General features: G+C 44.8%; 3 protein-coding genes across 3 annotated transcripts; all 3 read right to left on the bottom strand.

The window, feature by feature from the left end:
- Positions 1 to 13,924: 13,924 nt before the first annotated feature.
- LOC107205380 (extracellular tyrosine-protein kinase PKDCC-like) lies at positions 13,925 to 22,458 on the bottom strand. Its single transcript, XM_015629701.2, has 7 exons — positions 21,937 to 22,458; positions 21,635 to 21,757; positions 19,213 to 19,484; positions 18,000 to 18,079; positions 17,801 to 17,905; positions 16,153 to 16,329; positions 13,925 to 14,791 (listed from the first exon to the last, which is right to left on the bottom strand). Exons 1-7 carry the CDS (start codon positions 22,456 to 22,458, stop codon positions 14,688 to 14,690), a joined length of 1,383 nt encoding a protein of 460 aa, XP_015485187.1. The 3' UTR covers positions 13,925 to 14,687.
- A 5,080-nt stretch (positions 22,459 to 27,538) lies between these two features.
- Positions 27,539 to 42,941, bottom strand: LOC107206481 (cholesterol 24-hydroxylase). Its single transcript, XM_015632333.3, has 15 exons — positions 42,794 to 42,941; positions 40,856 to 40,933; positions 40,284 to 40,365; positions 39,666 to 39,739; positions 38,887 to 38,973; positions 38,157 to 38,295; positions 37,427 to 37,537; positions 36,462 to 36,618; positions 36,078 to 36,140; positions 34,780 to 34,852; positions 34,248 to 34,332; positions 32,319 to 32,429; positions 30,586 to 30,674; positions 29,621 to 29,687; positions 27,539 to 28,806 (listed from the first exon to the last, which is right to left on the bottom strand). Exons 1-15 carry the CDS (start codon positions 42,919 to 42,921, stop codon positions 28,645 to 28,647), a joined length of 1,506 nt encoding a protein of 501 aa, XP_015487819.1. The 5' UTR covers positions 42,922 to 42,941; the 3' UTR covers positions 27,539 to 28,644.
- A 7,301-nt stretch (positions 42,942 to 50,242) lies between these two features.
- HHIPL1 (HHIP like 1) lies at positions 50,243 to 70,272 on the bottom strand. Its single transcript, XM_015632321.2, has 9 exons — positions 70,006 to 70,272; positions 64,622 to 65,268; positions 62,134 to 62,277; positions 61,558 to 61,886; positions 59,638 to 59,764; positions 59,193 to 59,338; positions 56,238 to 56,319; positions 54,324 to 54,406; positions 50,243 to 51,745 (listed from the first exon to the last, which is right to left on the bottom strand). Exons 1-9 carry the CDS (start codon positions 70,270 to 70,272, stop codon positions 51,189 to 51,191), a joined length of 2,382 nt encoding a protein of 793 aa, XP_015487807.1. The 3' UTR covers positions 50,243 to 51,188.
- Positions 70,273 to 70,826: the final 554 nt, after the last annotated feature.

The raw sequence follows: 70,826 nt of genomic DNA, 5'->3' as shown, positions 1-70,826 counted from the left end.
TTATTTATACCCATCATGCTTTTATCCCTTTCAAATTTACCGTGTGTCACACAGACTCAAATTGTAAATGTCTTGTGAGGAAATGAAACCCATTAGGAGTGATTTTGAACATGCCAGTTCTCAGGGAGCCTCATCTGCCCTCAGTCCTGGGAGCAGATGTCAGAAGATGCACCACAGTGACAAAGCTGCCCGCCAGCTGCCACCAGCATGGGTGACTAAGGGGTGAGACCAGCCAAAAGGAGACTTATGGTCATGTATGCTGGCTCTGGCTGAGGTAGAGCTAATTTTCTTCCCAATGGCCTGTGTGGGGCTTTGTTTTGTGCTTGTGCTGAGTGCAGGGGTCGGTAATAAAGATGTTTTTGTTATTGCTGAGTAGGGCTTACATGGAGTCAATGCCTTTTCTCCTTCCTGTACTGCCATGCAGGAAGTTGGAGCTGCCTGGAATGTTGGGAGGAGCCAGGACAGGTGAGCCCAAATGACCAAAGGGATGATCCAGACCATAAGACATCATGTTCAGTCTATAAAGCAAAAGGAAGAAGGGGAAAAGGGGGACATTTGGAGTGGTGTTTCTCTTCCCAAGTCACTGTTACATGTTATGGGCTCTGCTCTCCTGGAGATGGCTGAACACCTGCCTGCCCATGGGAAACAGTGAATGAATTACTTGTTGTGCTTTGCCTATTTGTGTGGCTTTTGCTTCTCCAATTGAACTGTCTGTATTTCAGTTCACTAGTTTTCTACCTTTTACCTTTCTGATTCTCTCCCCAGTCACAGGGGAGTGAGCAAGTGGCTGCCTGGGGCTTGGCTGCTGGCTGGGGTGAGACCAGGACATGACAGAAGCTGCATGCCCAGCTCTCACAGCAAGCACAAGGGCTCATGGAGAACACAGCCCTTTCTTAGAAGAAAGCTCCCAGCAACATGAATCAGTGCAATAACCAGTGTATGAAGCACTCAAGGGCACATAGGACCTTCTCTGGGGCTTCACCAAGGGCAGTGCACGACTTCCCCTTCCCCAACAGCAATCACCTCAGCCTGGTAGATCCCCCACAGCTGGGGGAGCTGAGGAAGGGGGTGGCTGTCTTTGCTGCTACTGTGAGAGAGCACATTCCTGCCATAAGTAACCAGGCTAAGAGTCAATACAAAGGGGATGCATGCAACTCTTTTTACTGGGGTCATGCAAAATGCTTAACACTACTGCCTTCCTGGCCTTACTTGTTGTGCTTTCACAATCCAAGTGAATGGATCTGCAAAATCCCTTTGTGCACTATTGTATTTAGAGATTTGGGGTTTCTGAGGCCAAGAGCTTTACTACTACTTACATGAGCTGTGCAAGCTGTAGTTGCACAATAGTTTAACATCACTAACCATGTGTTTCATCAGGTGTGCTGTCCCAGTCCCTCCTGTATACCCAGTTGCTGGCATGATGCTTATCTGACCATGGGGTTAGTCAACTCAGGAAACTAAACCAGAAGAAAACTGACCTGGCAAAAAGAAAAGAATTAGTTTCTGCTAGGTAAGCTCCTGCACTGGCCCATGGCAGTGTCTGGGAGATGGGAGTGCCTCTCAGGGTGTATCTCCATTTGGGGAGATATTTCCATTAGGCAAGAGAGAGCCCATGCCAGTGCTAACCAAAGTAATTTTAAAACAATGTGACAGAGCATATTCAGTTGCCCTGTCATACAAAGGGACAGCTAGACACAGGAGTCCAGGCAGGGTGATGAAATGCAGTATCTCACAAGTTCAAATTTGAGGTCTTCCCTGAAATCCCTTGTAGAAGAGTGATGATGGGCACTTGTGTTGTTCACATTATGTTTGCAAGTAGGCTGTCTGGGGAAGTTGTGGAGTCTCTCTCTTTGGACATAATAAAAAAACACCTAGGTTAAATCCTGTGCAATTAATTATCTGTAGGTGGCCCTGCTTTATCTGGGTGGTTGGACAGGATGATGTCCAGAGCCCCCTTCCAACTTCAACCATTCTGTGATGATTCTGTGTCCCATGAAAAGCAGTTCAGAAGCAGCTGTAAGCACATGAGCCTCCTCTCAGAGACGAGAGACAGAGGGCAGTTTCTTAATTAAGGTGAGTCAGTCTCAGTCTGTGCCAAGACTGGGTGGAAAAGTGGGTTCTGTGCAGCTCCCTGCTTCTGGCACTCACGTTTTCACTGCCTCCCTGGCCTCCAGACCACACTCATGCAACCACACGTTCACAGCAGGGAGTTCCCTGACTTGACACTAATACCTGCTCCAGGTTCACTTCTGTCTCTAATGCCTGTTGATCTGTCTGGCTGTGAAGCAGCCTCACTGCAGGGGATGGTGCAAGGGAAGTGGTGGCAAAGCTTTTCCAGAAGCACAGATTCATATTTGTTTTAGTGGAGCACGAAACCACAAGGACAATGTTCCTGTACCATGGTGGTTCCAGCCATACCTTTCCTTTCTCCTGTCATGTCCCCCTGCCCATTCTCCAGCCTTTCTTTACCAATACATTTTAACCCATCAGCAACCTCACTCTTCCTATGGCACTTATCCAGCCAGTTTTTTCTCACTAAACTCACATACCAATTTTAATTTCTTTGCTCAGAAAATTTTCTGCCATTTTAATGGGTGAAACTGGTTTTCAGGGAGCAGGAGCTCAAGGCAGGACCACAGAGGCAAGGGCAGACAAGGAGTTTGTGAGACCCTTTTGGCAGTAATGAGGTGCTGCTTTGGCTTGACAGACTGAAGTCAGATGTTCCTGTTTGTTCTCAATCTCCAATTAAATTATTTGTATTCTTTCCTCTCCTGTACTGATGAAAATTGAGTTTTTGAAATGTGAATTTGGCTTGTAAACGTAGGCACTTTTTTTTTGTCCCTCAGCATCTGAACCAATCCATTTAACAGCTCCCTAACTCAAAATGTATGCTATTATATGACTGGAGTGTGGATAAACAGTAAGCTCATAGCAGGGTTGAGATGCAAATCTACAGATAACATTTTACTTCAAGGGCAGAGGATCTCAGAAGTCCCAGCTGTACTGTACCTCAGGGGCAGCCCTGAAGAAGTAGAGGGAAGAGCCAGCAGGCTGACAAGAAATCCCTTCCCACCCTGTCCTCATGTTTAAATGCAAACAAATACTGAGAACAGAAAACAGAGAATTATTAATATATATATGTATTACTGCCATTCTCTGCATGTTATTAAACCTCTTTTCCTCTACCAGAGAATACATTAGTGACAGTAGGCTAATAATGCAGAGACATCTGGCTGAGACTAGAAAGAGTAGCATGCTTATGCATTATTAATGTGTCAGAAAAAACAGACTTCTGTGGCCTGACTGTATGCATTGGATCAGTATGGAATGGCCTTTATAGGAGAGTTAGCACTGATAACTGGTCCATTTTGCTTATCTTTTACAATGGAATAATCTCTAGGAAGAGGCATGTTTATTTTGTCAAACAGTGAAAGAGATTATATTTTGAAATATCCTTTACTGAGCAGTTAGAGCACAACACTTCTTTATTCCTAAAAGAGAGAATGTGATCCGGGAAGCAGTGCAGGGTGAGCAGAATAGGAAAAATGCAGATTTCCACCTTAGCAAATCTGTCATCACAAACTGTGTCTTTGGGGATCCCCAGCTGTCTGAGAACAGTGGTGGTCCAGTCCCACTACTGAAACAGAAAACCTTTGAGGGAAACACAAAATTTCAGTGGGGCTTTCTACGGCACAACTTTGGCATAGAGCAGATGCATTTTGTTATAACACAAGGAGGCTAAAAACCCAAAGCTTGTGCAGTGGTGGAGGGGAGGGGTGGGCATTGGGGCTGCCCAGGTGTGAGACAATAATTGGTTTTATTTTCCAGCTTTGTCTCCCTTCAGTTTATTGGTCAGATATGTGATGGTAAAATCAGCAAGAAACTTGAGGAGGCCCTGACCTTGGAAAGAGAGAGCTACATGCATTCGTGTGCTGCTCCTCTTTAAAAGATGGAGGGACTTTGTTAGCATCTAGCTCGTAAATCAGGGTGCAAGAAGACAGCCTGGCTCCCCTCTCCCCAGCCTCTGATATGTGAAGATCTTGGCTCAGGAGGAGCATAGAGTCACATTTCCACCAGCCATGCCTCATAGCTTATACAGACAAGTATTGGCACCAGGCTCCTGGAGTAGGATCCATTTCACAAGTCAGGGTCTGAACTAGTCACCCTGGGCTGCTTCTATAATCGATAGGTGCTCTGAGGATGTAACTCATCCTGTGCAGGAGTAGGTATCTAATAGGGGTCAAATGCATTGCCCCAGAAAGGGCCCATTTCTCTCTGGTGATTGCAAGGAGTGCCGAGCCAGCTGCCCCTGCTCCAGTGCCCACAAAACACCCGTGAGATGCCCCAGCTGTGGCAGAGGTGTTTGGGCACAGCAGCTACAGCTTGGTGCTGCCACAGCACAGGGCTGTGGAGAACCACAGCTTCCTCACAGAGACAGCAGTGCCCTGTAGCACAGCTCAGTGGCACCCAGGCCACTGCCCTTGGCCAGCTGGCTCACGGGAAGGCCACAGAGGCTGCTCAGGAGCCAGGATACACATGGTGCCATGGAGCAGGGTGTCCCTTTGGGGAACCTGCACACGGAGTCAGTGCATATCTGAGGCATCCTGAAATCCCAGCTGGAATTGGGGCTCTGCTGAAGCAGCAGTAGAACATGTATGAAATAGGATGTCTTGGCTTGGTGCACCCTTCCATACCTGGCTTAAGAAACAGCCTCATCTGGAGATGTCAAATGCATGGGCACCAATCTGCTCTGCACTGGCCCAGCAGATTGAGGCAGGGCAGAGCTGCTGTGCTTATCCAAGGGATGTACAGGCAGGCAATGGCTCCAGCCACTCTTGGAATGGGCCACGGCAGCTGTGCAGACACCAGCTTACTCCCATATGGATAGCTGTGCCACACTTGTAATGGTGCTAAAACCCAGCCAAATCTTTGTCTTTTGAAAAGACACGTCTTTCTGCAAAGCACTATGGAACAACACTAAAACAAGTGACTCAGAAGCCTGCCACTTTTCAAGTCCCCAGGCATGGTGCAGCTTGACAGCAGCTCCCAGGCAGAGCCAAGCAGATGGATCCACCTTGCCGAGCCCTGGGATCAGGGTGAGCCTTGGGGACAGCACAAGTCCCAGCCAGAGCTATGGGAAGCATTGAGGCCAAAACCCACAGTGTGAGATTCACACCCAGTGTGTGAGATTTGACAGCTCTGTCACTTTGCAGAGCCAGGCTCTGGCCCCTGGTGAATATGATGACAAAAGGACAGATGCTGCCAGACTCTTTGGCCTTGCTGTCGTTGCAATGGCAATGACACTTGACTCAAAAACTTGGCAGCTCTGGAAGAGAAGTCCTAGTTCCTTGTCCCGCCCACAGGACTGTGGCTGTCCCCCAAGTGCATGAGACCATCTGGGTTTCTTGAAAATATTTCCAGTCCCAAGAGAAATAAGAAGTCCCAGGAAATGCTGGTTATGAAACTCATTTGAAACAAGTTTGCACCTCTCTGATTAGGAGAGTTTGAATATTTTGGCCACATGTTTACAGTGCCTGACATCCCCCCCCACACACACACCTGGTCCTACCTGCATCTTTCCACCCCTTCAGAGCCCCCCTTTTGCTCAGAGTGGGGAGGGGAAACAGTCTGACTTGGCAAATAGCTTGCTATGAAAATGATAAATTCAAGAGCACGTGGAGCTTGTGGTTAAAAAAACCCCATCTGATCAGCAGAACTTTTCTCCCTCAGCATCTAAGGACAGATTTAGTCTCAAGGCCAAGCTGCCATGTGGTTATAAAATAGAAGCAGGCCTGAAGAACTGATCTAACTTTCTTCAATTGTCTGTGTATCTTTAATCATGTTCACCACTTAAAATGCAGCAGAGCTGGCAGCTGATAATTAGACTGAGCCTGCAGCAGCATGGCCAGTGGCCAGATCACATGGTTCCTTTCATCTGCATATTTATGCATTTAAAGGAGAGGAAAACTTTCATAACATTTTAATAACTAGGTTCTTCTGAAACCGTAAATCCAGTCCTCTGGGCTTAGCCTACACTCTCCTTCTGATCTTACATAAGTGGAAGAGGGTGGGGTGTTTTGTTTGTTCTCCCTATTCTTCTCCTGTGCATGAATGTGCAAAGCCCATCCTCTCCAGCGTGGGGTTCTCCAGAGGGTGGGAGGGTCAGGCAAGGTAAAACTGCACTTCTAAGGATGAAGGTATGACTTTGATTTGGTTCCTGGTGTGGGAACAATTCCCCTTTCCCAAGATAGCTCATCTACAGACTAGCAGGAATGAAGCTCCTTTGCTAAACAATGGCTCCAAACAAAGAATTCCTGATATCTGTATTTCAAACAGAAGCTACAGCGCACATTGGTTGTTGCTTTTCTTAGCACATCACCATCAGATTCAGCCCTAGGACAGTGATCCTTCAGATCATGAGCTGAAAAGATGTCAAAACACGGGGAGCTGGTCCCAGTCCCACCCACCCCCTGCTCTGTGGGTGCAGGAACTCTGTTTCCATGCATGCTGCCAGAGACAGCATGGGTGGGCTGTCTCCCTACGTGAGGTGCCTCCACCCTCCTCCCATGGACACATCCCAGCAGTGTCTGACCACTGTCTGCAGCCACTGCCTTATCTCTTGGTGGGGAAGGGTCAGAGCAATGCTGAGAGCTGCTGTGACAAGGGAGATGCTGTGTCCATCTCCTCTGCCTAAGGGTGGCAGTTCCCTTGACAGCCTTGGTGACATCCTGCAGGGTCCTCGGCAGTGAGGCTTTGCAGACCATCCTCCCTCTCCCTGGAGGCATCGCTGGCATGTGCACATGGGCTTTTCCATTAGCACGGGATGATAGCTACTATCAGCACAAAAACAGAAGGTGGGGATGAGAGACTAATCCTTATGCTGCTCTGTTGTCTTAGTAAGATGGAGGAAGTGCTGTTAAAATAACACTGATTCACAGGTTTTTTTCAAAGATGAAGCACTCTGTTAAAATAAAATTGAAAACTATTTAATGATACGCAGTTCTTAAGCACAGTTACTTTTTTTTTAAGGAAAACTTAATTATCCTGTGCTGAAAGCAGCTTCTACCAAAGATTCTCTGGGTGAATCAAACATATATTGCTGATTTATTTCTGCATATTTATTATAAATAAATATATTTATTTATATAATACTGGGTCTAGATAGAGGTTTTAATTGCTGTTTCCCATATAGCAGGCAAGCAAGCAAGCAAATCAATTTCAATGATTAGGTAATTCCCAGAGTGTATTTGGAACTGCTCTTTAGCTGTGCCAGTAAAACTTTGGGGTTTCACACAACTCTGGGGTACAAGTGAATTTAGGCTGGTGCCACTGCTTTGTTTCAAAGGTAAAGTTACTTGTATAGTTATGTAACAATAGTTTTGCTTGACGAACTGAAAGAGTCAAGCCCAGAAAAATGCAAACCGTGGCATTAACTCCATTGGGAGGGACTATGGTTTGTTTTTTGTGTATTGAAAGAATCAGAACAAACAAACAAGGGCAAGATTAATTAGGAGTGGGAGTAAATGACTCCCTCCCCAAGTGAATGAGGAACAACACTGGACAGGACACAGCAGCAGTGCCAAAATATTTCTTGACATTTTCCACTGGATGTCCAAGAGAATTTCCTGTGCACTCCAGCATTTCCAAGACATTAATAAACTACCTCTCTGGCTACCCATTTCGATGATAAACTTGTGTCCTTAGGTTTCATTATCAAGTTTTTAATCTAAACCTGAACTCTCTGATCTGTCACCTGAAGGAGTGAGGGAATTTGCAGCAAGGTTTTTCCCAGCAAAGAAAAACACTTGCTAAAAGCATTATGTGGGAGATATAACTCACAGGTACAAGAATTTGAAAATTTGTGTGCTTGTTTCATAATTTTGGGGGTTGCTGGTGTTTAACTTAGATTGGAGGCTATATCTTACATTTCCAGTATTGTAAAAAGGGAAAAAAATTTAGCCAAAAAGTCCACTTGAGACTCCTATTGATTTTTATGAGGTGTGAGGGTAAATACTGATAAATGTAACATGATGTTGGAATTTGCATTTTCCTAAGCCTTGTCTAGACTTGGATTTGGAAGTTGTGATGTACCATGTGCATTGTGACATACAATGCAGTTAAGGCAATGTGATTTTAATGCATGGCTTTAAACTTGGTTGTTTCTCAGGAAGGCATTACTACATTGTATTTAGCACTTGCTAATCTAGAAACCATTGATGGTAAATGAAAGGAGAGGTTACAAATCAAAGGCAGGCTGATCTTGTGGTTACATCTTCAGACAGGGTTCCTGCTGCACACAGGGATATTTCACCTCTGATAGTATAGAAATAAGGGCTCCTCAGCTCTATGTGGCACTACTTCCCCAGGGAAGTGGTGGAATTGCTGTCTCTAGAAGTGTTAAAAACACATGTGACACTTAGGGACATGGCTTAGTGGTGGACCTGGCAGTGCTGGGCTAATGGTTGGGTTCAATGACCTTAGAGGTCTTTTCCAACCTCAATGATTCTCTAATTCTGTGATCCTGTGTGTTGGCTGTGAGAGGTATTGGGACCATGTGGGGATGTTGAAGGTGTGGGTCCACAAGGGGTTAACCAGGAGGTGTGCTGGGATGGCACATGGAGCAGGGGTGTGAGTGCATGACAGGACAGAGAGATGTGAGTGTGCAGGCATGTCGTGGTTTAAAACTAATAACTAAGAAAATTACTTATTTTTTGCTGTGAGATATGGATTAGAATAAGGGTAAAACAGGCATAAAACTTAAAAGGAATAAAGAAAGTTTATTGATAAACAATAAGAATAAGAACACTAGAATAAACTTCTAGAAAAACTTTTTCATTTCTTATCTATTTACTATTCTCTCGTTCACATGATAACAGAGACAAAAACTTTGGAATTTTGGTGGTTAAAACAGTCTCAATTCTTGTTACAGTCTTTTCACTTGTCTTTGTAGAGAAACAGAAGTTTCTTCTTGTTAATTTATGGAGTTTCTCACACGAAAACTATTTTTGTTATAGTTTTCCATTGCCTTGATATCAGCTGCCTAGAGCTGCTGTTATCAGAGCCCACCCCTCCCATTTTCACATCACTCTGAGATGTGTATGGGTCATGAGTCGAGGGATAGTATTTTTAAGGATGAGTATTCAAAGGAAAAAAAAAAAAGTCTTCTTCATTTGTTTTTGTGAGTTTCACTAGACAACAGTTTTCTCATTGCCTTTCAAGGCTTCAAATCTCTCAGTACTTCACTATACCATAATCACTCAAGTTTACACTTTGAATACTTTATTCTTCCCTGCATACTTATCATGAATTAAAGGAGTTTTTTTCTAGGACTTCATTGTCCATCTCTATAGTTTAACAGAAAGACATTTCAGCTAAATTAAAGCATCTTCTTAATTCTCTACCTTTCTTGAAGTTTCTTTTCTTTCTTGTCACTGGTAGTTTATAAAGTCTCTTTTCATGCTGATTATTCTCTTTTTCTCTCTCTGGATAAAAAAGTTAATCCGCAAGTCTCATCTGGGTAATGAAAGAGTTAAAATCTTGCCCAGGCTGTTGTAGGTAGTTTTGTGGCCTCAGCTGGTGCAGGAACTGGAGCCGTCTGTGATGGAGAGTTCTTCATGGCTGCTCTAGAGAGTGTGAAGACTGTCTCTGCTTGCTGCAGGCTCAGAGCCCCTCTCCTTCTTCACTCGGCAGTTTCTGGTGAATTCCATCACAGCAAAAACTTGCAGCTAAGCCAGGAACCGGCCCGGCCCGGACAGGGCTCGGGACAAGCCCCCCGCAGGCCCCATCTCCCGGCCGGGAGATGCAGCAGGCCCAGCCCGGCCCCCGCCCGGCCGCATGGCCGGGCAGAGAGCGAGAGGCCGGACTTCTGCTACCTTTCACCTCCAGGAAACAAAGAGAACTCCGAGAGTTCTGGTTTTACACTTTAAGGTAAAGTTCACAAGTTGATCTCACTTTTCAATAGCCTAAACTGCTGTCAATTCTTGGAAATGACTGATAATTAGTCAAGAAGAAGAACTCCCATCAACCATCAGCACTTCTAACTTCTCCTCTTTCTTCAGCTTTGCTTTAAAAGTAAAGCTACCCTATGACAAGGCATTAGGTATAGATTTGAGCTTGAGGGAGAACAGTGGCTGTGGGCCTTGGGAGAGGGTGAGGATAAGGCAGTTGTGGCAGTGGGTGTGCTGAAGGGACGTAACTTTGTGCCCAGAAGGTCCAAGCACATGAATTTCTTAAAATACTGTCAGCATCTCCATCTCCTCCACAACCATGCCAAGAAGTCTTCTCTAGCAGTAAATCCAGCACTTTTGCTATGCTGGGTTGGCCAGCTAGGCAGGCTGAGGCTCTGAAGGCCCTAAAGCACAAGCCCTTGCCTGGAGCTCTCCCACAGAGCCAGGAGCTGAATTCCAAGCAGAGGAGCCTGACAGCTGCTCCCTTCAGCTATCACTCACCCTTGATACACCCAGACCTGTTTGATGTAATCATACATTTTCCCATTAGCCAAGAACTATAGCTCAGGGAATATCCACCGTCCTGGACCAAGTACTTACTGCAGAGAAGGCAGAGGGGCTCACAGTTCCCTCTCATAAAATTCTCTTCTGTGAATTTTCCCATATCCACATTGCTGGTGGTGACACGTTGGTACACTGGGACAATGGAACCAAGGGGAAAGGTTGCTCCAAGTACTACAGTTAGCAAGAATGGTCCACTCTGAAGTCCTACCAATCCATCACAAGGGGCTATTCTGGATACTGGAGTTACTCTTCACTGATTCCTCAAACTGGAGCCCAAACCCAGCTGTTTCAACCCAGTAGGACCAAAGTGCTCTGACTTGTAGCCACAAAGTGCAGTGCTTGGTACACCAATATATAGGTGCCCTTAAAGAAATCAGTGTTAATCCAGATGTGTGATTTGGGCCTCCAGCTGACTGCGACAGATTCCTCTTTTCTTTCTCCAAACTGATTTGAAATTTCATCTGAATGTTGTTTAGAGCATCAAAGTTTGCAGAGTATGCCATGTCAAAATAGAGGTTTGACACTCCTTGGTACTTGAACCCTGCCTGATGCACCAGGAGTTTATTTTTTATTACTGGGCTCTGTCTCCCCCACTTTGCTTTTCAATCTGTCGTGAGGTCACTGGTCATGTAAACGTCTGTGCAAACATACTGAACATGAGTAATACAGCATCTGTTGCTATTTATTAAACTGTGGTTTATATCTCTGGAGTTCATGGTATAATCCTTCATAGATGTGGCTTTATCTCTGTTATTACAGTATGGAATTAATTAAGAATATTAAAGTTTGTGTCTAAAAAAAATTATATTCCTAACTTTTATCTACAGAGGCTGCATTTTCATGTCCATTTTCTCCTAGAGGCAGCATCCTTTGGGAAGATGTGATAGACACATTTAGGTAAATATTATTCCTCCAGCACACATGGTTTCCATTGTAATTGATCCCCTGCTGTTTCCTTCCAAGCACTTTCCTCTGCTACATATTCGACAATGGTGGCTGAAATACTGATCAGCGATAGCAGAGACAAATTGAATCCAGCAACCAGGAGTTTTAAGGGCAGTAAATGTTTATACCTGAGTTTTTATGTGCTGTAGTTACTGAAATACAGTTTTTAGGCATGCACTGAAATTTTCAGTGGCATTGATAGTCTAAAGCTGCTTAAGCCAGTTATAATTTAGGAAAAGGATAGAATGAATAAAGGCTGACTGAGTGAGATGGGGCATAAAGATAGTACACTACAGAGCAGCCACATGGGCCCAAAAGCTGTATAGAAGATACTTCCTCCTGTAGCCACCCCTCAGGGCTTGGAACAGCTTGGGTACTTCACACAGACCTGGCACAGAAGCTGCACCTGAGCCACATCTGAGCTGCCTGAAACTTGGGGGTCACAAGCTACAGTCTAGCAGAGAAATAACCCCATGTGCTTTTAAACTGGCACATTTTAGCCCTAGGTAAAAGTTTCTCAGCAGACAATAACAGCAAGAAGCTGGGAAAAAGGAGGGTGGGAATTGCTTTTACCTGTGACTATGTTTCCTCAAATGCATGTCAAACTACAGCCCTAGATGTGGCAGGGTGCGAAAACACTTTTCATCACCCAGGATTCACTGGGCACCACTGGGCTGCAGTGGATGTCACCCCAAATCAGACTGAAGCTGGCATGCTCACAAGTGACATGAAGAGCTGCCCAGCGCATGCACCAGCATATTTGTGGCAAATTCTGAGTCTCTAGCACATGAAGAGCATTGGTTATAAAGGTACACTTGTGCCCTGGCTACTTCTGTGCCAGCCAGATGAATGTGCTCATGAGGTACTAAAAATGTGCTTACTCCTTTGCACAGGAGGAGCAAGTAGGGTGATCCCTACCTTTGTAGTCTAAAGGTCCTACAAAAGCCATCTGATGTGGCAACAGCAGATCAGCATTGTAATTCTTTAAAGCCTAGCTTCCCTTTTTATTTATTTTTTTATTATTATTATTGCTTGTTAATCACATTGTGCTCAGAACTTTCAAGACATGATCAGGGGTCTCTGCTCCCAGGGCCTAACTACAGGTCTGATGCTGGAAGCTGGATTTTTACAGTGACACTGGCATTCCCTGCACCTTCACCATTTACCGAGGGGATGCACGTGATGGGCAGCAACCCTACAATGACAGAAAAACCTGCCACATGAATGAAGCATCACACAACTAAAATACACAGTCTTCTTTCCACCAGGGCAAATTTTTAAGATGGTAAGGTCTTTCTAACACAAACTGGAACCACTTCAAGTTTTGAATTCTAATTCCTTCGTCTAAAAAATGACCCCAGGTTGGCCCTTGCCAGGCCTTGCTTTGGGGGAAGTACTTCTGATGTGTATCTCAGGAGGCAGAGAGATAGGGAATGAACTCCCATTACCTCTTGCTGATGTAGAGCAGAGCAGATGTCTGAAGCCCTGCTCAGTGGGGTCGATGTAAAACAATAGCAGACCCCTGGCAGGACCTTCCCTTCAACTTCCACAGGACCTGCTGGAGAGAGGGATCTGTCCCTGACCATTTAAAAAGCCTTGCTGTCACAAAGCCTGCAGCAGTGTGGTCCTCACAAGAGCCTTCTTGTTGTGCTAACTAGGAATTGTCACTAATTGATATCACTATTGGAGTGTCCAGCCCCAGAGTAAGCAGCAGGGGTTACAGTGCATGAGAAAGCCACCATGCAGAGGCATTGCTGCAGGTTAATTGAGCACAAAAGAGCTGAAAGGTGTACTCCTGTGCCAGGAAACACGGGGAGAGACCATGGAAAACACAGCACGACTCCAGGCAAGAGCTCCAGCCACTTCAGTCCAGGAGTGCCCCAGCTGCTGCAAGGCCCCACACTGAAATGGCGACACCCTTGCTGCCCTGGTCCCAAAACTGTAATTTCCGATGTGGGGTAAGCAGAAAACAACGTGGCATCACACAGAGGCTGTAGTGAGGCTTTCCTGCACAAAGTCAGGGACCTTCCCTAGGAGTCATGAGGTCAGTGGTGATTTAGGCTTTCCCAACAGTTCTGCAGAACAGGTACTGGATGGTCACTGCTCCCAGGGACTCCCAGCTGTGGCACATTACACTGCCATCTCTTAGTCTGAAATTATACTAACCCTAGCTATTTTTCAGAGGCCACATCTACCATTTTAGCAAAGGGCAGTTGCAGGAGGCTCTTGGGACCACACTGTCTCCTCCACACTCAGGAACCTGCAAGTACAGCCACAGTGTCCTTCAAGACCCAAGTGTCCGAGTGGGCTCAGGAACATTCACATGCTGCTTGGAGCACTCACAGGTTGGCCTCAGGAGTGGGTAACGATGTTAGGTGAGATGAAGGTAGGAAACACTGGCGTTTCTTCATTTGGTTACAGTAAAAACTTAGGCAGTTTAAGAAAAAAAAACACTTTTCACAGCATGCTTATTATAAACAGTCATTCTTTATCATACAAAGTAACACCTTACATATAAATTATTTGAATGTCTTGCTCTTTCATGGAAAGTAACAGAGAAAAACCTTCAAGGTTGATACATGGGAGCTGGTATTAGAAATCACATAGGATCCACCCCATATCCTACATCCAAACACACAGATATTTGGATCCAGTGTTGACCTATCCACCACTTCCCTCCCCTGCACTGGAAGGAACTGAATCAGGACCCTCCTTGGAGAACCACCCCCATCATCAACCTCCGGTTATGGATCCCAACCCCGCAACCTTGGCCTCATCGCTGAAATCCAGTCCTTTACACTTGCAGTAGTAAGAAAACCCAGTTAGTAGCTGCAGAAAGAGCTGTTGCCTTCTCCAAAGTGCATTATCTGTAGGTTTTTGGAGGTGATTGAAATAACTAAGCCTACCCAAGCTGGATCCCTTGCAGCTATTTCTATTTCTTGGCTGAAAAGCTGGCCAAAGCAGCAAAGCTAAGTATTGCACAGTCTAGCAACATTTGACTAAAACTGAGACCATTTATGTGGAACAGCAGTGTGGGAACGGAAAAGAAGCTAGCGGAGCAGCAATTAAAAATTTGAGCTTTGATCAAGGAGACAGCAGCATTTGACTCTATCTGAGATGGCAGGGAGATCCCATTCCAAAGCAAAATAAAATATGTCATTCTTTCCAGCAGATGAAATTCTCCCCAGCGGTTTGTTCCTCCCAGGATCATTTCATGTGATCTCATTGTCTTTAAAGTCTTTTCCCTGAGGAAGCCGAACGTTTAATATAGACTACAGCGTTTGTATCCGGTATTAAATCAGTCCAGCTACTCTGAAATGAGGCGAGTGGGCGTCCTGGGAAGGAAATAAAAACACAAGTTTAATAGAGGAGAGAGGTTCACCTTGACCCATGCTATTTATTGCAAAAGGCACAGGAACACACTGCTTGCTCAACAGAGGGTCACTCTGCCCTGCCATAGATGTGTTTTACACTCCCAGCAAACTCCAGATGCTCAGAGTGCGCACAAGGAATGCATCACCCAACCCCAGAGGCTTTTACATCTTGCTTTGCTTTACCAAGAAGCCCTAGGAGAGACCAATGCCTTCCCACAGCTCTCATTAACCAAGCTGGCAAACTTAGGCACTCGGCATCTCAGCCACACACTTCTGGCATCTTTGGCTGCAAAGATGAGCCATGAAACTGCAAGGAAGAAAAATGCCAGGAAGGGAAACACTAAGGACCTCAGGCATGGTGCAGGATGTCAGGGATCAGCACCCTAGCAAGGCACTGCAGAAAGGGTCCCACGTGCTTCTCCTGCCTCCTCGCTGTGGTTTCAAGGAGGATTCCTTCTGGGCAGGCACTACACACAGCACTAACAGCTGCCCTGTGAGGAAGCCAGATGTGCTGTGTTAGGCACAACTCACACAGTCCATTGCTGGTGTGAAACTTGGTGGCTCAAAGAGATTTATGCTGCATCCATGTAAGCACTCTTATGTAACTAGTTCACCACATGCCAATTGCACACAAGCCCACAGAAAAGCTGCGTTTTTGGTAGTTTGGGGTTTTTCTGAAATGTCATGTGAGCTGACAAAACATGATTCTTCAGCACCATTGTGGGTGAAAACACTCATTTACCTCATTTAGTGTTTTACTTCAAGAAACAATTTAGACCATGCTTGAAGTGTCAGCTAAATAAGATAATTAAAAATAATTCTGAAAACATGCTAACTGTAAGAGGCTATAATCAGAGCTAATTACAGGGACATTTTGGAAATCCCTTGGCTTGGGGCTTTAGTTTTGATAAAGGGGATAACAACTTGTAAGCTATGATTCTTTTAATTATAACAATAGTAACCACCTTCTTTTACACAGCTTCTTTCATCTCTAAAAACTCCACAGCTTTGCAAACCGTACATACCACAGGGATTGTTTAGCCTAACACCAAAGTGGAGCCATCTCTGCAAGAAATGAGTAAGTGTTTAACAATACTTGGCATTCCTGGGTAAAATCTGTAGAGGAGAAAAGGTGCAGAGGGAGAACACAATTGCTCCTGTGTCTCTTTACAAACACTGGGGATTTCTGGATGCCCACAGTGGCAGCCATCTGAGCCCAAGAATAAGGAAGGCAGCTTTTATATGTGGCTGTAGACTCAAGGCACGATGGAGGAAGGCGGCAGCAGCACGTGGCAGCACCCTGCCACACTGCCCGAGCTCACCTGTCCACGTCCTGTGCTGGGTGACGATAAAGCTTTGACACTGCAGCTGGGAGTTACAAATGGCAGCGGCTTCCTCGGCGCTGTGAATGGACAGCAGGCAGCCCAGGTGGCTGTAGGAGGGCCAGCACTTGTAGTCCTCTCCTTCCACTGTGCGGAAACCCTTCAGGGAGATGTAGTCTGGGGACAGAAAGAGAGTGTCTAGGGAAACATTCCATGGACACTTTCAGAGAGTACTTAGGCTACACACCTGATCAGTGAGAATCTTAAAAGAATTGCAACAGTGACAGACTGAACTGACCTACCAAGGTGGAGAGGAGAGGAGCTGCAAAGTTGAAAGAAACCCAAATCTTGCCCTTTGGTTCTGCAGTGGAGCAGTGCACAGCAATTCCCCCTCAGATGCAGGAGAGGGGTCAGAGGTCTCAAGGGTGAAGGGAGGGGGTGCCACCGCAGGGGTGGGTAAGAGGAGGAGGCTGCTGTGCAAAGCCACAGGCCCTCCATGTTTCCCCTGGAGAAGCCAACCTCAAATAGCCTCTCCTACACCCCAGCCTCAACAGAAGCAGCTCGTCACAGATCCAGCTCCAAGCTACACGGGGCACAAACTGACCCACCCATCATGGTGCCACTCAGAGAAACAGGAGCTTGAGGAACCCCAGTGGGGCAAAGGGAGGCCAGATGCTGCTCCTGACAAGGAGACCTGACAAAAGACCTGACAAGCCTGAGCAGGTGCTGTTCAGGCTATTGTTCACTGACTGCTAAGAGTCTCTCCTCACCTTCCCACACCTCTAGGATGGTGATCATGTTGGCACAGCACGAAGCCAACAGACGGGTGTTGTTGGAAAATACCAGTAATTCCTGCTAAAGCTGCTGGTCCTTCCATGCAAATGATCAGATATCTTTGTTCATAACAGTGCAAATTATAGTTCTTTCATATGTAAAGAGATTTCCTTCTGCAAGCCACCATCACCCACCACCTCATGTGAATACTTAGGAAAATGCAAGCCACAGTAAACACTGGATTTTTGAAACTTCCTTTTGATCAGCCTCATCTCTACCACTGAATGGGTCCTTTTCAGAGGAATGTACCTCATAAAGGCACATTTATCCATCCACAGGTCCAATAGAATGATCTTCAGAGAAAAAGAACTTGGAGGGCACCAAGGCTCTAAGTACCCTGCCACACTTATCTCGGTGCTGTTGCCTCCCCACTCTATGTTTCCATAATAACCTGCCAGCAGACAGAAACCACACAGGGAAATGAGAAGTTTGAATATCAGCCCAGAAGAATGACCTGTTGGTCCAAAGGATAAGGATATCCCAAGACAAAAGTCACTCAGTTTGCTGAGTACTTGGCCAAGCACATTCCCTTGAAATACTGATGTTCATTATGAGAAGAGTATGTAGAAACAGTGCAAACACAAGTCCATGCCGATTGTCTGCAATGCTTTTACTTTGCAAAGCAATACAATCATGCATAGCTCCCATGGAAAAAAAAACAAACAAGAAAACCCTGCTCAAAAAAAGGACACTTTTGGGGCTTTTTCTAGTGACTATAAACTGCCTAAATGTATGGGAGATCAGAATTTGACCAGTTACCAAGTGCCTCACTCCCTCAGTAGTTACTTTACTTATAGCATTCAAAATCAACTACCTTTTAAAAGAAGAGGTCTTTTCTGCAGATAGAGCCCAGATTTGTACAGATGTAAAACCTTTTCAAAAGCTCTCAGTGTTTCATTTATTCCGTATCGTAAATCACCTATATTTAAGGAAAAAGATGACAAAGATAAGCAATTCCACAAAATACCATTTAGAGACTTCTAATAAAGAAGTTTATGAATATCAGCTGATACCTGTTGCATTCAGAATATCACTCAAAAGGGGCCGCAAAGTTGGTGGTGCAGAATGTGGCAAAAGATAGGTGAAAAAATACCTGCAAAAGAATCCCACAGGCTGATTATAATACAGTGCCTTCATTTCCCTGGTGATTAAGTTGTCTACATTTTCCCGTGACTTGATTATCCATATGCAACTAGTAAGTCTGCTTTGGTTATAAAGTTATGTTTGAGCACATCTTGGTGCCCCAGATGGTTCCTGTGAGTTGGGCTGAAAGCCTGGTCCTTGCTGCATTAAATCTACCTTGCAAAGCTTCATGCAATAAAGCTTCCCTTCATTCCCCTGGGCCATTTTTGTATACTAAGCAATGTATTTCCCACCAAAAAAAACCAAACTAAACCAAAACAAAAAACCTGTATAAAAGAAAACTCATACAAAATCTTTCTCTTGCCCTGAAAAGGTTTGACCTTCTTATTGCCTCCAAAAAAAGTCAGGATGATTCATCTCCTGACCCTTCCACAAAATTCCTGTTCTAGGGAACAAGTGCACAAGAAACAAGTACCACTGCAAGGCTGCAATAATCTATGCAGGGATTTGCCCTTTAGCACTGAATCCTGGAAATCCAGGCTCTCTTACTAAGTCCTTCTGGATAAATATCCAGCTGCCAAGGCTTCCTGCCAAGCATCAAAGATGACCTGCCAAGCATCAGTGGTGATCAAAAGCCCCTGCATTTTCAGCTGATGGCCTACACAAAGTGCAGCAGCAGCCTCAGCCCCTTGCCTGTAACCTGCTCCATTGCTCTTCCACAGGAGCCCATAGGGAGATTTGGAGGTGAAGGGAAGGGCTGGCCAGCCTGTTCCCAACAACAGGGACTCCAAGCTGGTGGGGTTTTGCTGCTAGCCTGCACTGCCACTGCTTTCAGCAAGCACAGCCCATGCATGTCAAACACCAGGGCTTGTTTGGCAAACAGCAAATTTACAGGTACAAGCTCTGGGGCAAATTTTTAGAGGGCGTTGGGGAAAGGGAGCAGCAGAAGAAAGATGCCTTCATTCTCACCAGACAAAAAGTACACTATTTTCCTGCCTTATAAGGAAAATGACTTGCTTCAAAGTGATCCTTAACTACCCTTTGACAGAGGTGAGGGGAATCACTGCATGGAAGGTGCTAGAGGCTACATGGTACGGCGTCAGCTCAACCATCCCAGATCTTCCCCCATGCAGCGGGACATACCGATACGCATTGAACAGATTCTTCTTTTCATTCATGCCTTCGCATTTCCCAACCACGGAGCATTTGAGAGGGAAACTTTTGGTAGGGAAGTCGAGTGTGCAGTCATTATCTTCCTTGCAAGACAGCTCCTCGGTGCTGGCATCATCCATGTCTGTCACTTTTAGGTTTCCATCCACCATAACAAACTGCCTTGGCTGGAAATCCAAGAGGACTATTGAACCCAGGGGGGAATGTGCCAAGTAAAACAGCAGTTTCACAAGACTCAGGCAAATCTGAGGAAGAGAAGATGAATATGCATGGAAAAAAGACCAGATGAAAAACAGCTATTAAATTGGAAGTAGAACAAAGGGGAGGGCATTCAATTAAATTAAAAGGGAAAAAAAGCATATAGAATTTAAAAGGTAATTATATGTATGCTACAAAATTTATTATCAACATTGCCACAGGATTTGACTGGTAAGTAGTTTAGCAACATTTTTTAAAAATGTGTGTACACAAAAAGAGACATTTGCAGTTATAAGAACTAGAAGAGAAAGCTGTGAGGAAAACAATAGCAGCCTTCATGTTTCAGGAGTTATATTGATTTGCCAGCTGAAATCAGAAGGGTTTTTCCCAGTCTGGCATAAAATTAATAGATTCCCCTCCCTTCCCCCATGCTGCTCAATACAGACTGAGGCTCCATGGTCATTAATACCACATTCATGCCTTGCTGCATCACTCAGCAGTATGAATTTGGGCACACAGTCATGCTTCTGAAGAATTAGTGAAGGCTTGCAATGTATTTATGGCCAGCTTTTTTGTTTTTATGACAACCTTCTGGCAGCAGGGAAAGGCCAGACAATACCTCACCCAGCAGAAAGCTTGGTAAATTATTTTTAAACAAACTAGAGCTAGAGAAGTGCATTTATACTGCACCAGCACTTTGCTCAAGTAGCTTTTTTCAGCAGTTTTCATTCAGTATCAGGAGCCCTGGCATCAGACAAAGTGTATCCTCAGCTAGGTGTGCCAGGCAGCCCCACGTCACCCCTCGACACTGCCGATAGCGATCTGTGCAGGCACGAGGGTTTTTTCCCTTGGAACAGCTCGCACAATCCCTGGTATCTGATGTGGCTCATCACAGGGGAATCCCATATGTTTAGACACCCTAATTAGGAAACAGGACTAGACAGTGCCAGTGTAAATTCTGAATTGTCTTCTGCAGTCAAGAGATTATTAAAATCTCTAACGCCACCATACCAAACTTTACCACCAGCTAATCCAGCATTGTGGGTTTCTTACTTTGGCATGTTTTAGAAGATGAGGTGCTAGGAAAGCTACATAGAAGCCAGTACAGAGCTGAAGAAAGTAAAACTCCCCAAGCCATGAGAATTGCACTGGGGAAGCTCTGATGCTATTTTAACTTGCTTAGTGAAGCAATCATAAGAATCCCAGCTTCGCGTCCCACAGCTGAGCGAGCAGTTGCCACACTCCCCCTCTGGCTCAGATGGTGAGGCTTCCCTTCAATGTTAAGGACCACATGCAGACAGACATTTTATTTTAGGACTTCTGCTGTGCTTTTATTTGCCCAAAGCATTTCTTGCTGACACTAAGATACACTTGCTTTTTTTACATGTTGCTTTTTTTCCTCCTGGCACCCAAACAAGTAGTATTGAACCCCCAACTGAGCCCTTGAGGCAAACTGTTAAACAAACTATAACCAAAGTAAATGCCATGCCACAAGTCATCTATATTCCTGGAGAGCATATGGGTCCCTATGCAGGATGCCTAGAAGATGAGACAGATCTCACTAGAAGGGCTGCAGACCTTCCTAGCACCTACAGCAGGAGGAAAGCAGTTTAGTAGTGATTTTACTACAGCAATTCCTAAAGAGGCCAAAATCAGACACACCACACAAACACATGGTGAGGGTCGGCTTGCTCAGCTTGTTGCCTAGAACAGGTAGCACACAGCAAACTACAGACTCGGAGCATGCTGAGGTGGCTTTCCTAAGTCAGGTTAGGGTTGCTGAGAGGCATCCTGACCAAAGCCCTTCTGCATATATATATATATATACACACACATATATATATATATGTATGTATGTATATAGGCCATATAGAGGCAAAACTAACGTTATCGTGTAACAGATGTTATTAACCACCGCCTCAGCACCGAGTACGATTTTGCGTCTATCTCCTCCCACCTAAAGTTGTAACACCGCTCTATGGAGAAAGAAATTAACCGTGAGACACCAAGCTAGGGCCGTGTTAATGTGATTTTAAAGGCATGCAAAAGAAACGATTTACAGACAATTTGCGGGAATCAAAGAGAGTGTCGGCAGGGGAATCCCGTTTGCCCCAGCGGTCATCACCGGCTCTTCGCCGATTTTCCCAGTTTGTGGTCTAAAAGCGACTGATAAAACTCCTTCGCTTTGTTTTCTTACTTTAAATCTTTCCTCCCAGGGGGTCTGCAGGAGCTGAATCATCTCCAGCGGGGATCCCAGCTCCAGCATGGCTGTGACCCTCAGCTCAGCATCTCCGCTGTTGTCATAGCACTGGCCGTGCAGCTGTGGGAAAGTAGAAGCCGCGGTCGGGGCGATGTCGCTGCCAATGCCGGCAGATCTCGGCCGCCGGGGGACAGCGTGGGCACCGCGGGCGGACCGGCTCAGCCCCGGCAACAATTCCCGCTCCCCGCCGTGCCGAGGCAGCGCCTCCCGCAGCCCCCGCCAAGGCGCGCCCGCCCTACCTTCACGATGCCGGGGTGCTGCAGGCGCCGCAGCAGCGTCACCTCCTTGAGCAGCTTGTAGGCGGCCAGGCGGCGGCAGCCGGCCGGGGCCCCGTACCGCTGCACGCACCGCCGCACCTCCCGGCCCGCCCCGTGCACCGACTTGAGGGCCACGGTGCCTCCGCCCGCCAGCGCCGCCCGCGCCACCACCTTGGTGAAGCCCCAGCCCAGCACGCTGACCGCCGTCGCCCGGTGCAGGTCGCCGCAGCCCAGCCCTCCCGTGGCCGCCGCCTCCCCGCCGCCCGCCACCGCCTCCAGCCGCCGCAGATCGCGCCGCCTCTGCCGCAGCTCCTCCCGCAAGCCCGGCGGCAGCAGGAGCGGCGGCGAGGAGCCCGGCTGCTCCTGGCCACTGCCACCGCCACCGCCGCGGCCGGGCGGCAGCGCCAGCAGTGCCAGCAGTGCCAGCAGCGCCAGGGCCGGCAGCGCCAGCAGCGCGGCCGCGCTCAGCCGAGCTCCGCGCCTTGCCCGCCCCGCCACCGCCATGGAGAGCGGGGCTGCCCCGCCGCTCTGCCGCCGCTCTGCCGCCGCGCTCCGCCGCGCCGGGGAAGCCGAGCGCCGCCGAGGGGGCGGGCCGGGCTCCCGGAGCCCCCACCCCGCCGGCCCGGCCCGGCCCCGCACGGGACAGCGGCGGCACGGACCGCCCAGAGAGGGGAGGCGGCGGCGCAGCCCGGGTGCTTCTGGAGGAGGTGGCCCGGGGTGGGAACCGGAGCTGCCGGGTGCGAACGGCGCAACCCCCAGACACCTGCCCACCCTCCAGAGGCTGCTGTTTATAGCAGAACACGCGGATTGCACGGGTGTGAATTTCGCCAGCCCGGTTAGAGGGTACCGCAGATTACGGCCGAGGGATGCACGGCGCGTTAGAATCGGAGATAAACGGGATATCACGTTTCCCTGTCGCTTAAAACTCTCAGATTAGGTTTCTAGAAAGAGCAATCACTAGCCGTTTCTCTTATTAGAAGGATTAACTCCGTTAGGCTGAATCAGCGATACACTCCGTAAGCGTGGAATTGGAATTTTCTTCAGGGGGAAAAAAAAAGTCAAACCAAACACGTCCTCCAGCAAAACCAGCCAATCAGCCAAGGCAGGCAGAAAACACACATTTATCGTTTGTCTGTGAGGCGATCAGATGGATCGGCGTGGTGACACAGCCCAGGGCTGCCTTCTGTGACACCCGTACCTGCACGGAACAGGAAAGCGTTTCCGACGCGGGTGCGAGAAGCAAGCAGGACGGGTGCCTGCCGCGGCTCTGTCACTGGTTTTGGACACGTGTCTGCACCGGGCTCTGCCGTGCAGAAAGTCAGGTTAGTTTAGGGCAAAGGCAGATGCACTTCGTCTGCTTCTAATTCAGGCAATATGCAGTTAACTCTCCTCACTGAGCGGCCTGAAACACCAGCCAAATGGGTGGATTCACTTCTTTATTTATGTTTATGCTAGGAGGTTAGAATAGTGGTCTGCCTCTCCACCTGGTTTGCTTTGTTTTCTGCCCTGATGTTTTCAGTGGCATAACTAGCCACTGGACCCCCCCAGAAAGGGAGCAGGTGATGCATGGCACAGTTGGGGTTGGAGGATGTCACTGACCTGTTCCTAGAGCCTGCAGGTCGTCCTTCTGGCACTGGCACACAGTGGGTGAGACTGCACAGGGTGTGCCCTGGCTGTGATCAAGCAGTGGGACCTCTCAGTCCTGCAGTGCTGTGCTGCCCTGGGACACACTGCTCCATCTTCCCCTCTCCAAGCACAGCAGTGCCAATTCCTCTCTCCTGACTCACTCATAGCACACCCTGTGCGCACTGCTCGGGTCACGGCCACAAGTCACCCTGCAAAGGAACCTTTGTGAAACATCCCTGAAAAATTCAGCTTTAATGACATGGCCAGTGGGATGGAGATTTTCAGAGATTACGGCAAGTCAGCTATCATTACCGGTGATCCCCAGGGCTATTTTAATAAAAAGAATATATATAAATGATGACATTTAAATAGCTTCCTTCCCAAAGGGCTGCAGAAAGTTTCCCTTTCACCTCCTGTTGGTTCAATACCACTGGAGCAGGCAATGAGACAGAATAAAGTGCCTCAGCAGAGCACAATTGTTCTGTGTGAGAATAAGGTAAGAGTGTGGTAGAAATGAACTCTGAACTCAGGTCATTTCCAGATGGCAGAGTTTGGGGAGGGAAAGCAAAACAAATGGTCTGCTTACATGTAAAATAATCAAGTGGAAAATCTCAGGCCTCCTGTGCTTACCCATGCACAGACAGGTTAGAAGCTAATCCCTGAACAGCTCTTTCAGTAGCTGAATTTCCTTTGCTGCTTTTTAACCTTAACAGCTCTTTAATTACTGTTCTTATTTTCAAATCAAGTATACATCTGTGTCATATTAATGAATATTCATTGTCACTGGAGAGGTATTAAATGCATTTTTACCTGAGTTTCCAAGGGAATAGATGCCAGCTGTGTGTGCTATTATCTAATTTCAGCCTGTCCTCAGTGCTGTAATAGTATCAAGACCTATTAGAGTAGACTCACAGATACATAAAAAAACAATGAATGTTTACTTGCTTTACAGTGGCACTTAAGGATTCCTGCCAAGATCGTGGCTCTGCTGCAAGGCTCTTTGCAGACTATGGCACAAGAGGTAGCCTTACTTGACACAGCTGTCACCTGAAATGGAAAGCACAGCCAAGTGCTGGAGCAAGGATATAGCAGTGGAGTATGTGGTCATTTAGTCTTTTAGTTCCTTGGAGGGTTCTGCCTGATTTTGTTGCCTTTGGTAGCACATGAGCACTGTGTGGAGCAGATGGGTCTGTGTTACAGATACCTGTTTTGTGATCATATGGTCTCTGCAGCAGAGGCTGCATAAATCCAGGGAAGGCTTCCTGTTGCAGCTCTCATCATACAAGTGCAAATCCACATATAGTTAACCTAACTGGTGTACTAGGCCCACCAGTACCTTACACTTTCTTATCTACATTCATTCCTTTATAGGCTATAGATGGAGCAGAAGGCTGTCTACTGCTCAGAAAATATCAGGCTGTGCTATAATTTCAACGAGTGTGATTGAATCCCATGCCTCTTAGCTTCTTCTGGCTTCCTGCAAGGGCTGGAATGAAATTCCTCTCATGAAAAATTGTTCTGGCACTAATGCTAGCTGGGCTCCTTTCTCAAAATGTATGAGTCTGTACATGAAGTGTAGATGAAAAATTGTGAGTCTCCTGTGCTCCAGACTAACTGGGATGAGAAAGCATCCCATTTTCCCATGCCAGCACTCAAAGTGTTTGCCTTCTGAAAGACAGACACCTCTGGGTGCAATTTCCCTTGCTGGTTCCCTCCTATCCCAAGAGATCTAGGCAGCAGCATTTTCCTATTTCTTGTCTATGACACTGATCTAGAAGGGATAAGATCAAGTTCTTGGGTTAGCATAAAAAACCTGGGGAGAAATCCTGTGGGGAAAGTTTTCACTCTGAGCACATACATGAAAGTCCTGGGCATCAGCCCAGAAGATGGAGGCCAGGAGTTTATAGGTCTGGGAGACGGATCAAAGAAACCTGCAGCAGCCACTTCAGAACAGGAGGAAGACTTAGACAGCTCTAATGAAGACTCTTGGGAATACGTGTCTTCACTGGTGCCCTGGCCTTTGAGGGCAGCACTTACCTTGACTCCTGCCAGCTGAGCTTCTGGCTGTCTCCAGACAGTTCCTGTCCAGCTGCAAGTGTGCACATCTGGGGCAGGGTGAAAGCCAGAGGAGCTGCTGGAGGGCAGGCACTGACCTGCAGAGTGCAGGGCCAGGAGCCATCCTGAGCAGCCTGGCTTTGCACTTCCATGTCAGCTGGGAAACCTTCTTGCATGCAGCCTCCAGACACACAGCACTGGCCTGTGTGTGGCCATGCCTGCGTAGCACCTAGTCAAAAATCACCCCACCAGCCATTTCCAGATTTCTCTTTGTATTGCCCAAGAGCCAGGAAAAGGATAAGAAAGATGCAGGTATGATACCTTCCTACAAACACATGAACTAGGGACACAGACTTTGCTCTTCTTCTTTCCCACACCAGCCAGGAAGCCTAGCTGAGAGCTTGGTGCAATAATGATTGCCCTAGAACTGAAATAATATGTTTCTCTTCCCAAGAAGGAAGAAAAACTGTCTTTTTCTGTGGTGTCCAAGACAGCTGCAGCTCCCAGGTGTTTTTATAGCCCATGGCAGGCACAGCTGTGTCTCCCTAGGCACTTCTGGTCTGAGGTTTCTCAACAGGGTTTGGCAAAGCTGATGCCAGCACCCAGATCGCATATAGGGCACTATGAACCAGCTTTCCTGGACCTGCTCCATGGGTTTTTTTGGGGGAGAGCTTGTGGTATTTTTTGTTCATTTGTTTATTTGTTTTGTTTGTGATTTTTTTTGTTTTTTTGGTGTTTTTTTGTTTTTGTTTTGTTGGGTTTTTTTTTGTTTTTGTCAGACAAGGGATCACCTCCTGGCTAGAGGTACAAGATGAAACCATGATAATGCTGCAGGGCATTTGTGTGGCTCCACAGGCCACCATCTCCTCCAGTACAAAGGCAACCTGACTTAAGAGAGGAGCTGTGAAGGCTGAGGAGTGATGCTGCTGTTGGGTGCATCAGCAGTGAGTGCTTGCCATCTGCTGGGAGGCAATCAGCTTGATAGGAGACACTCTTGGATGCAGGAAAAAGACAAAGGCCTGGGCCAGTGGTCCCTGAAGAGCTGGATGGCATTTGGGCTTGCAGAGAGAGCAGGTGGAGTATCCTCTGAGAAGGGTAAACACAAAGCAGACAGGAAGCTCTAGTCTTGGGCACACGAGGGCTGACAGAACTCACTGCAGGATTTTGACATGCTAACACCCTCCTTGAGCCTTGCTTGGAGGTGCCTGACCTCATTGCAGAGGTGGCAGAAGGCAGTTAGGTGTTTGTGTAACTAATGAATCTCAACTCACTCATTGGTATCCCTGAGCAGAGCCCTGGTGTGGTGACACCTCACATTTCCACAGCACAATTTGCCAGTGTCTGTCAAGCTGTCTGTGTGCTGTTCACAGCATATGCCACTCCTGTCACAGCTTCCCCCCACTCCCCACAGCACCGAGATGCTGCCCTGCCTTGGACATATTCTCAGGATTCAGCCATTTGTTATGCCACCAGCACATCCATCCATGGCATGGAACATCCTGCTGCCTGTTGCATCAGCTCCTGGGAACACATGTCCAGCTGAAGAGTCCTCAGTCTTCTCAATGAGATTTCATTAATGTCTAGGAGGATATAATCAGATTTCCAGCACAAGGTCCTGAAGAGCTGGTCTACTGATAGATGGACTAAACCTTCCTTTGCAGTACAGGTATTGGTACTCCAGGTGCAAGTCATATTACTGCACTGTGAGGTGTTGATTGTACTATCAACAGCAGCATCTGGGCCTGCTATCCCACTGCTGCACTGAGAGAGATGGTGCACAACAGGAACAAAGTCAGGGAAAGCTCTGAAATGTTACTTTCCTGGTATGGAAACCACCACAGGAACTTGACAGTGTATAGACTGTGCTCTTGCCCTTTTAATTCAGAAAAATAAGAAACAAAAGTGGCAGCGTCAAATGCCTTTAATTCTCTGTATTTCATGATAGAGGAGGCCCAAACTCCTATTAGATATCTAAATATTTCTGGAAGGCAGCATTTTAAATGATAGTTTTTTCTCCCTAGCAGAGTCTGGCTGCAAGCTACACGCAGTGAGCTATTCAGGCACGTCTGCAGAAGAAGGGGGGTTGCAGGACCTTCCTTCTCCTGTCTCTGGCTCAAATTGCAGACACATTTCTTCAGTGCAACACCATTTTAAGCAGCATTTCATTCAGGCACTTATTTCCAGCCCTCCTGTACCTACTAGACCATCGGGTCTAAGTGTTACTGTATTTGTGGCAAACGAGATGAGGAAAATGATCCAGGTTAAAATAAATGCAGCAAGACTTTCCCTACAAAGAAGAGTGTCTCAGAAGAATAAGCACAGGCTGTGTGGAGGGGTAGGAGGAAGCAGGAGAGTCCCTTTCTACAGTGTGGACTGGGAATCTGCGCTTTGCATAATATCAAAAGTAGAAGAGACTGAATAAAAATTGGGCAGTAGCAACAGGAGAAAGCAGGTCTTGGACTCTGATTTTTTGCATTATTTTTTTCTGATTGTTCCTATCAATTGTTATTCACATTTGGAGCAGGGATAGAAAAATTGCTTTGGCTGAGAGACTATCTCCAAACATCTCTTCCTAAATTCAGCCCAAATTTATGCTCTACTCTCTTCTGACTTCATCGTGTAAGAAACTCCCCAAAGAAGGGCTTCCTTAGGCCATATTATGTTATATATAAGCTTAGTGGAAACAATGAGCTGGGGCTGGAGTGTAGGTTTGTGTGGTACTCTAGGGATACTCCAGTGAGAGGATGTTCTTTTCCAAGTCTGGTCAGAATCAAATAGCCCCCCGGCAAAAGAGCAAACTTGGAAATTCCACACACTTCCAGATTGAAGATGCTCAGTAGAGTGACTCTCGTAAGGTTTTCTTCAGTAAATGATGAGGAAGGTTAGAAATAATATTAGTCTAGTAATCCTCTAAAGGGGTCTGCAAAATCTAACCTTTGATTAGTGTCAAGATCTTCAAAATCAGAAGACACACTACCAGTAGCATGCCATGCTCCCCTCCCTGAGCAGTCATGCCTGGCAGCCTCTTGCAGAGCTCCTTGGCTTTAATTTACATATTACTCCATCTAGTGGCCTTAAGGTTCCAGCCTCCAAGAGTTTAAAACTCTGTCCTGGCACCAGCTGGATTTCAAACCTCTGCAGCAGCTTTGCCATCACCACTTTTACCTCCATCTGTTAGGAAGAAAAGCAAACTGTCAGTGACAGCAAATACAGATGCTTAAAGTCAGTCTGCTATCTTAAACTGCCTTGTCAATACAGAGATTTAGAAGTTAAATATTACTCTTTAAATGCAGTCGGTTGAGTTTGGGCAGGAAACCTGTGACTTCCTGGATTTGAAGACAACTGACAGGCACTAAGATCAGTCTTTCTGGTTATGTGTTAAACCCTTTTGGAAGTCAGAGTGTAAAACTAAAGCACTCTGAGCACTGGTGCTAAGATGAGGTCACAGTACAGATCCAAAGCACTGGCCTCCAGCTATCCTGAAATGCTCTCTGCCATGCTCAAACTTATTAAATTGTTCCTCCTGTCCATGAAGCCCCCTCCTCACCTACTCTGTGCCAGTTCTGGCTTGTGTCCTCCTCCAGCTTATGTTTTCCTTGCCTTGATCCTGTCAGTGGCAGCCACAGGATGATCCCCAAGACCCCCTTGCACATCCCCTGTGTGCTTGACTTTAGCAGGTAAAGGAATGTTGACTGTGATTCCCATTAAGGGGTTTGGGTTCAAGCAGGCTGAGCCAGGGCAGTTGGGAGGGAGTGCAGCCTGCTGCTTCTCCCTGCAGATACCTTGGCTACATGGATGTCTGCTCTTGTGATAGCATTTGAGAGACATGCCTGTCATGGGCATGGGGGAAGATCTTCCCTCTTAGGAGAAGAGGGTCAGTGCACAGGGCATCAGGGTGGCCTCTGGCTCACCACCACTTATGGTCAGCACACCCTGAGCTGGCCCAGTGCTTGCTAACAAAGTGTTTTTCCAGGCCTCCACTCACCTGTGCAAACACCTGCCCAATGCAGGATCGGGGTCCCAGAGAGAATGGAAAATAGCAGTAATATGGCCTGCAAAGAAAAATGTTCAAAACTGTTACTCTGACAACTTGGTTGTAATGAAACAAGCAAATATTTCATCACAGCAGCAAGGAAATGGTCTAAATATCCCCTTGCCTATCAGACTTGTTAAAGCAGTCTCCAAATTTACTCTTTTTTTTTGCTTCAGAGCAGCAATATAGCTCAGCAGCATGTTTCCTTGTCATCCCTCCTTACTGTATGGCTCAGCTGCCAGAGCTGTTTTGATGCATGCCAGCCTCATTTCAAAGCTGAATGTCAAGCACCCTCTAACTGCTCTTCAGCCTGTCATGAGGATGTCACAATCCACTCAATTATTGCTCCTTTGGGCAGCTCTGAACCATGTGAGTGGGGGGGTGTTTGGTTTAGGAGACCAGACTAACTCTAGGCTAAAGGAAAACTCCTGACTCATGAAGTAGCTGGTGCTGATTTCTGCATCTGTTTAGTCACTCACTGGTCCCTTCTATTGCTCTCCTGAACACTGGCTAGACTTGGGCTGCCTGCCCATGTGCAGCATCTTCTCTCCCTCACCCCCTTCTCTCCTCTCTAATATGGAGACATTTCAAGCACCCTGGGACCAGGGCTGTCACACATTAAATACTTGCATTGTGTTAAGGCAAATATTCAAACTGGTTTGGGCCCAAAGCTTTGACCTCAATATAAACATTTAATAATAATAATATTAATATTTTCTTTGTAAGGTAACATGTGGTCTAAAGAACTCTTGAACAAAAGCTGTGCATTATTTCTCTCTATTTACATTTGGATGATTTAGTGTTACTCATACTGGAACGAAAAAATAGTTTTATTCTACTTTTCCTTTCCTTGAAATATTTTCCTGTAATGGTTTTTTAATACATATTTCATAACACGAGAGTAAAAAGAAGCTCACTTAGGTGCATCTTTGCTGAATCGATCTGGATCAAAAGTAAGTGGATCCTTGAAAAACTTTTCCATCCTTCCCATTACATAAGTGTTGAGCTGGCAAGAAAGAGTTTATTTTTGTTAGTTAGGAGCAACACACTGAAAATGCCTCTTTGCTGTCAGAGGTATAAAACCATAAATGCCTTCCACTCCCCAGTCCCAACTGACAGTATTAATTCATACCCCAGTTTTAGTCAAAATTTTAGAGAAGCCAGTACAAATATGCCCAGGAAAGATTTTGGCCCTCTCATCCACAGGTCTGTTACATTTCAACAGAATTCACAGAATGACTAGGTTGGAAGAGACCTCCAAGATCATCGAGTCCAACCCATGTCCTAACACCAAAAACTGTATAATGGCACTGATAAAGCCACATCCAGTCTGTTTTTAAACACATCCAGGGATGGTGACTGCACTACCTCCCTAGGCAGACTATTCCAGTACTTTATCACTCTTTCCTAAAAAACTTTTTCCTAATATCCAACCTATATTTCCCTTCGCACAGCTTGAGATGGTGTCCTCTCATTCTGTGAGCTGCTCCCTGGAGAAAGAGACCAACCCCACCTGACTACAGCCACCTTTCAGGGAGTTGTAGAGAGTGATAAGGTCACCTCTGAGTCTCCTTCTCTCCAGGCTAAACAACCCCAGCTCCCTCAGCCGTTCCTCACAGGGTTTGTGTTCCCAGCCCCTCACCAGCCTTGTTGCCCTCTCTGGATCTGCTCAAGCTTCTCAAGGTCCTTCCTGAACTGAGGGGCCAGAACTGGACACAGAACTCAGGTGTGGCCTCACCAGTGCCAAGTACAGGGGAGGAATGACCTCCCTGCTCCTGCTGGCCACACCATTCCTGATACAGGCCAGGGGCCATTGGCCTTCTTGGCCACCAGGGCACACTGCTGGCTCATGTCCAGCCGGCTGTCACCAGCGCCCCCAGGACCCTTTCTGCCTGGGCACTGTCCAGCCACACCATCCCCAGCCTATAGCACTGCAGGGGGTTATTGTGGACAAAATACAGGACTCAACACTTGGATCTAATAAACTTCATCCCATTGGACTCTGCCCATCCATCCAACAATTCCAGGTCTCTCTTCCTTTTTCTCTCTTCCTTCTCCCTTCCAACAGATCAACACATGTTCCCAGCTTAGTGTCATCTGCAAATTTACTGATGAAGGACTCAGTACCCTCATCCATGTCATCAATACAAACATTGAACAGGACTGGCCCCAGCACAGCCCCCTGAGGGACACCAGTGGTGACAGCACTGGCTGGCAGCTGGATGCAGCACCATTCACCACCACTCTCTGGCTATCCAGACAGTTCCTAACCCAGCACAGAGTGCTCCTGTTCAGGCCGAGGGCTGCAGCTTTTCCAGGAGTGTGCTGTGGGAGACAGTGTCAAAGGCCTTGCTGAAGTCCAAATAGACACATCAACAGACTTTCCTGTATCCACCAGGCGGGTCACTTGGTCATAAAAGGAGACCAGGTTGGTCAAACATGACCTACCCCTCCTAAGCCCGTGCTGGCTGGGTCTGATGCCCTGGCCATCCTGTATGTGCTGCATGATGACACTCAGTATAAATTGCTCCATTACCTTACCGGGTACTGGGGTCAGGCTGACTGGCCTATAATTACCAGGATCCTCCTTCCTACCCTAATTTGGATTAGCTGGGGCACCTAAAAGCTGCTGATGGTGGATGGGACTCACAAAGACTGTGGTGTTTGCAGGAATTCTGATGCCATTGATGACCTGCTCCTTCTCCAGCCTGCGGAGCGTCCCTGAGACGGGCGGGTACAGCCGCAGCGACTCCTTCAAAACCTGTGTCAGCAAAAAGCACAAGAGTCAGTTAGCTCATACACTGTAGGAAGCAGAAATAAAATTAATTACCTCCCTATGGCCTTTCACTTTAGCTAAATAGGAGATTTTGACTTTCAAAATGGATGCTGGTCTATCTGCCTTGGACTCCTACAGGCAAAATATATAGCTAAGTCAGCTCCTTCAGGCCTGGCTCTTTCTTACAGCTGGTCAAATACAGAGAAAAAGCCACAAAACCCAGAAGAGATCCTGGAACAGATCTAACACCTCAAGCCAGATGAACAACTGAGCAAAACGCATTAGGAAGCAAACTCAAAGGGAATGTCTAAGAGCGAAGTCTCCTGTCCCTAATGAGCTGTTCTGGGCACTGGCTGCCATAAGGGTGGGTGATTGCTCCTACCTCCTTCCCACTCTCAGCTCCTCCCTTTGTCCTGCTTCTGCTGCTTAAGGAACTGAGCCAGGTCAGAGCCCCAAAAAGACAAAAACAACCTGGCAAAGGAAAATTAATGGGAATGTTGAGAAAAAAAATGGAATAAGACCATTTCTTTGGGTGTCAGTGAGCTGTAAGAATGGCTTATTTCATCAAAGGGAAACCTAATTAACAGTGAACATGAGTGTTGCACTGAAAATGCAATTAAAAGTGTGCATGCACAAGTGGACTAATGAAAAAGAAACCTGGACAAAAGGATTCAGAATTGCCTGAACAACAGGAGAGGAGTCCCATAGTCTCTGATACTCCAGTGATGGACTGGCTCTGACCAAGGGTGACTGATTTTGGTTGTACAGATCCAAGCTTGTGCTCTTAAATAAATGGTCTGCTTTGAAAAGCTCTCATGTGATCTGTCTTAAAACTGAAAGGATTAGATACCTCATCCTAATTGGAGTGGTATAATTGTGATGGTGTTTGGAGAAGCCTAGGAAGCCTGCTGATTTCTGCAATCACATAGGGTTGTCTTTTTCTTATGAGAAACAGACCTGTGAAATCTATCTGCTATCAAAGCACAGTAATTTGTGGGATAGGATATGGCAAATGGTAAAACACTGTTGCTCACCTCAGCAGGGTAGTTTAAAACAAAAAGGATCATGGCAGACTACTAAAATCATGGGGTAATTTATGCAGAACAGCTGCCAGGACTATGATTCAGCCTCTCCTGAGGGCTACTGGTGTCCCCTATCTTGTGAAAAAAGGAAATGTAACACAAACATTGGCTAATAGCCAACCCTGGCTTTGCAGTTAATTACCAATCAGCATTTCCATACACAAGACCTCTTTTAGGACCAAACTCTTCCCCCCCACCACCCCAAGTGACTGAAGAGGGTTTCAATGCTGAATAATGAAAAACTGACATTAGAAAATCCAGCCATTATTTTTGGCTATCCTCAAATTCCACTTTATCACATATGGTGAGATCATAGCTGGAAATGCTTTAACAACAATCAAACAAAAATAGAGCAGTGAATTAAGACAGTGTGTGGGATTCACACACAAATTGGGCTCAAAGTTGCACACCTTTCTTAAAATTATACCTATTGTTTCACCTTAAACAGATGGGGATTATGCAACTCTGCTGCTGCTCCCAGACTGGTAATAATTAAGGAAAGCAGTGAAGGAATCTGTAAATTTGAGGAGCATCTTTCCCAATAAGGCTGGACTACTGAAATGTGTTGGGCTACTTGCTTGCTGACTCTCTGGGGACAAACCCTATCATGACAAAATATTAGCATAATTTTTAAAATTTTGTAAGTGTGGGGTTCCTCCATGACATGTCAGAGGTGCTACCAAGCAGCTCTGCATGGTATCTTACCTCACTCCTACAGTACCTGCGATAAGTAGGTGAGCTTGCCAAGATCCTCATAGTCAACGTCTTTCTTGGCACCAAGAACCTCATCCACTTCAGCCTGAGCCCTGCAGTTCAATTAAAACTTGTTAGCTGCAGATGCTGGTTTCTTGCTAGGCAAGTTGACAAATTACATTATTTTACTTTCCAGACACTCAGTTGGACTTAAACACGCCATCCTCAGGCAAAATGCCAACCAATTCCCATCCAGGCTTCCTGAACTTGTACCTCACATCAGGATGAGGCAATGTCCATACAGGGCAGCTGAATCCAGTGGGATTTGGGACCTGTATGTATAAAGGCTTTGAAAAAAATCACCTAAGTGAAACTGAAATAATCCATCTTAAGGTTTTTATTTTTTTTACATTTTGGATGTATTGGTACTAAGAAACTGCTTATTTTTGGAAAGAGACTAGAATTTATTTGGAACTGATCTTAATATTTTAATAACCCTTACAATTAAGTTAATCTTGAAATTAACATCAAGCTGAGTCTGCAAATTGGAGCACACGTACCTTTCCAGTATTTCAGGATGCTGACCCAGTGCCATTACTGTAAATGTCATCTGATTGGCACTTGTTTCATGACCTATTGATAACAAAAACCAGTTTAAAAGTTAGTATGAAATAATACCATGATACAAAGATGGTCTACTAGAGTGATATGAGGAAGCTTTAAACATCAAACCCCAAATGTTCTATTTCAAATATGATAGAAAATAAAGGAAATAATAAAAGGTATATGAAGTCTACATAAAGAGCTTTCAACAATGACAAGAAAAGGACACAGCTTGCAAAGATATCACCCATATTGCCCAAGTCAAGGCTGCAGTGGTTGTATCAGCACCTACTGGTCATGAGCTCCCGACAGGAGGACCAGTGAGGTCCAGGTTTGCCTTGTCTTATTATGGGACACACAGTTCTGCCAAAAATGAAGGATTTACTGGTTTTGAGGGAAAACAGAACTTCTTACCATCACTGGTAAGAAGTTCTGTTTCTTTGGAAGGTCTTTGGAAGGTCTGCTTTACGTGTTAGGATGACCCTGCTTGAGCGAAGAGGTTGGACCAGAAGACCCTTCCAACCTTACCCACTTTGTGACTCTGATGTGGACACTTTTCCCTTTTTTTCATGGGCATATGTACCATTTTAAAGCATTACAGAAAACAGACTTCTGCAAAGATGTCTACTGCAATAACATCTTTCTTGCCAAAAACAGCATTTTGACCTCACCTTCTTATGAACCTAAATCCTCTTGATCTGCAAAATGTTTATCTCACATAATTACTCAGCCCATACATTTTCTGACTGGCTTGACAGTGTCTTCTCCTACGTAAGCAAGAATGGCATTTAATTGTGTGGGTGAGGCGATGCAAAGACACATTGAATATGTAAAAGATGGTTTTGGTGGGGTTTAGTGGGATCTGGGTGGAAGGTGCAGAACCCCATAAGGAACAGCCTTGCACCCCAGTGGGCAGTGGAAAGACAGAGGCTGGAAAACAGAGTGGGAAGCCAGTGGCTGGAAAACGTCAGCCTGGAGTTATTTGCTGTGTTGATATCACTGAAAGAAGGCAATATATCATTTGTCTGTGAGAAAACGAAGAGTTCTCTTCAGACCTCACCCAGCTGGTCCTATGCCAGTGTAATATTGCTGTCTTTCAACCAAGAAACTCCTGGTTGCAGCAGTGTCACACGGAGTGATGATGTTAATGATGTTAATTATGATTAACAAGGATCTTAATCATGACCTTGTAGACAGCTCAAAAATGAGTACAGCTTCTCACATGACATATCCAAGCATTAAAATAGCTACTGACCTGCAACAAAGAAAGTGATAAAGTTATCCAGAATGTTTTCATCATCTCTAGTTTCCTCCAGAGCTGTCAAGACAGAAAAACAAATAGGATTAGAAAATGCCCCAGTGCCCCAGTTGGACCAGCCAGAATGCTCTGCCTGTTTGGCACATATTGGCTGAGGTGGCATCTAGAGAGGATGCTGAGTGAGCCTTTCAGTGGTGACTTGTGACCAATATTTGATCCATCACTAAGAAACAGGGAATTTTTAAAGCAACTCTCACTATCTTCAGTGTGAAAACAACTTTAAAGGAAGATCCAAGTTCAGATCCCCAAAACAGTCCTCCCTGAATTTCACAGCAAGACATACCACAGAGAAATTCACTCAAACAGCAAGGTGTCTCTTACCATCTCCTTTCAGTATCTGTGTAAGAATATCCACTGTGGCTTCTTTCCCATTCTGGATGGCTTCTCTCCTCAGCTCAATGCACTCCTTCCCCACACGTCTCAACAGCCTCACACTCTCCCTGGCCTCCTTTACCAGCTTCTGATGCCCTGGCATGAACTGAATACAGAGTTTATTTTGTCATTTTATTCCTTTTGCTGGTTAAAAAAAAAAAATGTCAGTGTTATTTTACATGTGAGCACCTTGTTTTCCACTAAATGTCACTTGCCACAAAAACATTTGCTCTCCATGCAACAAACTGAATGCCTGCAGGATGAAGGGTTTGGGCTGAAATAAGAAACATTTCAATCTGTGCATGCTGATGTCGTGTCTCATCAGAGGTGAGGTTTTGGGTACTGTGAGCAAAATTCATCACCTCTTCATGGAAAGAAACTGCAGCATGCAATGCAGAATCGCACCCCTGGTCTCAAAAAAGAAAACAGGAGTTCTTAAAGTCTGAACTATGGCTTTGATGAGACACTGGAATAATTCTTTACTTAAATATTTCATATTACATTCATTATTTCCTAGTAGATTAATTTGGTAGATGAATTTGAGTTGAAAATGTAATTTTTTCATGGCAAGAATGCTCAAATTTCTTCCACCCTGATTGAAGGCTGCAATCCTTCTTGGACAAATGGCAAAAATCTCAATTTTTAATGGCTATGAGAGCATAAAACCATATCAGGAGACACATGCAGGGGTGAACAAAAGAAAAAAATGCATTAAATATTAATGTTATTATTAATATTAATGTTAATTTTGAGAGTTTTTTAAAGCACTAATGAATTTTATCTTGATGCACACTGGAGGGAAAGATCTACAGATGACAGCTTCCCTGACATATATGAACCTTGCACAACTGCATGAACTCAAGCAGGAGCAGCTGAATGTGAGGAGAGAGGACCAAAGTGAGGAGAGTACAGACCCTTATGAAGGGGACGCGTGCCTTGTTCAGTCCCTCCATAATCTTAGTCACAGCACTGGGTAAAGCTGTCTGGTCATCACTCAGTGCATTTAATTCCAAGCCAAAGGCTACCTGAGAAGCAGGAGAGAAAATAGACAACTTGCTGGGGTGGGGGTGAAAGAGCAGGAGAGCCTCAGAGCGACACCTTTTCCCCTAAAACTATCTCAGGCTAGACCCTGCCTTGCAGGAGGCTGTGAGGGGAGGGCAATATTGACATTATGTCTTCTCCTTATTTGGGAAGTTTCCTCCTAAAATTTGCCCTAAACCAGTAAATTAATAATTTTCTACTACTCTCCATTCCTCCCAAACTGGTTTGCATAGAAAGGGAAAAGGCAGCATAAGGCAGACTTCATGCAGACATGCCATGGCAATAATACAACCTCCAACCATGAAAGAGCCCTGGTGTGTCCCTTTTGGCATGGAGGGGTGGGAGGTATGAGGCTGAAAGGACTCTTCCAAAGGTCCCCATCCTGTAGGCCACACCTAGACTTTACAGACCCTTCCCTAACTGCCCTTTCCCATGGCTTAGCCTGAATGGAAGTGACACAATTAGTCCTGCAGGACTTCTGGCACTGCTGGGTAAAGGTCTTTCTCCCTGCCTCCAGCTCCTGATCCCATCCTGCTGCTGGCTGCCATTATTTCCATCACTTCCTGCCAGTTGCAGAGGAAACAAGAAATGGACAGCGGGTACCTTTCCAATGATATCCATGGTCACCCGGCTCATCATCGACAGCATGCTAAACTCTGTTTTTCCATCTGCCTTTTCCTCTAGCTTCTCCACCAGCTCCTCTGCTTTTTCATTAAAAGTTTCCATCAGACCAATCAGGTAGCTGAACAATCAATAAAGATGAGTAATGGGGGCTCTGGAGAGGATATCTTTGCTCAGAAAAAATAACCTTCATTATTTTCCATAGAAAGTTGTAAATTTTTTTAAAAATTTATAATTAACTTGCCTCAACACATTAAAAAGCAAACATATAAAATGAGCTACATTCTTCTTACAGCAGCCCTGTTCTGCCCTGCCATGTAATTAGTATCTGTCATGGCAAAGGGCAGTGGCCTGTGCCCAACAAGGCACATGGACTTTATCTTTGGATCCTACACACTGAATCAAGGGGCACAAGAAAACCAGACCAACCCTATGCCTTATCTTTTCCAACAGGATAAGGCAGCCATAATCCTGCCCCAGAATATACAACCTTCAGACATTTCTGCCATTGCTGAGTTCAAAGGGGTGCCACTGCTCCATGGGAAGTCTTGTCAAATTATAATTAGCATGCAAATGGAGTGCTAGATTCTTAGTTAAATATGATTTTGGCACTGAATGTTGGAGTCTTTTTCATCCAAATATCAAATAAAGGGAGAAGCATGACAATACAGTAAAAGTAACAGCTAGATCATCCCAGAAATACTTGCCTTACCTTCGGCTGAAAGCTGAATCCATTATCCTCCGCTGCTTGCGCCAGTGCTCATGGTTGCAAACAGTTACCAAGCCATTCCCTAGAAACCTAGCACACAGGAAAACAAGGAAAGGAACAGTTTTATCCAAGGGAGCCTGCTGAATCCCGTGTAGTCACAAATGTAAGAGTTTCACATCTATTTTCTTTTCTTTTTCCTATGTGTATGGAGCACCTTTGAGCATGCAACCATTGCATCAATGTGGACAACAACCAAACAACATATTTTTTTTTCCAGGTAGGTGTGGACTGCTGAGTCCAATAAGATGCTGGCTCTTTACAGTTGTTATGCAAATAATTAGTATAATAACTGGATATTTAATAATATTGTATTTTTTAAAGCTTCAGACTACCAAAGAAAAATTCCCTTTTCTGGGAATTGTATTTAGAAGTTGCAAACTGCCATGCCTTATGGAGTGCTCTAAAACCACTGCTCTAAAAAAATGCTCTGAGAAATTTGATGATGGTCTTGAGCAGACTGCTCTGAGACTAACTGGACATTCCCAGGGGGAAAAAGGATACATGATCAAGGGAAAACAAAATCCAATATATCCTCCTCCCTGACTGTGAAGACGTTTGACTTGACATATAGTTTAATAGGTACATGCCGCTTACATGTGTCTGGAATTAGAGATTAATCCCAACACTAAGGCAAATGGTCTGAGTCAAAATGTCATGCCTGTGATATTATTAATCTTGCACTTATTTTCAGATCACAATGGATTCAGATGGCTTTTTCCTACCTCTCACCAAATAGGCTGAAGAGAGTACCATACACCATTGGATCCTTCGGGTGCTGTGGTGACATCAAGAACTCCTGAAATCAAACCTCAGATCAGTGAATACTGAAAGCAATCTCTTTCCCAGACAAAATACAAAATTTCACTCACACACATTTACTCCCTTCTTTTGCAGCAATAGTCTGAAGAGTAGATGATTTATTATTTTGTGTGCCCCAATTCCCCAGTTCCTGTGCTGCTAGCTTGCTCTGCATGCCTCTAGCACTTTTTTGCCCAATAACTTGAAATCTCACTGTTTTAATTGCAAAGATTTAGAGAAAGAAATTTGGTATCTCGTGCCCCATTCATTTGAGATACTAAGCTCTTGTACAGAGCCTGCTTTTCACAAATGGAAAATGTTAGCTCTATGTGCTGTTTAAATAAAAGTAACAAAATAAATTACCTGATCAAGGAAAAAATTAATCAGGACAACCTGGAGAGCAAAGCACCTCATCCTCCTAACCCAGCCAGAGCCAAGCACAGAATGGCTGCTCTGTGCTACTCTGATCATCAGGCAACAGCTCTCCTGTTATGGAGGCATGGGCCGATCCCCACTATTGATTTGGCTTTATTTTTCAGTACCTTCACTCCTTCTGGACTCACAACCAATACTGAGATTCTGTGAAAGGCATTCACTCGTACAACAGGTCCATATTTCTCTGCCCTGTAAGAAAAGAAAATTTTAAAACAGAGAATGATGGTACAAACTAACATGTAACAGCTCAGATCTAATAACCCCAAAGGACCAGAGCACATTGCAGTGGGAATTACTGCAGTCCCCAGCCAATAAAGGCATTAAGAGAATTGCAGGACAGAATAATCAAGGTTGGAAGAGACCTTCAAGATCATCTGATCCAACCGTCAACCCATCACCACCGTGATCACCTCCAATCATGTGCCACATCCAGACGTCCCTTGAATATTTCCATGAAGTTACTCCACCACCATCCTTATTCCAACGGCAAACCATTCCTTCAGTGAAAGTTTTTTTAATATCTAATCTGATCTGAAAGATCAATGCTCTCTATCTAGCTCCTTTGCCAACCTTCTCAATTATGCTAATGATGTAATCCTGTAAGGGTCTTTGTGCCTTGATTTCTCTATATGTGCTACAGGACTAACTTATTCAATGTTATTGATGTGTCTCAACTCACCACTGCAGGAAGAGATCTGGCGTTAACTCCCCATTCCTCACCATTCTCCATATGATTGGCAGGTGTCCAAATAAAAAGCTGCAGAATATGAAGGTTACAAGTGTCATGAGGATGCCAACATAGGGTTTTGTATGGATTGCTTCCATACTTGCAGTCCTTGTTGCCCAGTGAGTGTTGCTTATGTTTTCCTCATAAGGGAAGATCAAAATAACTCTGAGCTGTGCCAATTCCCAGTTCTCATCAAGCTGGTAAATTGGGGACCAAAGACAGGCTGGTGTTCACATGCAACCAAGGCAGACCAGTACAGAGATGAAGGACGAGGTCTTTTTCATATTCTGTATTATAGGAGATTTTTGGGTCTGGATGGGAGCCCCCATGAATTGATTTGCTCTTTGCCTAGCTGACTGAATCTTGACTGCAGCTATTACATTGCTGTACATGAAAGAGACACTTGCATTAAATATTTTTTAATACATGCTCATCCCTGGTAAGTGTAACTTCATTTCTGTCAATGGATTTCTGTTAAAGGAGATTAGGTACCATCTCCTTATGTCCAAAACCATGTCATTTCAAATACTGAGGAAGATAATTACTGGTTAGTATGGAAATTAAAGAAATTAATAAAAAATGTTAACTCTTCAAATACAATAGCTGCACTGAAAACTTAGAGATCAATTCCTTCCTTCAGCTATGAGTGGTGAATTCCCACTGGCTTTGCATAAATCTGAGGGAAGATTTGGCCAAGTTCGTCTCTAAATGAAGCAAGCTGCACTCAAGGTCTGTTTTCAATTTGAGAGACAGAGGTCCATGCTATCATCCTTTTCAGTATAAATAAGCTATGGGGGAAAACTGAGTCTTATTTTATTAGTGTTGGAACTGAGAGGTGCTTAAAGTAACAAGAACTCAATGAAGTTAATTACACCTACAGAAACTTTTAATCCTCCACTTGTTTGACTCCTTTGTCACTGTATTCCAAAAAGATGTGAAAGCTCCAAATACAACACAACTCCTTTGTTAGCTCTGGAAGCCACTCTATCTGCAGCACAGGAAACAAGGTTCCACTCATGGCTCCTCTGGTGTGCCATCACTCCACCGTGCTATTTCACAGCTCAAAATGAACCTAAGGACCACCAGGGTCAGGTATGACAAGATCATCCTCTCTCTAGTCCTGGTATCTGACCCTGATTACACAAGTAGGCTGAAGCCTGGAGGTGGGCAGGAGAGAGCGGTGTCCCTGTAAGGCTGTGCATGAGTGCTGGTGTCTCTTTGTGGCATGTTACGGAGGGCATGTGCACCCACAGGTGAAGAGGGAAGCTCACACACTCCTGCAGGAACCGTGACTCCTTGTGACAGCACTGCCACTGCCTGGCTGGCAGCTTTCTCACTTTCCCTTATCACTTATGACATTTTTATTTATTTTTGGCAGAAACTAAACACCTGGCTTATGAAGGAGAGGACGGAAGGTGCCTGGTGGAGTTAGTGTCAATGTGCCTCCTGGAGCAGTGTGGTGCGGAGGGCGGTGCTGGTCCCTCCTGCACGGCTGCCGCTGCCGCCAGGTCCCTCTCCAGGGTCATGAGCAAACGCACGGCTCGGGTGGGCGACTCGAAAGCGCCCCTTGGGCCGCTTTGGCCACCAGGGAGATGGAGGTCAGGACATGCAGCCCCGGGCAGGCAGGCCGTGCTGCTGAGCCGGCTGCGGGATCCCCAGCGATGCCAGCGCTTCCCGGGCCGCGGGCACACAGCAGCGCTGTGCCCAGCCTGCTGACCCCTCGCCGCTGCCCTTGCCCGCACCCGCCGGGCCCGGTACGGCCCGTGGACACCGGCTGGAGGGTTTATTTCCTGCTCTGGCGCTGCCTTATGGCTCCAGCCTGGCAGGGAGCGCTCTGCGGAGACTCCGAGCCAGCCCGCCGCCGCCTCGCCTGCCCGGCCAGCCCCTTACCTCTCCCGCGGGGCGCCGGGGATGTAGTCGTACTTGGCGTGGATGTACTGCACGTAGCAGCAGTACAGGACGAAGGCCAGGAGGGACAGGGCCAGCAGAAGCCCCCCCGCCGCACACAGCACCTCCATCCCCGCCGGCTGCCGGCGCCTCCCCCCCACCGAGCAAAGGGCGGCCGGGGCGGGCCGGGAGAATCCCCGGCTGCGGGCGGGGACCGCCCCGCTTAAAGAGCCCGGCGGCGGCGGCGGCCTGCGCCCGGAGCGCCGTGCTGCTCCAACACACCCCCACGGCTGTGCCCCTGAGCATGGCTACGGATATGGCCCAGAGGAGGACACGAAGATGCTCAACGGGCTGGAGCACTTTTCTTCTGAAGACAGGCTGAGATAGTCAGAGCTGTTCAGCCCGGAGAATAAGAAGGCTCCGGGGAGATCCTATTGCAGGGGCTGCAAGAGAGCTGGAGAGGGACTTGTTACAAGGGCGTGTAGTGATATGACAAGGGGGAATGGCTTTGAACTTAAAGAATGTAGATCTAGATTAGATATTAGGAATAAATTCTTTACTGTGAGGATAGAGAGACACTGGAACAGGTTGTCCGGAGGAGTTATGGATGCCCTGTCCCTGGAAGTGTTCAAGATCAGGTTGAATGGGGCTTTGAGCAACCTAGTCTAGTGGAAGGTGTGTCCCTGACCATGGCAGGGGGTGAAAGTGGAACAAGATGATCCTTAAGGTCCCTTCCAACCCAAACCATTCTATGATTCCATTCCAGATACATACATGTATATATGTGTGTGTGTGTGTGTGTGTATGTACAGATATATGCTTTCCTGTGTGGAGATGATGCTTTGCACAAGTGCATGAGGGAGTCAGGAAGGATGCTGCACCTTCCTCTGTTTGTTTACAAAAATGTTTTAAATAAATCTCATCTCTGAAGTCTCCTAGACAAACCAAGTGCCCCAGGACAAAGAAGACAGAGACTTTTTGTTGACTTTTAATTGATTAAATTAGAAGAGACAAAGGAAATGTACTTTTGCCTGTAGGAATCAGTAGGTGAAGGTTTTTAGAGCAGTCTGTTTTGGGCACCATATTAAACAACATGCTCCCTCCTCATCCAGACACAGGAGTGAGAGCTGATACTGTTTTATTCAAAACAAGCAATCTAATATTCACTTACACAAATTGCATAAGGATTGCAAGACACAAGAGACTAAGCCATAAAATGGTGGAAATGAATTTCTGGTGAATGAAAAGTAATGCATGGGGGAAGATAAAATATGTGTATACATATCCATATACATGCAAGCCAGTTATATATATTTAGTGGTGGTACTTATTCAGGAATTTCACCTTAATGCTCAGTATAGATCAAAGGAGCAAGCAGAGCATTGACAGTGATTAGAAATGGGGGAGTGAGTGAAACATGATGTCTGGATGTACTGGTAGAGAGAGAGCTGGATAAACCCAGAGCACACCCACTGTGTGGGAATACCCCATTCACTCTTCCTACCAGCTTGGCAGAGGTCAGAACAGGTGAAGCCTCTAACTGGAAAAAGGATGAGTGAGGGAGGTTATGACAGGTGTCAGGAAAACCAGTGGTTTGGTGATAAATAAGGACAAATTGACTCATTACTTTGTGTAATTTAAGAACAAGGAGGTACCCACTGAAATGATCCAGCAGCAAGTGTAAAAGAGGAATATATTTTTCACAACAAATTGTTAAATGGGGGAACTCATGGGAACAAACTATTGTGTTAGTTAAGTAAGTAAGTTGGCCCACAAAGAGCCAGGGAAAGTGATTGGAAAATGGCACCAGGAACCATCACTGGCCTCAGCAGGACCTCTGCACTCCGGAGCAACAACCTCCATAGTCTCTAATAAACCCTCCCTTTATTTCTTCCTTCTCAGAGCCTTGCTAGGTCACTCCACCAATGCTGCAGCAGGCTGTGCCCACTCCATCCCTTTGAAGGTTGCTTATCTTACTTGTAGGGTGTCTGACACTCCTCTCTACCATTTCCACAGCTCTGAGTGCAGCAGGAGAAGCAAAAGCAGGATCCCCACAGCCCCACTATGTCCAAAGGAAAACAAGCACAGCACTTGTCAATCAGACTTTCACAGGACAGCCCCATTATAATCTCCTTTCTCTGCACAAGCTTTGCTCAATCATCTGGAGGCAGCATACCAAGCTACCTGGAATTTTATCATGTGCATTTTTCACCTCTGGGTTTCTGCCTTGTTTGACAGCAGGGCCTGTATCCTGACCACAGGATACACTGCAGGAGTTTTCATCCCATTTCCAATGGGGTGTATTTTCCCTGCACCCTTCCTTCAGCATCTCCCATATGGTCAAGGCTCTCTGCAGAAGGGAGAAAATGTGGCTCATGGCACCCCCTGTTTTTGTCCATCCAATGCATCAATCATCTGCCAGACACCTCTAAGACTCAACTCACTTCAGTTTCCAAGTGGAAACTGAATGTGCAAGAAACAATCTGCATGTTTTCCTTGGTTTTCTTATTAGGCTTTCTGTTACCTTCAATGTTAACACTGATTTTTCTTGAACTGGTAGTTCCTTCTTTGGCTCAAAACAATTGCCTTACAATGAATAATTATTTTCCCCTCTGTTTACAGTACATATTCTCCAAGACCATCATTATCATCTAACAGTTGTTTTCATTTATCTTAATTGAAACTGCTTTTTTTTTTTTTCCTTTTTTTTTTTTTTTCCTGTTAAGGCTGTGGTTTTAAAAGTGCTTTTTCAGAAAAAAGCTACCATTCCTTCCCACTGGTCAGGCAGTGCATATGATGGTATCATGGTATGAGTATCCACGACTAGGAAAGATACAGCTGAGAGCAAGAATAACTTCACCCAGAGAAAGTTTAAAAACTAAATCCTGCTGATGGAACCATGTTCCTAAAGACATTCAGTGAACTTCCTGATGAAACATTGATTTTCTGAGTTTCATCAATGGTTTTTCAGCATACTTCAAGAATGGACTGTAACTATCTGTAAGTTGTTTTTTCATTTGGAATCAGTCTCAGAATAATTCCTGGGGAAAATTCCTGCTTGTACCTTGTTTGTGACCAGCTAGCTGGAAGGTGATAAAGTATTTGTTATTTTATACATTTTGATGGGAAAGAAGGGCTATGTGATACAGTTCTAATCCCTGAGTAAATCAGGTAAGATCTAAAAATTAGGCTTCTCAAGCAAATATAATTATCAGCTGATAACTCTCCTAAGTATTCAACCTGGGTGTGTTGCAGAAATTATCTTTTTTTTTTAAGCTTTAAAGATGAACTTCAATAAAACCTTTTGTTTGTGTCCCAACAAACTTTAATACAACCCTTTGTTTGTATTCTAACGTGTTTCTATACCCTTGAGTGAAGGACATGATCCCAAGACACTCTTGTGTTTATGATCTGCCCGGGAGCCACAGGCTGGGCTGGGAGGAGGAGCGAGGCTGGGCTGGGCTGGGCTTCCCCGTGGGTCCCCTTGCTGCTGGGGACTGAAGTGCCACCGCGTGGATATTCTGCCAACATGCACATTCGCAAACGCGAGCAGCTGAACAGGTCTGGGAGCTGGTCAGAGAAGCAGAGAACTGGGAACTATTAACGGGTGAAGTTCTTAGGTGAATTTTAAAAGCTGGTGATACATAGGGTTAGTCCGAACTCCTGCTCTCTTTTGCTTGGCTTTGCATGGCTATCTAGATTTGAGAACATTCTGTTCTCCCTCTGAAGGTGCAGCTTTGTTTAAGCTGTGAGGACAGCAAGGAGAAGGCAGAGCATAGGCAGCTCTGATGCTGGGAAATGCCTTCCGCAGCACACGAATAGCCATAGGGCTGGTCACTCAGAATTCACCAGGGCAGACGTGGACAGGAAAACTCTCATAACAAATTAATAATGATGAACTAGCTGATCTAAAACGAGGCCTGTATACACAGATTATGCTGGATATAGGAGTCAAAATGAAATCTGCAGTGGGTGAGGTGTTACTTACCCAGCATTACCAAATACAGACCTTTACAGTGATTTTCACCCAGAGTCAGTTGTTCCCCAGCCCTTATATACTGAAGTCCTGATCATTCTCAGCCAATAAAATTTTCCAGCATAGAGTGGACAAGTAAATGGCAAGATGTTAGTGATAACAGAAACAATCTAAGAGTTTAGTGAGTATCAACAATTAATGCCCCTGAGGAACAAAATACTTGATGTGATGACTTGATGACTGAACACTACAGACTTTTTTTTGTTGTTGTTTAGTTTTGTTAAAAATAGCATCCCTACTTACCACATTATTGTAAAGGAATGATTGCCATTTCCATCATAGCTGCTTTTCTGACAATGTTGAAACATTGCTAGAGGCAGGTCTATATCTGCACCTGTGCTCCAGACATAAGAACCTTGGGAAAATTATGTAGGAGCCAACAAGGTATGAGCACACATCAAATGGGTTCCATGTTTTGTTGGTTTATTTAAGAAAAAAAAAAAAAAAAAACAACTATGCTTTCTTAAAGCTTAAATTTGGAATACAGTTAAGTATTTATCAAAAGGTGCTTACATCTCTTCATATAGAAAAATACGTGTTTATGTCTGAAAGTATCTAAGGGGGCCAATGTATCTCACATGCCAAGCTGACCTTTAGAGACAACTGCTGGTATGTTTCCTAGAGGAAAGCAGACTTGGATATTGATACGTTGTGACTGTTTTTCTCCTCTGTGCTTCTGAATTTCCATGTTGACCACACCCAAACAGCGTCAGGCTGAGCTCTCCTACAGAAGGATGGATTTATGCTGTGGACTGTAGCCCTGCAGGTTTATCAATGCTAACTCGTGAAAGAAGAGGCAGGCTGAGCTGGGCACAGCCCTGGGAGTGTTTTGCTGGGTTTGAGCCCTGGGGCAGGGCAGGCATTCAAGAGCTGCTGTTCTCCCTTGGCCATCATAAAGTCCAGCACAACCAGTCCTAACTGGTGAGAGGCTGATAGGGGAGATAAAGGCAAGACAAACATGATGGCAGCATGTGGAGCTGGGACCCCAGGCTCATCTTTGCACCCTGTGCCAGTGTCGCCCACAGTGAGTTTTCTGAACTTGAGTCATGTCTTCAGTACAATTTTATTACACACCTCTGCCCATAATAATGTGATTCATGTGCCTTGTGCTGTTCATGCCCTGCAGCCTGACCTGGGCAGAGCAGAAATTCCCCTGACATGGAGGAAATCCTCATGGAGTGCTCCAGCCAGGGTTCAGGGGCTCAGCTCCCAGGAGGGTTTTGCCAGCATTTGAGTGAGAACCTCTGATACAACACCCTACCTATTTCACTATCCCTCCATTGCATGGGCAGCAAGCTCTAAAGATTATTCCCAGATATATTGGGAAGATTTATCTATTAGACTTCTTGGAAAGAGCACAGTAAGTTCAAATGAAGATAATGCCTATACTGCAGAATGCAACCCAGTGTGGCAGTGCTCAGGCTGGATGCTGGGCACCACAAGGACATAAGTGAAAAATTCTGAGCTCTGGGCAGAGCTACTCTTCCTTGGAGGTAGAGAAAAAGACAATGGAAAGGCTGAGTTTACTGTTCCCTTAGAGATATGCTGGGTCCTCTATGTGATGCAGCTGTGCTAACTTTAGGAAAGATATGTAAGGAAAAATGTAGGTGCTCCAGTCTCAGTCACAGAGTTGAATCAGGAGACAAGGCAATAAACCATATCGCTACTAGACAAAACTTTGGGACTGCCACACAGTATGTGAGGAAGTCTGGTTGCACTGTTGGCTATTTTAAGATTTATCCTGAATTAGCATCCAGGAAGTATACTATCATGTTCAAGTGTAGCAGCAGGGATTATTAGTTTATCTAATGCTCAATTGGTGTGACATCCAGCTATATAAAAATGATATCAATAAGAATCCTATTACACAACAGATGAGATAGCAGGTATTTAAATGCATGTGAGTAAATGCATTGAGTGCTTTAAATAGTACGGGCTCATAATTTAAATACTAGTGAACTAGACTGACTGATACCAGGATTTAGAACAGATATATTTTAAGCTTGGAAGGGACCACAATGGCCAGAAATACCCTCCCAGCATCACAGTAGCATACTGAGCTGGCAGACACAGACATGCACACTCAGCCACGTGTGCTGAGCTGGCTCGATCCTATTTGAACACCTTCCCCACTCAGTGTAGGCTGGGAGAAAGGATAAGAGGAAAAAACCCCTGTATTTACAAGTCTTGTTTCTCCCTGTGGAGCACCCCCATAGCAGCATCAGCAAACACCTCACCAGCAAACACGGGGGGTTCTCTGTGCCAGCACAGACAGGCACAGCTCGCTCTCACCCACAGCTGCTCCCTAGGGGCTGGTTCCTCCGTGCTTCTGGCTGTCACCAGAGCCTGTGTGTCACCCTGCAATCACCATCAGCAATATCCAAGGTGTACGTGGCCTCTGCTTGTTCTCAGGACATTCAACAGACTAAAGCTGGTGCAGGGTAACTAGTAGTGAAATTAGAAAAAGAATACATAATAGTTAGAAAATGATGGTGAAATGCCTAATTCATCTGTGGCAGACATCCTGGAATCACCTTAATTCCTTTAGGGTAACTTTTATTGTGTAGGCCTTTTTTTCTACCCAGTAATTTTGAAGTATAACTATGACCAAGATTCTCCTTAAAATCTCCCAGACAGAGGGAGCTGAAATTTGGCCAAAGAGCCAAAAGAAGCAGAAGAGGAATTTGGAAAAAGAAAGATAGTATCTCCACCTTCGATTTTCTTCCAGCCCTCTAGTCCCACCAGCTATAGGTTCCAACTCTTTTAACAAAAGAATTTACAAAGGACTCATTTTGATGTGCCTGAAGTGAATTTCTGCATTTGAAACAAATGTGTTTGCAACTTCACTGAAATGGGAAAGGCCTGATAACAGTCTGGTGTGTGATGGCATTTGTAGGTTTTCAAATGAAATGAGAGTAGTACTTCTCAAAAGGCACTTTATACATCTGTTCTCCCTCCATAGTTCATAAGCAGGAGGGGGAAATACTATTTTTTGATCATCTGGTTTTGTGTATTGAAGGTGTTCTCTAATACCAAAACCAATTCAATGAGAATTTATCAGAAAGTTCAGGAAAAATATTTAAAACAGATTAATTTACCCTAGGCAAGTTTTGGGCTTAAGAAGATACTGTCAACTTGAAATTGGGTTATAATAAATATCCACAGTAAGAGCTTTAGATACAAGGTTTTGCTTGTGAACTTTCCTAGATACACTGGTCATTTTTCATTTGAGGTTATTTAGGTTTTGGGGATTGTTTTTGTCTTTCTCACGTTCTTGTGTGAGCAGCAAGAAAAAAACCTATCCTGATTACACCAGGGAAAACAAATAACCAGGCCAAATGCTTTCATAAGACAACATGTGTCTCCCATCACCACTCAGGTGAAAAACACATTTCAGACAAAATAGGGTTGCTTTTGTTTTATTTTTTTTTTTTTTTAATATCCTCTAAAAAGGGGTAAATATTACAGGATTATTGCCACAGTGCATCTTGTCTAGTCATTCACACCTGTGAAAAACTGAATGAAAAAACATGTGCCTTCATAAAGTTTGGGAAAGTGGATAAACACGTACAAAGTATCTTCAGAGCTAAGCTGGATAATGATCTTGTTCATCTAAAAAAGGACAGATTTTCAATCCTGTTCATGTAAAAGTGGTCAGATTTTCCTTTCACTTAGGCTAATGTAAACTGCAGAATTTTTTTCCATGCAGTACATTATGATTTATTCTAAATCATCTGATTTTGCTTATTCTTGCTGACCAATAGGTTTATACCAATAAAAAGCATTACAGAAAAACAATTTTCCTTTAAACTAATGGGTGGAAAGTTAAAAAAAAAAAACCAACACTTTTTTAATTTGCAAAGAAAGGCACAGATTTAGAAAGGCATGTCTTTAGAAACTGCAGCTCAGAGCTGCAAGTGGCAAAACAAGGCGAGCAATGCAAATGCTTCCGTAAGAGTAAAACGTGGTCATTTGGGAATTTATTTTTTGGCAAAACATTGTGAAGCACAGCTGAAGAATGCTGTATTTTGAAAAGGGAAAGGGCAACAGGATGCATCTTTTCTGATCTATAAAGGCTGATGCTTGGGGGTTTCTTCCTACAAAAAAAACCATAGAAATGCAGCCCCTGCCCACATCATACTCAATTCACTGCCTCATTTTATTTATTTATTTATTTTTAATTTTTTTTTCCCTCTGAGGCAGATGCATGGGGACGAGCACGAAGAAAACATGAGATTACTTTGAACAGACGCAGCATCCTCAAGGCAGGGCACACCCTCCTCAATACTGCAGCTGGTTTAGAGGGCTGGCCAAGAAAGGGATGCGCTCCAAGCCCCTGAGCTGCCTTCCCCAGCCCCTCGGTCACCGGTCTGTCACCTCCTCCCGGCTGCACACCACACCGGCGTCCTCCTCGTGCGAGCAGTTGTGCGTGCCCACACCGCCATGGGAGCACTCCAGCAGCGTCCTCTCCTGCCCGGAGCACTGCACATCATCCAGAAGAATGCGGAGGGAGGTCCCTTCCCCGAACTCTGCCTTCTTGGTGGCCCGCACCACGTAGGGGAAGCCGAGCTGGCGGCACACCACGGCGGCGGCAGGCAGGCTCCAGCCGTCGTCGCACACCGTGCCCCACTCGCCGTCGATGTAAACCTCCACCCTGCCGCGGCCGCGGCCCCGCCGGCCCTGCCGCATCAGCCTCACGGCGCCATTGCCGGGGGGCTTCTTCCTCCTGCGCTGTCCCCTCTCCTGTGGCCCGTGGCCCGGCCCGCGGGCCCCGCCGCCGGGCGCCGCCGGGCTGGGCCTGCCTCCCCTCCCCGGCGGCGCCGGCGTGAGGGGCCTGAGGGCGTCAGGGCCGCCTCCCCGCTGGGCCTCGGTGGTGGTCTTCAGCCGGGGATGTGGCGTTGGTGTTTTCATAATAAACTCTGTCGGGGGAAAAACCACAAAGTCTGTCACTTTGTTCAAGCAGTGCTTGAAGACAGTTACACGAAACCAATGCTGATTTTTGACTTATATAAGTAATTTTTTGGAATTTACCTACTTGGTCCTGTTGAGAAGCAACAAGACTCTTAGCAAACCGGTATTTCCTCAATGAAAAATGTCAGCTGTTGTTAGCAGAGAGGACTGCAGGGCTGAAAGCCAACGCTGAGCCTCTCCCAAAAGGAAAGGTCCAAGTGTTTTATTGGCAAATGCCAGCCCTTAAAGGGTAGGTGCTGGAGTTTCACGGTCAGGAGAGGAGCTCTTCACCATATCCTGGAGAAGTGCTGCCGAACACATTTTACAGACAGGTGCTATTTCTGCTCTTTTCTTCATTACTAAGGATTGGATCATTACCAGAGGAGAGCGTGGCCTTCCCACTGGGCCAGATGGTTTATTCAGAGGAACTGAAATCAGGAACATTCAAAATCAGTTCTCTCTGGCAACTGGAATGTGCAAGAGGAACAGAGTTGTCAGGACAACACATAAAACAGGATTTGGGGTTGGGTTTGTTCTTCCTTATGAAAAAAAAAAAAAAAGAAAAAAATGAAAGAGCCTTGGACTCTGAAGAAATTAAAATTCTTTGCTGTCACAGTTTCCAGGTGTTACTGGACTTGCTTATTCACATTTGCTTTATTTTTAGCTTAAAAATAAGTTTTAGTTTGCCAGAAGGAAGCAATTCTGAATTTCACAGAATAACATTCAACAGAACTGGGATGGTGTCACAGACATTTGCAAAGACATTGTGACTTTGATTTATATCCCAGATTTATGCATTCTCATTCATAATTTTCTTTGTAGTACAGAGAAGAGGAAAAATATCACTGTCTATTTGTGCTTAGTCCCCAGAAGACAAACCCTTGCAATGGTCCATGTTTTTCCAAATAATGCTCTTTGAAAAATGAATTGCGTTCATGACATGAAAATATTTCCTTCCTTTGAAAGCTGTGGTTCTCAAGGCAAGAAACAGATTTGAAGGCTTTACCTGTGCACAGCTCATTTGCTGGAGTCTAGTCTGGCAAAGCACTTAAAAACCCTGGGACTGACTGAATACTATGTAGGACTGTATGAAAGCTAATGGTCACCTGCGAGTGCTTTTCACTTCACTGGATCAAGTTGTCATATAATACTCTTTATTAAACTATTTCTTAAATACACTTGCAAAAAATGCACTCATAGCTAATTCAAGGCACATGTCCTGGTGATTCTGTTACATTCAGACCAAATACCAACCAAAACAATAAATATTTACAGTTACACATCTTTGTGTGCTTCTGAATCAAAATGATTGTGCGCATTTTTCACCAAAAAGAGACTAATTCTTGAGACAGTTGGCAGAATCCCTCCCATCATTTCTAAGTTTTCATTTATGACAAAAATTACCTTGTAAACAAGCCCAAAAGATTTAGTTATACGTATAGTTTAAAAATCTGAACTTTGGGCTTGCATAGAGAATAATGCATAAGCAGACACAGACAAAAATGTTTGAACATGAACCAAGTTACTAACATTTGGAAGCTGCCTGCACAGCCAGAAAAGGAGAACATCCTTGAAGATACTGAGTGCTCAGGCATGTCAGCAGTCAATAATTACTTCTGAGTTTGTTCCACCTTAAAGACTCAGTGTTGTAAGGTGCTGAGTGCCCTCTTTATTCCCTTAAGCCAAAGCTGTATGAACTGTTAGTGACTCAAATGCAATGTAATGTGATTAATGTAATTAAAAATTAAATAAAAGTGTACTGACTTTGGAGTTCCTGCAGTACCATTAACCTTGTGACAAAGTTCATGGACTATGCTGAATTGGAAAGGAATTTGTTGGGGTGCTGCCTAGGTACTTATATGTGTAATTTAAATGCACAGTGAGAAAGAACAGTGATACTGTCTAGTCTACTTTTGAGATCCTAATATTGTGGTTTTGTACCTCAATAAATAGTACTTGGTTTGCTGCAGATTCAGTTCCACCACTGACTACTCCAGCTTTAGTAGTACAATCCTTCATGCAGCATGAAGCAATCAAAAGGCCCTGGAGGATTTGGGTAAGCCAAAAATTCGCCTCAGTGCATGATCACTGATTCTTTTGGGAGCATTTTGTCAGCCCATATTTTCTCACTTTCAACTAACAATGACTCAGCTCTCATCTTGCTCAGTGAGCTACTTCCCAACTCTTTACCCGTCATATCCTCTCCACTACTACTGCAAAAAAAATCACTTGACCCTGAAAAGTACCATTGAGTACAAGATCTCTGGACAGGAACAGTTACAGGGAAACCAAGCTGGTGGTAATGAAATGTGTACAATGTAGCATGAAAAAGAGAAAATGAAGAGGGTCGGAAACTAAAAAGCAAATTTCACGTGGCCAAGAAAAGGAGTTTGACTTATTTGAACCATTTCTTCAGATCTAAAACATCTGGAAAGATTTAATTTTGAGGATACCCTGAAGAGTGAAGTTCTGGGTAGTGCAAATCTGGAGTTTGTATCTACTGCCAGCTAACATGAACCAATAATAAACAGCAAGAGTTACACTCACTCTCCTTTGGTACAAACGGGATGCGCTTGCTTTTGACTTTCACTGGTGATGGCTCAACTTGGCATTTTCCTGGTGGTGCTGTCCTTGAAAGAAAGGGAAACATACACTGCACAATTAATTCCTTTCCTCTGGCATAGCAACACTTCCCATTGTTTTTCTAAGAACATAATTCTTACTGGAAAAGAAACAAAGTCTGTTTAAGTGATGCAACTAATCTCTTACAGTTGAAAACAACTAAAGAATCACAGATCACCATTGATGAGAGTCCAAATATTCCAAAGGCAGTGGAGTCCTCTGTCTGTGTTTTCAGCTGCCATTATTGAAGCCATTAAGGAAATAAAACATTGGCAGGTTCAATAGAACCTTTAGAAAGAGAATAATCAAACTGAAAATAAAAATTACAAAACTAGACAGTATATGTTGAACATCTGACACAAAGGTCATGTGTATGCAAGATTTCAGACTGTTTTCACAGAAGCAAAATAACATACTATTATTCATACAGAAAGCCCAAACAAATGTCATGTCAAAAATGCATTCGTTTCAGAAAAGAACTCTAAATGTCTCCTCCAGAGGCTTTGTCTTAGTATGGTGCATTATTTTGACACAATTTGTTTGCCATAGAGATGTATCTCACTTCTGGGAAGTCACATCCGGTTCATCACCACTTTTTCCTATGACAGCTGTCTTGGTAATCCTCAGGCTTCTTCAGAGGTTTTCAAATTGGTTCAAAATTGGATGATGTTTGCATTTGGAGGGTATAACTCCTGTGCAATTAGGATTGTTTGCATTTTCATTTCTGTGGAAGGTAGAGAGCTTCTCTTTCAACTGTCTACACAAGGATGTTCCCTACTTTTATGGATTTTCCAATGATTTTTTTTTGGTACTCTGAACATGAGAAAGGCTTCTTTTTAAACTTAAACTTATTCCTTGTGTTTGATTTCTGTTTGCTTTATTTTTGCAAAGATTGCGTAATTCCAGATTCTTAATACATAGTTTACAGGAACTCTTCCATTACATTTGCTAATGGAAAATGCTCCTGACAGAGAAGAGTTGGAGGAAACATGTGACAGATCTGGGGGCTTTTTAACTTTGGGGACTGGTTTCAATATAAAACTAGACAAGTGGTTTGGTTCAAAATCCTCAGATAGCTAAAGCTCTAAATTTAATCCATTAAAAAAGAAAAAAAGCTACAAAATATCGCTCTCTGTTTCTGGCTGAAAGTATCTTGGTGTTTAGCCAATAATAGTCACACTTTAAAAACAGGAAGATGGAAAAAACAGCTGTAAGTCTTCCCATAAAACACAGCTATTCCCTGCCTTGCCCAGTCTCAGATACAGGCACGTGGAACCCAGGAGATGTAATAATGGTCCTGTTTTCTTGTCCAATCCATACAACTCTTTGAAACATTAAGAAGAATGTACTTTTGATATTAATTTCTGTTTTGCCCAAGAAAACACTGCAGGTCATGCTGGTCCAGCTTTGGCTGCAGTGACCAGGGGCACAGGGTTCTTGTGGGAGATGAAAACAGGGATGAACTGAGAATAAACACCTTGAGAAAATCTGCCCCCTTTTGGGCAGGAATCTAGAGAAACTTTGCCCAAGAAAGACAATCCATGCACAAAATACTCCTTTAGCATTCAGGAAATCTCCCAACACACATAACACCGAAAGGCCTCATAAAAACTTGGCACCAGGCAGTGTAGACCCCCACGACTGCAGGAGCAAAGCAGACCCACAATAGGCTCCAGATGTTCCTTGATCGACCTCCCCAGAAGGGCCCAGCATGGGAGAAGAGTGAATTAGTCAGTCAACATCACTCATCACATCTACACCATCACACAGCCCATCCACTGCATCCATGCCAGGACTCACTGCACCATCACCAGGCCTTGCAACAAGAACATGTCATACCTGGAGGTGTCCACCACTTTGTACACCACTCCATGGGGAGCTGTGGCACTTGGTACTCCAGTAGACAGGAAGTACAATTCCCCTGGTAAAAAAACAAAACAGACACACCCCTGAAAACTGTCCGTGGAGTTTCTGTCCTGTACAGCACAAAGGCATCAACTCTGCATCATGGTCTGAGAGCTCATCTGCAGTGCATTGGCATAAAATACTCTTAGTGAGAGGCAGCTTTTACAAATTGTCATGAATTACTATTTGGACAAATTTCCACTGCAGGTTCACCTGCTCAGACCTTCCTTGTCATCTCATTATGATCTGTGTCCTTTGACTTCTCTAATGTAAGACAGTCAAACCCTGAATTACTTTTGTTGAAATGAAAGGAAATTAGGTAAATTCACTGTCTTCTGCTCATTTGGATGAAGCACTCCTTTGGGGTGAATTACAGGAGAACAAGATTTTGCTTTTGCTTTCTCTAGCACACTCAGAATGAGACATATCTCACACAAAAGGCATTTGATTCATCACAGCTTTGTCAGGTCACATGTGCAGGGCTTGACCTTCAACCAAACAATGTCCTTCACCATTTATTTGACTTATTTTCTCTTAACAGCATTTCTATCCTTCTTCTCCTGTTGTGCAGGGGAGAGTGGGATAAACAGTCCTTCTGGCACTCTTTTGAGAGCTCAAGTGCTTGAGTGGTACAACAAAAAAGGATCAGAGAGAAAAAATATACTTGCAATATTTTTTTAAAAAAGAGCGGAAATAGAAAAAGATGCAATATAGATTTGCTTAGTGAATAAGACAGACTTTCTTGGGTGTCCTATGGGTAAACCAAGGGGAAGAGGGGAAGGAACAGAGAGGTCAGCAAAGGAATGTGTGGGCAACTGGCAGCAGCTGGGGTTGAGCCTCCCTCCTCCTACCTGCTCTCCTGTGCTGCCCTGGGCTGGGCTCCTCTGGATAATCCCAGGCCAGAAAGTTTTGGCTACCCCTGGCTGGTTTCTTCCTTCTTCTGTTGAGCTTCATTAATGACAGACCAGAGGCAGCCTTGGTCCAAACAGGGACGAGAAATACCTGGTTTTGTGGTGATGTGTGCTTTACATCCTGCTTCTCTTTCCTGGAAGTTATCAGGCAGCAGTTTGGATGCTCAGGCATGAAGCACACAGGCTACACACGTGTGACCCACAGACACAGTGCCTGAGGTGTCTCTGACATGTTCTGCTGGACAGGGATGGGACGGTGGCTTTATAATGCCAAAATAACATATATATATAATATATATATATAATGGCCATAAACAGAGATCTCCCCACTATATACACACATCCACTGCACCAGATAGATTAACACTCATCAGAACAGCAACCCCAAAACTTCACTGCTTCTGTGAAGAAAACCCTGTTAAAATAACCTGTGTGACAAACTTGTAAAACATTAAATTCCCAACATAAAAAAAAGGTGCAAGAGAAGACTGTTCATAGCAGATAAAGCAACCTCACTACACTGTTATCAACAGATTTCTTTCCATTACTATAAAGCCAACACAAGACAATTAACTACATCTGAAAAGAGACCAGCCCAAATCTCCACTCAGCTCTATCATACTTATGCAAAGCACAGCAAAAAGCTGGCAGCGTTTCACCCCTGCTTTGTCCAGACTCTGTTGACAAGCACAGGATGAGGGGGATCATCCTCATGTGCATGAGCAAGGGCTGCAATCAACAGCTTGATATTGCACTTGGCATAAAGCTGATTTGAACTAAGTTATTTGATTTTAGGGTAAGATATCCTTCTCACTAAAGCACTGTAAAATAGCTCTAAATTCCATGAATATTAACCATTAAAGAAAATGGAATTTAACTCTAAAAAAAAAAAAAGAGTCAGACTTCCAAGCTAATATTTAACTTGGAGGATTTGCATTCACATGATGAAATTTGCATTTATATGATTTGAGCAACATCCAAACTTGACATAATCTGCAGGAAAAAACAGATGTTTAAAAGCTGGGGTATTTTGGAAGCAGGTGCTTGTGATCATGAGCCAAGACCTCCCTGGAACAGGGCAGAGCACAGATCCTGCACTGCTGGGTCACACATGAAGTCCACATTGTGGGGCTCATCTGCCCAGCCCCAGCCAGGGACTGCATGGGCTGCACATTATGCAACACCCTTGTACAAACAATGGGAGACACCACCAGCTTTCTCCTCAGGGCTCTCTTTATTTCCTCCTCTTCAAATCACAGCAGCTCCCCTCTAGAAAGCAAAATGTCTCCAGTCATGAAAACACAGCAAAGCTCCACTGAGACTGTATCCTTCAGTCCTACACAAGGCAAAATCCCAGCTGGCACTAATAAAATATAGACTTAAAGACTCTTTTGCTGCTGCCTCACTCAAGACATAACATAGGCTTTTGTTCTGCTTCACCTTGGGAGGTACAAATACCTTGGCCCAGGGTGAGCAGATATATAACTGCTATTCATGACATCTCCTTCCCTATACCCATTAATAATGCCCGCAGCCTTCCTGACTAGACCAGAAGATAGACTTGCTCTCCCTTGGGTATCAGCTTCTCAGGTTCCCAGGGCCTGCATTTCCTACAGCATAACACTGTGAAAAATGAGGGGATTTTTCTAAGCTTTGTTTTATTCTACTTGTCCCCCTTTATTCTCCAGAGGGAAGGTGTGTACGCAGCAGCACGTCTGGCATACCAAACTCAGCCCCAAGGAAACTGACTCTCCAACTCTCACTGCAGGCACTGCATGGCACACAGATCTCAGAATTAGCATTGTAACTTTGGTTGGTATTTGGGAGATACTGGGTATCTGGCATTTTAAAGACTTGCACTGTGCCTCCCCATTATGCGTTGCCTGCCAGGAGTCCTCTCTGATCTCTTCTCTGGTGTTTTATTGTGAAGAGAAACCAGAAACACACCATTCAGTGTGGCATAAAGTTAAAAGATTACCTGCCTCATCTTCAGCGAAAGAGATGATGTATTGATAATAGTTATTGATAAGCCCAGGGAACATGCATGTTTGTCCTGTCCCCATGCAGATTTCACTGTACTGCCACTCTCCAGTGGCATGATCTTCCTTCAAAGACATCAGGCGTCTGCAAGGCAAAAGAATACTTCTACAACCTGAACTAGATGATTTATGAATATTAGTATGGACACCTGAAACGATATTTAATGCTTCCTACCCACACTGACTGCAATAAGAACTTCTCTGAAGGGTGAAAGATTGTTAACATTAACCCAAATGTATTATACATCCTACAAACCTTTGTCTTTCAAGGGCAAGACAAACACATGAAAAAACAAGAGGGGAGGGCTGAAGGGCTATTAGGCTGTTTTGGGGGGGATTTTGGCTGGGGTTACAACTTAGTGAGTGATCTAAGTGTTTACTTACCCACTCATAAAATCACCAAATATGTACAGACCGTTCAGGTTTGGAGACTCGCAGCCTCGATAGACGTAGCCTCCTGTAACGGATTTTCCCATTTTGTGTGGATATGCGTAAATTGGAAGCACATCATCTGTAAGGCAGAAAAGATCTCTGACTTGTTTTGCACATGCTGAAGAATAGCTCTTTATCTCGATTGTTCTGAGACTGGCAGAGTACAATCAGGTTCCCTGGTGCATCTTCTATTTAAATTAATTGCCAGTGGAGTTGTATTTAGTTTGATTTTCACCTTTTCAGAATCCCATTTGATTGCCCTGCCTCTCACCAAGACAACTCAGTGCTCTCCTGAGCCCTTCTCCTACCACTACACTCCATCTCTGTAAGTGCCACTACCGCCACATTTCTACAGAGCTGGTCTGGTTAGCTAGAAATTCACAGGTTACTCCTAGAGTCGCTGCACCCCTGTGGGAAATGTTTGCCCAGTGCAGCTTTGTTTAGGTGGCAAAAGGAAAAAAGGAGATGGGTGACTCCAGACTGCAGGCACTGATGAAAAGATATGTCAGATGTCAGCACAAATAGCTTCTCTTCCTCTGAGATGGAGAAACGACTTGAAAGGGCCATCAAATATTTATAGGATGGCACAGGCATGAATGATGTAGTACTGGCATATTCATTGTGAAATATAAGTTAAAACATAAGACAAATGTAAAATGAAGAGAGATGTCCTAATTTTGAAGGTCTCCATTAGGTGCTTCCTCCCCTTTCTTTTGAAACTCCTGGCTCACAGGTACCTCATAGTACCCTTTCCTCCTCATCCTCACAGCCTTTTTCCCTGCCCAAGGAGCAGATGCTGCAAGTACCAACCTGGCAGCTCTGCAAGCAAAGAATTTGCACCAGGGGATTTCCTCTAAAGCAGGTGTTTTCTACACTTCAGCTGTACTTATCATTCTAAAGGGGCTGTGACATTTCACTGTTCTAACAAAGGGTCTCTAAAGTCATCAAAAATTGCTCTGAATCCCTGGAGACCTCAGTAAAGTGTCTGCCATGAATGCTCATGTGGGTACTGTCACACAGGAGAGCAATAAATGAGCTCTCTGAACAACTGCTTCAGCAAAGGGAGTGCAAAAAATCTGCTCCCTGCTCTTGACATTTTTATAAAAAAATACTTAATCACTCTCACACTAATAGCGAAGCTAATAAAAGGAAGGAATTTAAACTGAGTTAATATTAGGACGAAAATTACACAACAACACACAGCACATAGAAAAGAATCAGAATCTCAGCTAATGCAAATCAGTGCCAGCCCACTCCACTGCCTCCCTGAACCTCTTGAAGAGGTTCCAGCACTACACGGTCCACATCAGCCTTGAAATTCAATATGTTCTGACTTCATGTGTTCACTGGAATTTAGCCAGTCAGCAAACATCTTCAATCCAGTTTTGAACAATTTAAAGGAATGAAAATAAAATTAGGTTTTCCTTTGTGGCATAGCTAAAAGAAATGAAAATACGACATACATTCAGCTACCTGCAAAGCAGACAATGTGCATAAGTGTTGATCAGTCAATGTTTTTCTCTTTTTTTAAAATAAAGATATTACTTGTGAGTTATGGAGAAAAATACAATTCCTCCAAATTTTTCTTGCTCCTGCACAAAAGCTTGTTTTAAGTGGCAAAGATGAAATTGTCCCTCCAAACCACAGAATCACTAAGTAATTTCACTAACAACACCAATCACCTAGGAAAACAACAGCCAGCATGTTTCACATTCCTCCTAACTCAGTAACATTTGTACTTTCAGTATTTATGCACAAACCAGTTCCCTTCTAGACAGAGACAGTAGAAGTTTACATCTCAAAAAGGTGTGTTTACCACCAAGCAGCCAAGCTTTGAAGGCAGGAATTAAAAATGAGAGCACATCTATTTACCCAAGGAAGAATTGGTGCAAAGTTTTTTATCGTAACAGCTGAACCCTTCCCTTGCCCTCCAGCCGTAATTTTTCCCTTTCTCAACAATGTCGACTTCTTCGTATTTATTCTGCCCCACATCTCCACAGAAGAGCCTCCCCTTCCCTTCCTTGGTGTGGGGATCCCCTCTATCGAAAGAGCAGCGCCACATGTTTCTCACTCCGTAGGCGTAGACCTCGGGGCGAGCCGTGGGGTCGCTGACAAAAGGGTTGTCAGGAGGGATTCGGTACAGGGGCCCGCGGTCGTTGTTGTTCACATCGATCCGCAGCACTTTGCCCAGCAGGGCTGATCTGTATTGGGAGAAGAAATGAAAAAGATTAAAAAATAATTAGACTAGACCTTGGCAAAAAATCAGAGAGGGGGGGTTTGGAAAGTCTAGGGTTTCATTCTTTCTGTTTTAGAAAAGACAAGTCTTTGAATATCTCTGAAAAAAGAACCTTTTCAAGATAATTGCGTTTTCCCCTGCACAGCCTCCAGGTGGCTGGCATTGATTTTCCACACCCTGAAGCTGCCATAAGGATGGATATCCACTCTTACTTGTTCTGGGCATTTCCAAAGGTGCCAAAAGGATCCCCAGCCATGCCTCCATCTCCAGTAAAGATATAGAGATACTCATCATCTCCAAAAAGCAGCTCTCCTCCATTATGGTTGGAAGCAGGTTCCTCTATTTCAAGGATTATCCTAGGTGAAAACAGGGAGAAAGCAATTACCTACTGCACAAGCACTGTGCAAAGGGCAGAGCAACATCATGCCAATGTAGTTCTTGACAGCAGCTACAGATTGGTTTTGATAAAAATTCCTCCATATCCATGTTACTGAATTTTTCTTGGGAACAGCTGATTTTCTAACCTTAAATAGTTTCAACATATTTTCCAGATTGCAGAAACACCAAATTGTGTAATATGGAAAGTCTGGGAAATCACATGACAAAATATACTTTTAATTACTTAAACCTTTCCTCTGATTCTTTCTTCCTCCTTGCTAAACTTATTTTTTTATTTTTCTTTATAATTTATTAAAGAAAAGGCATCTGAGCTTATGGCAAATTGGAAATTTTAAAAGAAAGGACTCCAATCCATCTGTGCATCTGTGCAGCTTTTGGCACAACCCTACCAGGATGCTTTTAAGGCAAACATAAAACTTTTCAAACATTAAGGAATAGTTTAATTCTTAAAGAGAGAAAAATCCTTAAATGATAATTACACACTCAGGACCTTATGAGTTTAAAGAGCAGTTAAAAGCAGCCCCAGCAACAAACTGAATTTACAAAAGGTTATTCAAAGCAGTAACAACAAAATTTACCTTAATTTTAACCCCAAAGTCTCTATTTTATTTGTATATTTTATGTACCTGGAATCCCTTCCATAGCACAAAAGGGGAAAATACATAAATTATGATTTTATTGAATGCTAAAGCCACAAATACATGCAGTGGAGGTTCCCAAGTATAACAACTGAAATTTATTATTTCCAGCTTCTAAAAATGTCTAGATATCATGCTGGCAATGCCTTTTAAAAGGTACAAAAGCAAATTATAAGATTTACTTACACCACCTCATTTTTAGACAGTTTTTTCCCCTTCTGAAATGTTGATATTTATTGTGAGTAGTGGGAAGGAACCCAACTATGGAGTTATTGTCAGCTCCTGTTAAATATCAGCACCTCTGTGATAAGGTAACTGTGCAAGAGTGCACAGGTTGCAGCTAACAGGAGTGAGGGAGGATCCTGTTTGGACATAAAGGTGAATCTTCTTCAGCCTCCCAAAGAAGATGTAAAAAACCAAAATACATTGAGAAACATCTGAGGATAAACAGACGCATCTATATTTGTACCGAGGCAGTGCACACCACATGTCAGCCTCAGCTCCCTCTTGGCCAGCAACTCAGGATGAAGTCAGTGGGACCTGTGCCTACACAAGCACAATAGCACCACAATTTTGTTTTCTTAAGCTTTAGCCGTACTAACCATAAGCTAAGTAAGCACAGAAATTGTTACAAACATAGAGCCTGAGGATTCTTAAACAAGACAGCTCCTGGGCTGTCAATATCTGCAGGATTCGCTTCTCTGAGTGCCACGTAGTAATTCCCCTTACCTGTCATCTACAGTGCTGTTTACACTGGATTGCTGTAATTGCTTTATATATATATATATATACATATATATATATATATATTTACCAGTATCCCCTCTCTATCATTAGCTAGATGAGCTAGATTAGCTATTGAGCTAGAATCATCCTCAACTGGGTGTTTAGAAAGCCCCTAATAAAATCCAAATAATGAAGCAAAAGTTTTAGCATTAGTAATATTCAAGGGTCTCTTAAAACAGTGGTTTTACAACTAAATAATAATAGTTCTATTTAGAGGTTATGAAGGTTATAAATCTATGAGCCTGCCTCCACAAACAAGTCTCTCATCATCTGTATATATTAGCACGGAACAACTGCAAGACCAGACTCAAACAAATGACATTTCCAATTAAAATGCACTCAGTAGAAATATACTGACCTGTGTTTTATTTAAGTTGATATTAAATTTGTAATATCAAAAGGTTGAGTTGTTGTTCAGATAAAGAAATATGGGATCAAATCCATCTTTGTTCTGGTATCACTTGGTTTGTTTATACTAATTTTGGAAACCTTTGGCTTTGGAATGAATTTCACACATGCTTTGCAAAAGTCTATTTTAAAGGGTAATCATGAAAGTACAAACCAAACATATAAACCTCCAAGCCCCACCCAACAATAACCCAAATATACTAACTATAAATAATGGTTAATCCATGTTTAGTTAAATCCTCTGACACACCAGAACTGAGAACTGTACATGTTTTATCCCTGAACACTTGCAGGTCATGCATGGAGGACACACACATTCTGTTCCTCAACACACTAGACACAGACTTGGACTAACATGAATGTGAAAACATTAAGATAAGTAAGTTTCATTCATTAATAGTCTTAAAAAATGCACAAGTTGCCCTCTAAGATCTTAAATTCATTTGCCAGAGAAACACGTGTACAATACCTTTCAGAACCATGGTCCAATACATTCATGTCAGCAGGAGAAATTCTGAACTCACTGATTCGGATTCTCTCTTCATAACGAACTTCAACTGAATAGTAGACATACACTTTACCATTGAATTTGAATTTAGGATGGAAGACGATACACAGAAACCCTCTCTCATCTCCTTCCCAAGGTGAGGTAAGCACAGCTTCGCTGATGTTCAGAAATGGCTTTTCGAGCCTGGATCCGTCAGGGAGGTAGGTCCACACCAGACCAACCTGCTCTGCGATGAAGAACCTGTGGGTGCCATCGTTGGCGTGCACCATCGCAACGGGATTGCGCAGCCCATTGGCGACCTCCACGAGGCAGAGCTGGAGACAGCCCTCTGCGTCAGCGGTGACCAGCCCCAGGTTCTGGTTAAGGTTCTGGTTAGCCAGCAGGTGTGGGAAGCAGTAGTCAGTGTCCTCCAGGGACAGGTAGCGGCAGAACTTTGCCATGTTGTTTTCCAGTGCAATTAACTCTGGGTCTGCAGAGAGAGAGCGAAAAATGGAGCGGCAGTTTTGCCACAGCTGCGTGCAATAGTCTTGGCATAGTCCTGGTATCGTCCGCACCGGGGTGGAGGGATCTTCAGCGTCATACAAGTGAGCTGCATATGGAGAGCATTCCTAGAGGGAGGGAGAAAAAGCTTCAAGTCATTTCTTGGACCAGATTTGAAACAGCTGAGCAGTGATACTAACTGGAGATATTTCATCTTAATTACAAGATATGTTGTGGTTTATTCTTAAGATATATTAACAGAGGGAAAGATCTTAAAAAGGAGGTTTGTCTCAGCACTTGTGGAAATTATCTTCAATATTCCTGGTGAAAGCCGACTTCCTCAAGCTGTTACTCATTTATTCTAACCACAGAACTTTTAAAAAAAAACTGCAGTGATGCCTATGTTGCTACATCACCCGAGTACACTGTACTGGGGCAAAAGAGACTTTTCTTCCTTGGCTGCTCTGACTTTATCTATGGAATAATAAGATCCATCACAGAACAGAAGCAAAACCAAAGAGTTAGCTAAGAAGATTCAGGCCCTGCATCTCCACACTGACGATAGAATGGGAAAGGCCATCAGGGCCAAAGCCTGGTACATTCATACCTCATCATTTGATAATCCAGGCATGCACCTCAACCATGGATGTGATTTACAGCTTGGAAGGAGTGGGATGTGAAAGTGGAAGAGGAGGGGAGGACACCATCCTTGCTTGGGTCCGGCTGCCTTTGCTGGTGGACCTTTGCCTACAGATATCCCCAGCCAGGAGTGGTGAAAGGCATCTCATGATCATGACATGGGTCACCAAGTTCTGTGAGGCTACAGGATTGCAGATAGTGAGCACAAAATGGACATAATCCAGGCAAGGTCCACTGGCAGCAGAGGCAGCTCAACCCTTGTTTATGGAAGGTGCAGCCTTGGAAATCTGCTTAAGGAATTGGATCAGGTTCACACAGCTCATTGTAATCTCCACGATGAGAATTCCTACAGACACATTTTCCTTATGAAAAAGCTGCAATCCAGTAAAACTGTCTGTAAGTTACAAACTGACCAAAGTGACTCAGTTCTGTTTTGCAAGGGTTCTTGCTTGTAATAATATTTTCCAGTTATAATACATCTTCCCAACAAGTACCTCAGAAGCGCTCTTCAAATAATGCAACATGACTCTGTGGAGGCTCAATTATTTTCAAAGTTATATTTTGATAAATATCTGAGGCAACCAAGATCGGAAGAGAAACTATTACTTAAATAAAGTCTGTATTTTTTAATTCATATCTGGCATTGCTGCTTCTTTTTTTTCCTAAGCAAAACCAGCTTAATTAAATAAAAAAAAAAAGAGAGCTGTTTCTAGATCTATAGGGAGATATTTCTTTATGCAGATTACAACACTATTCAATAGCTGAAAAGATATAACATCTGAGATTCAAAACTGTTTAAATTAGCTGATAAGCATACACAATATTTAATTTTTATTTTATTTTCCATTACATACCATAATAAACTGAGAGGCCATATAACAGATCATTAGTATACAATAAGCTTTCCTCCTGGAATGTCAAGTCATTCATTGCAAAATGAAGGTTATTATGCTTTCAAATGAGCAGCAATTAATGTGGTAAAAAGAAGATTGCTTGTGACACAAAACACTGAAATTACACAGGCAGATTGGGTAACACACTCGGCTTGGTTACACGAGGTGTGCCAGGGACAGAGAGAGCATTTGTCAATTCATTTATAATGACTGAAAAATTTGCCTTAAAAAACAAATTGAAATGAGACAGAAAGGGGATTTGATGGGAGGGCTGGGTGGGAGCTCAATCTGTTGTTGCCTATGGAGGTTTCCCATTCAGAGAGGAGGCCCCTCACTTGAGTATTCAGGTGTACCTCATTCTCTGAAAGCCTCTTTCAAAGCAAGCAGTGATCTTATGCATTATAAAACAATTCCCTGGCTTCAGCAACAGAATTAAAAGTAGCTTAGGGAATCCAGAGATATGGATTCCCTGTCTCTGCCATTGCAGGCTGTTCACCACAGCCTCAGATGTGTCTGAAGAGAAGTGGGCAACTCCTTCCCTCCTTACAACGTTCCTGATGGCATTCAGCTAATTACAGCAGCATTACACTGGCAGTGATATTCAGAGATCTATCTACTAGCCTGAAAGTACCTAAGCATGTCCTAGGATATTTTCAAGACATGTGAAATATTTTCCAAATTTTATTCCAGAAGAGATGGAGCCTCATGCCTTATGCTGAATTTCTCTGCTTCAGAAGCAAATATTGTGGTCCTTCAGCCTTCACATCATCCTGTCATGTTCACATAACTCAAAATACCAAGCTCTACCCTTAGTCAGAGGGTCAATATTAGAGGATCAATATTAGATTGAATTAGATATTAGAGAGGATCAATATTAGATTGAAATTGTCATTTCCAAATGATGCTGTCTGTTCATTAATTTTAAACTATGTTGTGGTCCAAAGACCGAGGAATAATGGACAGATGATCAGTTACTTCAGTAGGGGCGGAACAAGTTTGTACTATGAAAATAACTCATCAGAAAACAAAACAAGCCACATTAAGACAGGCTAGCCAAATGCATCCTGTCTGTTCCAGGAACTCAGTGGCAGCTCCTTATCAGGGGAATTCCAACAGTCTGAATCTGATGGAACACCCACATCACACAATGTCTTATTTACTGCTGCTATCAGCCTGGAGGAAGCAACAGGACTCCTCAGAAAAGCATTTAACTTCCACATTATCCCTGGCATTCCTTGACCACTTCCATCTGGAAACTCGAGCCTTTAAGCAAGCTGTTGCCCGAGAAGTGGAGTGAGGCATCTGCTCTTGCAGCTTGGTGGAGAAGAGAAGGCTCCAAGATAACCTTATGGCACCTTTCACAAGAGAACTGGAGAGGGATGTTTTACAAGGCAGTGTAGTGATAGGACAAGAGGTAATAGCTTTAAACTGAAGGAGGGTCAATATAGATTAGATTTAAGAAAGAAATTGTTTACAATGAGGGTGGTGAAATACTGTAACAGGTTGCCAAGAGAGCTGATAAATGCCCCATCCCTGGAAACATTCAAAGATAGGCTGAGCAACCTGATCTAGTTGAAGCTGTCCCTGTTCATTGCAGGGAAGGTTGGACTAGGTCCTTTCCAAATCAAACTATTCTACTATTCTATGAATTCAAGAAAAGGCAGGAATCCATAAGTTCCACAACTGAGACACTTGTCAAAATAATTTGATCACATTTGAGAGAAATCATGAATTGTGAACAGAAAGAGAGAAATGTGCTAAGTCACAGAAACACACTTATTAATTCAGGTCTAGGATATAAATTGTATATATAATGAATGAATGAATAGAAACAGAATGTTCTAGAGTGTTTGCAATGACTGAACTTCCATGACGTGCTTGTGCAGCTAGAGTGGTTTGTAGCCACATCTGGGCTGGTCATGCACTGAGCTCATCAGAACATTTCAGTGAATCATTGCTCCCACACTGAAATATTTCTCTGCTTCTGAAGACATTTTCAGTGGCTGGCTTTCTGACAAACACAGGAGACTTAGTTATCACTTCCAGAAGCAGGAGTGCTTAGCACACACTGCTAACTGGTTTCCTAACTGTGAATGGACTCTTAGACACTGCTTGTTTTAGAAATATATTCAGATGTTTTTTGTTTCGAGTACAATGTGAGATGAAATAGAAGTAAATTCTCTAGAACCTGGTGTGGAACAGTGTTGTCTTTCTTTTCATGCTTTCAGGTATCCAAGAGGTACCAGCAAAATGCAAAGAGCAGGATTTCTGAAAAGCCATTTTGATCCCATCAGAGCACAGCAGACAAGACTGCACTGTCTGAATTAATTTAAGGTTTACACTCGCACGGTACTGAGCTGCCACTGCTCTGTCTCAGGGGCATTTTCATACATGCAAGGCCTCCATTGATGATAGGGTCAGACACTTTGCTCTGTGCAGACTGTGATTATCCCATTATCATATCTGGCCCCAGAACATCAGCTCTGAGTGGAAATTCCCCCCTGTGCAGGATGGCCACCACAGAGGTTCCACATCCCCAGGCACTACTCTGCACCCATCACCAGGACTATTAGTACCTGGCACATGCTAAAAGTGCTGTAATCCAATACAAAAAAACCCCATTTGACTCCATAAATTGGTCATAACAAGGAACAAGATCTGTGCAGGCTGCCCTGTGGGTTTCTTCACCAGGTCTGGTGTCCTAACCTTGGGAGGGCGAAGAGACTGCAAACTGTAACTGCCCATGTACCTACCTGAGACTGCTGCTCCTAAACTAAAGGAGAGCAATGTCCCTGTTCCTCTTTTAGACAAGTGCCAAAGGACAAAAAGTCCACTGGATACTTGATCATGGACAGTTACTCCTTTCAGTGCCTGGGAACACCAAGCCTACTTTGTTTGCTATCACTGATGCATCAAAGTGTGGGTTGACGTACTCCTGCTGGCTAATGCCACGGCTGAGGCACCTCTGGGTGGGTACTCCAGTCTGGGCTTGGGAATTCACGTCGTGGCTCACCAAAGTCGCTGTGCCTGGACCAGTGCATAGGATCAATACAAGCACGGGGTCACTGCACCCACGTCTGGACCAAAGCACCTATACCCGGGCTCGATGGAGCCCCGCATGAGTAGATGCACACACACAGATGCACACACACCCGGGCCAAAGCACTGCCACGGGGTAGAAGCATCCACGCCTACACCACAGCTCCGTGCAGGGGCTGAATACCCAGGGCGGCTGCAGATGTCCCCTGCCCGTCGGAGGATCCCCGTGCGGCTGAGCCCCGCGGCGGGATGCCCCCGGTGCAGCAGGAGCTCCGGGAGTCCCGGAGGTCTCACCTGGCACAGCAGGTCCTGCAGGTGCCCGGCGCAGGCGGTGTAGGTGCGCTCGTCGAGGCTGGCGCTCAGGCGGTAGAAGCGCTGGAGCAGGGCGCGGTCGCGGCGCGGGTCGCAGCAGCCGAACTCGGCGTAGCGGCGGCAGAAGGCGAGGCCCCGCGGCGGCCGGAACGGCGGCTTGAAGTCCAGGCACTGCGGGTGCGGCCGCGCCGGCCGCGGGGCGAGGGCCGCCGCCAGCAGCAGCGCCAGGGCCGCCCGCGGGCCCCGCATGGCGCTGCCGGGCCACCGCCGCCGAGGTGGGCACTGCGGGGGCACTGCGGGGGCACCACCGCCGAGGTGGGCACTGCGGGGGCACTGCGGGGGCACCACCGCCGAGGTGGGAGCCGCAGGGGCACCACCGGGACACCGCCGCCGAGGTGGGCGCTGCCCCCGCCCCGCTGCTCCCGGCCCGGCCGGCTCCGCCCGCGGCACCACCGGGACACGGGGAGCGGCCGCCCCGAGGGCTCCGGGCCCCGACCGACCGCACCGCGCTCGCAGGGGGTTGGACCGGCGATCGCATTTTGATTCCGTCCAGGGCGCAGCCGGGCAGGTGCTTGGATGGACAGCCCGCACCGGGTGCCACTCGGCACCGGCGTGGATCGTACTGGGAACTAATTCCTTAGAGCGACTCCCCAAGTGATGTCTGCTGGACTGGGTTCTCTTGCTGAGGATTCTGTTTGACCCAAACACGACAGAATAATAGCCCTGGGAGTTTATGCGGCTGATGGACATGTTTAATAATATTGTTATTATTGTTTAATAACAATAACAAGAAAACTCAACTT

This window comes from Parus major, chromosome 5 (assembly GCF_001522545.3).
Source record: "Parus major isolate Abel chromosome 5, Parus_major1.1, whole genome shotgun sequence".
Taxonomy (NCBI): Eukaryota; Metazoa; Chordata; class Aves; order Passeriformes; family Paridae; genus Parus; species Parus major.
Note: the sequence above shows the minus strand (reverse complement) of the source record. Positions and strands in the feature narration are given on the sequence as shown.

Bases quoted from the DNA above. Each gene is read 5' to 3' on its own strand.
- HHIPL1 (XM_015632321.2), bottom strand. From the start codon at position 70,272: ATGCGGGGCCCGCGGGCGGCCCTGGCGCTGCTGCTGGCGGCGGCCCTC. The intron at 61,887-62,133 runs GTAAGAGTGGAT...CTCCCAATACAG, and splicing joins TTTGGAAATGCCCAGAACAA to ATCAGCCCTGCTGGGCAAAG. The intron at 54,407-56,237 runs GTATGACATGTT...CTTTCTTTCAAG, and splicing joins AAAGTGGTGGACACCTCCAG to GACAGCACCACCAGGAAAAT.
- LOC107205380 (XM_015629701.2), bottom strand. From the start codon at position 22,458: ATGGCGGTGGCGGGGCGGGCAAGGCGCGGAGCTCGGCTGAGCGCGGCC. The intron at 19,485-21,634 runs GTAAGAAAACAA...TCTCTTCCTCAG, and splicing joins CCTGGGAGGAAAGATTTAAA to ATTTGCCTGAGTCTTGTGAA. The intron at 18,080-19,212 runs GTATGTCCCGCT...ATTCTTTTGCAG, and splicing joins AATCTGTTCAATGCGTATCG to GTATTTTTTCACCTATCTTT.
- LOC107206481 (XM_015632333.3), bottom strand. From the start codon at position 42,921: ATGGAGGTGCTGTGTGCGGCGGGGGGGCTTCTGCTGGCCCTGTCCCTC. The intron at 40,366-40,855 runs GTGAGTTGAGAC...CTTTTCTTACAG, and splicing joins CCAGATCTCTTCCTGCAGTG to GGCAGAGAAATATGGACCTG. The intron at 30,675-32,318 runs GTGAGTCCCATC...CTTTCTTGCCAG, and splicing joins CTGCAAACACCACAGTCTTT to CTCAACACTTATGTAATGGG.